Genomic DNA, 72,089 nt, shown 5'->3' with positions numbered 1-72,089 from the left:
TGGTGAAGTTCCCGTGATGAATCGGGACAACCACGGGACCCCCTCCTGGGGATGTTCAGGATGGGGTCCACAGGCTTCTGGCATTATGTTGCTCTGGGTGATGCTGTCATTTGAACACAAACTCTCTAACTTTGGCTCCTCTGTTGTCTTTTGTCCCCAGTGCACTGAGAGTCCCCCTCACCAGCCATTGTACCTTACTCATCTTTGTATCTCCTGTGGAGATAGGGTGAGGCACAAAACAGAGGCCTGATTAGTGCATCATGGATAGGTAGGTGCTGCAATCTTCGAGGCCCTTTAGTGGTAGTTGTGCCAAAATGTGTAAAACTTAAAAAATTTTTTTTTGGGCAGTACTACACTTGCTGGGCAGATACTCTAACATTCAGGTCCTGCCCCTAGCCCTTTTTGCTTTTAGGTATTTTTCTTAGAGGGTCTCACCTTATGTTTGTGCCAGCCTGGACTGGATCCCCCTCATTTACACTTCCCAAGTGGCTGGGTTAATAGATACATGCCACCATGCTCAGATTTTTTATTGGTTGAGATGGGGGAGGGGGTCTTTGAACTTTATGCACAGGCTGGTCTCCAATCTCGGCCTTCCTGATTTCTGCCTCCTGAATAGCTAGGATTACAGGCATGAGCCACTGTGCCTGGCCTTGTAAAACTTTTTAAACATCAAAGACAGACTTGAGAAAGGCAGTCTCATGATTATTGCTTGATTTCCCTGGTGCAGGGCTTCTGAAATCTGGCTAGGTGTTTGACTTGCCCAGGGGGTATGTGAGAAGTGGTTTAGGGTGCTCTGTCAAGACACTCTGAAGTGAGGTGAGGGCCCCGGGGATCCCTGAGGCACTTTGCTATAGCCAGTTCTGGGGGAGATAGGAGATTGGCAGGAGCCACAGGGAACACTTGGGCTCCTCTCATTTAGAGATCAGGATGGGGACCACACTGTAGCTTGCCTTCCTTTCCTCCCTCCCCACCTCCCTCGCCCCCGGTGATAACTTTCATTACATGGAGTAGCTCAGGGCTGAGAAATTGTAATCAGAAATCTACCCGCTTTATCCTGAAGCTTCCTCATTCCACCCAGCCCCCATGGACACAATCTGTGATGGTTCCATTGGATAAATGCTGCTCCTGGGCCATAGACAGCATCCTCTGCAGGACTGGAGACAGCACTGGGATACCCCAGCTCTGTAAAAATTGTGAGCCATCAGCAGGAGCTGAGTTTAATTGGAGCCTCCGGAAAAGCTTTGAGAACTGCGAGGTCCCCTCTGCTGGGGTGCCATTTCTTACTGTTGCGCCAGTGACAGAATACTGACTGATCACTGGCTTCTTGGGAAGCACCTCAAGGTTGTCCTGTGACCTGGCTCAATCCCAAATTGGAGCCACCAGGGAAAATAATATCAAAGATGATCAAATACACTTAGGAAGTGAGGATAAAAAAGCAGCCTGCTGGAGTACAAAGCCACTGTTTTCCTGGACTCCAAACAACTTGTAGGCGTCCTAAACCACAGTAGCCAGACATCCACAGCAGTGGATTTCAGATATCAGGGAGGGGCTGAAAAGTACCTAAAAGCATTCATGTTCATGGTCTAAGAACCATATGGTAGTGACCAAACCAAAGAAACACACGGTGGGTTTTTCTTATAGCTAACCATTTGTGATGCCCATGGCACCTTTGTGTGACCCCTAAGACCTACTTGCAGGGGTGTCTTGGTTGGTTTCTCCTTGTGTCTCCAATCCTAGCTGAAAAGACTGAACTCTTCCTTCTTGGCAAGGCTCACAAATTGGGCATGAGCCCTCCAGTCTGGTCTAGTGGGTAGTTACAAACAGCCATGGAATGTGGGGCTGATCTGCTGCTACAGATTCAGGAAAAGTACACAACTCCATGTCCCTGGAGAACTGGAATGGAGTTGGAGAGACAGATGTACTCATGAACTAACCGGAGACCAGTGGGAGAGGAAGTAAGTCATGGGGATGAGAAGTGTACAGTTCTTCAGAAGGGAGACAGGCTGGAGGGTGTGAGAGGATCTCAGTGATGGACTTCAACTGGTGCCTGCAGGGAGGTAAGATTTGGGTGGGCCACAGTAATCTTGAGCATATTTAGTGCACTTTGAACTTGACCTGACTTAGGACATTCCCCCCTCACAGTACTCAAACCAATGGTCTTCTTTCTCTTTGTATTTTATAATTGGGGCATACAAGTCTGTAAAGTTGACTAATTACAGTTAGCACTTGAGGTCAGGTACTGCTTTTAGCCTTTTTTTTTTGCATATTAGCTTGTTTAACCTTATGGAATGGGTCTTATGATCATCCCCACTTTCCAGATGAGGAAACTGAGGCATAGGGAGGTTAAGAAACTTGCTGAGCATTGCCCAGCTGGTAAGGGGAAGATTTTGGATTTAAATGCAAACAGTGGGCTCCAGAGATTTGGTTCTTAATTCTCTGAGTTTCCTCCCTTGATTGCCTGAGTGACAAGGGTACAGGGTAGTGGAGCTGGCATAAAACCCAGATTGGTTTCATTCCTGACCCTGGACCTGAGGCTCTAGGTGGACTTCACCATGTCCTATGAGGAAGGATTCAGTTAGAGTATGAGGAGGGAGGTATCTTTGTGTGTATGTGTGTGTATGTGTATGTGTATGTGTATGTGTGTGTGTGAATGTGTGTATGAGTGTGTATGTGTGTGAGTGTGTGTGTGTGTGTGTGTGTGTGTGTGTGTCTGTGTTACTGAGGGTTGAACTAAGGGTCTTCTGCTTGATAGCTGATAGGCAGGTGCTCTATCCTCTGGGACTTGCCCTCAACCCTTTCATGTCTTAGTTTTTTGTACAGGGTCTCATGTTTTTCCCTTGGGCCAGTCTCCTGTCAGTCTTAGAGTTGGAGATACTTAGCTGGGATTACATGCATATGTCACCACACTGAGCTTATTTGCTGAGGTCGGGTCTTGCTAACTATTTGCCTGGGCTGACCTTGAACTGCAATTCTCCTGATCATCACCTTCCAAGTAGCTGGGATTATAGGCATCCATCATCATGCCCAACTGTAGGTTTTTAAAATAAGAGCTTTATTTTGGAATGTTTGCCCAATGTGAAGTAGGGAGATAGAGCAGCCAATGCCCAGGAAGACTAAGATCAGGCCACAGCAAGGGACACAGTTCAAGAGGGGGCTGGGCAGCCCCTGAATGTGCCAGGAGGGCAGGTTGTGTATAGGTTGGGTGAGTTGCAAGGGCCACTGGGGCCTGGAGAGCAGCCAGAGCTAGGAGAATTGAACTCCATGTACATTTCTTTTCGAAACAAATTCAGTTTGAACTGTATTGAACTACAGTGTATGAATAGCCACTTAGAGGTACAGTAAAGCAGTGATTAGGAGCAGACTGCCACTAAACAGAGAGCTTGTTATTCACAGTTTCCAAGACAAAGGGTTGTGTCATACTGGGAGCGGGGAAGGGGGCAGAGGGAAGAAACAGGAGAGAGGAAGGAAGAGAGAGAGAGAGAAAGAGAGAGAGAGAGAGTGTATGGTGTCACTACATTTTTCCTGCTTTAAACTAGTTAAGAATTCGTTTTCCCCAGACATTTTGTTGCAAAGGCTGAACATATGGAGATCCCCTCCCTTACGCAATTGTCCTTGGATTCTGCAGGGCCTGACTGCATGGCAAAAGAGCCACAACAATGGCTCAGATGATGGCTGTGCACGGGGGTCTCTGGATATCTGTGGGGCTGCCCACAATGGCAGGTTGTCACCTGGTGTGTGATGGAGGAGAACCAGTGCACAACAGCCCTGCATCTAGGCAGGTACCACTCACTGGGAAGGTTTGTGTCTTCATTAAAATAAACTTCCAGCAGGGGGCAATAATGTCTCTTGATCTAACCAAGTGTCTATTAGGACGAATTTTCTTTTTCTAAAATTTTTATCTTATTCATATGTGCATACATTGTTTGGGTCATTTCTTCCCCCTTCACCCTGCTCCCTCCCTTACCCCCCCACTCCCTCCCTTACTCCCCCTTACCCCTCGCTACCTGGTAGAAACTATTTTGCCCTTATCTCTAATTTTGTTGAAGAGAGAGTATAAGCAATAATAGGAAGGAAGAAGGGTTTTTGCTGGTTGAGATAAGGATAGCTATACAGAGAGTTGACTCACATTGATTTCCTGTGCATGTGTGTTACCTTCTAGGTTAATTCTTCTTGAACTAACCTTTTCTCTAGTTCCTGGTCCCCTTCTCCTATTGGCCTCAATTGCTTTAAAGTATCTTCATTAGTTTCTCTGCATTGAGGGCAACAAATGCTATCTAGTTTTTTGGGTGTCTTACCTATCCTTACACCTTCCTTGTGTGTTCTTGCTTTATAGGATGAATTTTCAAAGACAGAAATACAGTGCCTGAAAGTCACACAGGTCCTGAAAGAATTCACTCTTGGTGGACTGACTACTGTCACTGTGCTGCTGTCTCAGTTCAGGGTTTGCAGTTCTGCCCCTTTCATGTAAGAACAGCCACTTTGGGGGTTCAGCTTGGCCCCTATGACTAACCTCCTGTAGTTCTACAGCAGCCTGACTTCCCTGCCCCTCACAACCAGAGCCATGAGGAGAGAGCTGAGAGGTCCCAGAAGGTCAGAGGGAGATACCAGGAAAGTCAAAGTGAGTGGTGCTTGAGTTCTGGGGTCCTGACACCCTGAGGGAAAGGGTGGTCATGGTCAGAGATCAAAGCAGGAGGTAGGTGATGCATGGTGGCTCAAGCCTGTTATCCTAGCCTCTTGGCAGGCTGAGATCAGGAGGATTGCTGTTTGAGGCCAATCTAGAGAAAAAATTCCCGACATCCCATCTCAACCAATGACTGGGTGAGGTGGTGTTCACCTTTTATCTCAGTTACACTGGGGAGCTCAAATAGAAGGATCATGGTCAACGCTGGCCCAGGCATAAAGTAAGACCCTAGAAATGACAAAAGGAAAAAAAAAATTGGCTGGCAGAGTGGTTCAAGCAGGACAGCACCTGCCAAGCAAGTTGAAGTTCCTGTGTTCAACCCCCCCAGTACCATCAGAAAATAGAAATAAATAAAAACACAAGGGTGGGAGATGGAAGGATGTGCACATGACAGATATAGGGTCTGGATTTAATGATTTCTGGACCAGGATACTAAAGGTTTAGCTCCAACTACTTGGACACATGATAAAAGGTGAGGCAGGAAATGCGTGGCCTTGGACCTGTGCTCTTTTCTGTTGGGGGCATCGGGAAGTGGAAGGGTGGTGATGGAACTGCCAGATGCTTCTCTGGATCTTTTTGTGCCTGGTTCCAGCCCTAGGCCAGCAGCCATTTCAACATCCATTTTGGGGAAGAGCTTTTTTTGTTTGGGAAAAGATCTTATAGAACCACTGGGGAAGAAGGTGAGACCCTAAGGGCATGGGCTATGGAGGGGTCACAAGTCACAAAAAGGGTTTTTTTTTTTTTTCATTTTTTTCCCTTTTTCTTTTATTATTCATATGTGCATACAAGGCTTGGGTCATTTCTCCTCCCTGCGCCCACCCCCTCCCTTACCACCCACTCCGCCCCCTACCTCTCCCCCCACCCCCTCAATACCCAGCAGAAACTATTTTGCCCTTATTTCTAATTTTGTTGCAGAGAGAGTATAAGCAATAATAGGAAGGAACAAGGGTTTTTGCTGGTTGAGATAAGGATAGCTATACAGGGCGTTGACTCACATTGATTTCCTGTGCGTGGGTGTTACCTTCTAGGTTAATTCTTTTGATCTAACTACAAAAAGGGTTTTTGAGCGCTCTGAATGACACACTGAGAAGGGTCTGTTTCATGTCCTTTGAAAGGGAAGGAGGGAAATGAGAGGAGGCAGACAGACTAACAGGCAAAATAGGGAAATCACAGTTCCCCCAAAGTGCGGGAGATGTCAGAACAGGGGCCCCAGGGACGGGGCCACTGAGAGGGAAGAAGGATGTCCTCCCTCCCCATTTTGAGTTTACAGACAATGTGCTGCCAGATCTGGTCCCACAAACACCCCTCCCCAGGCTTCAGTGATTCCTACTACACTCACGAATGGTGGTATGGAAGTTTTCACATGTGCACTGTGCTGAATTGTGTGTATGTATGACAGAGGTGACGGGATGATATGGCACAAGCAGAAGAAAGCCAGACACTGCAGGGCCATTTCCATGGAAGCCCCTCAGGACTCTGCAAACTCTTGGCGAAGGCTCTGAAGTTCAAAGCTGCAGAATTAGGGGTTTCATTAACTGTTACCTAGAAGCCAAGTGTTTAGGAGGCTGTCATAGTCCTAGGAGTCACATAGACAATGCTGTGCTAAGAGAAGGGCTTTTGGAAGCCTTCCTGATCTTCAAAGGTACAAATACATATAGAATATTTCTGAGCCAAGTTAAAGGTTGTCCATGTTCCCAACTTGTCCCATTCGAAGAGCTAAATTTTCTCTTCAGCCACAACCAAACTGGGGAGAAGCATTCAGTTCTATAATAGAAGATTTTCCCCCTTTGGTCATACTGGGGGTTGAACTCAGGACCTTGTGCTTGCTAAGCAGGTGCTTTACCACTGAGACGCACCCTGGCCCTTTTGGCTTTGATTATTTTTGAGATAAGGTCTTGTTTTACACCAGGGTGGCCTGGACTGCCATCTTATTTGTGCTTTCCTATGTGCATGCCACCATACCCAACCATTGGTTAAGATGGGGTCTCTTGAATTTTTGCCTGGGGTTGGCCTTGAACCATGATCTCCCAATCTCTTCCTCCCAAGTAGCTAGGATTACAGGAGTGAGCCACTGTCCCTGGCTTAGAAAGATTTTTAAAGGAATTAATAACTTTATATTGATTGATTGATTGATTGATTGATTAGTTGACTCCATATCTTTATTAGCAACCTAATGTGTGTCGGGATCTGTTGTAGACATTGGGGGGCTTTGGAGAAGAAGCCTGTCCCTAAAGAGACTGTAGGAGGCAGGGGTGGGTTTTCTCAGAGTTCTAAGAATATAGTGGCTCAGTGGGTGGCATTTTTAGCAGCCACTTTTAATTTGCTTGACAAACCAATTTTCTTGACAAACTGTGGTGGGAAGATCCCTGGGTAGAAATTGTTTTATGCCAGAGAAATATAGGCCTGCTTTCCAGCATGGGTCTCTTTGCTTATCCAATTTTTGTTGGGAGCAGGAAGACTATGGTGGGTCTGACCCAAAGTAATCTTAGGAGTCTCAGGCCACATAGCTGCAGTCACTCTCCTTTTCTTACTGAGACTGTGTTCATTCTTAGTCTCTTGCTGGCTCTATAAAGGGACTGCAAAATTGTTCTTAAAACCAAAGAATAAAATTGCACTGGAGAGCTCTCATTTAGGTTTCCTGGCGGGTTGTAAGGAAACATGTTCTTGGAAGCTGAGCAATGAAATCCTGTTGTTTCAGGCCAGGAGGATGAGGCAACTGTAGCACTTGTGCTGTTTTGTGGTCTACCAGGTGGCACCATTTTGGGTGCTAATGACAAAGCTGGGGAAATAGGAGGGACTTAGTAAAGAAGCAGAACAGGGATTGCTTCACAGTACCAGATTCCCACCCCCAGTTTGGCATCCTAGTGATCTGTATGCATGCTTTATCATTTTAAAACTTAAGTAAAATTCAATTTTTAAAATTTATAATTCTGAGAATTGTGAAAGGTATGTAGTTGCATAGTCACAGTTAGGATATGGAATTCTCCTGAAGTTCTTTCAATGTTCACACACATTCTTAGCACCTGTCAATTCCATTTGATATCTTTATGGCTTTGTTTTGGCAAAATGTCACATAAATGGAATTGTACAGTATGTAAACTTTGTTTGCTTAGCATGATGCATTTGACCTTCAGGGTCAATGATATGTGCCTTCTGGTGTTCACATTCCTGTGTGAGCATGAGAGGGATCTATGGTTTGCTTTTAAGTGACAGAGTATGGCAAAGGTTATTGATATTATGTCCATGGTTACGTTATGTTGTGGAAGACTGCATCATGCCCACAGGTATACTCTACACTCTCTTCTTATGGCCTCGAAGGTGTAGCTATGCATGCTGGGAGGCCTATGTGTCCAGGAACTAAGGGTACCTTTGGGAACAGTACCCTGTTGACACTCCATTAAGGCTCTCAGTCTTACAGCCATAGGAAATGAATTCCGACAGCTGCTTAAGTGACCCTTGTTGCAGCTGCTTCCCTATTTGAGCTTTCAGATGAGACCCTGACCCTGACCAATGTTTAGACTGCAGCCTTGTAAGATTCTGCTGAGGGCCCAACTAGGCCATGTTCAGACCTGACCATAGATGCTGCAAGATGATTAGTGTGCATTGACCTAAGCCTCTAAGTTTGTGATTATTAGTTATATAGCAATAGATAACTAATATGGATTTTAACCATTATTGCATATTTATCTATTTCTTTCTATATCTGCTAGTTTTTTCTTCATACATTTTGAAGCTCTGTTGTTTGGTGCTTATTTGTTTAGGATTCTTATATCTTCTAGGTGAATTGAACTTTTTAGCATCATGTAATATTTCTTTATGATAATTTTCTTTGCTCTGAAAGTATATGATGATATTATTATGGACACTGACTTTATTTTTTATTAGTGTTTGCATGAAATATTTTTTCCATTTTTTATATGTTTAGCTTACCTATATTATTATATTTGAAGTCAGTTTATTAAAGATTGTAACAGTTTGGTCATTTAAAAATATCCATCTAGTGATCTCTTTAATTTGATGTGCTTAGACCAGGTACTGGTGAACTATGGTCTAATCTGGCTACCGCATGCATTTATGTGCTGTCTATGGCTGTTTTTATATGAAAGTAGCAGAGGAGAGTGGTTGCAGCAGAGACCAAGGGTCTGAAAACACAAAGTGATCACTAGCTTTTTTCAGAAAAGTTTTCTTAATTCCTGCATAAAGCCATTCACATCTAATGTAATTATTGGTATGTGCAGAGTTAGCTCTACTACTTTATTATTTGTTCTCTATTATCTGTTCCTGATTGCCTTTATCTGTCTTTTTTTGTATTATTTAAATGTTTCTTAGAATTCCAGTTTATCTATTATGTCTTTACCTATCATCTATCTATCTATTCAAATATAGATAAATTAATTTTAGTGCTTGCAGTAGTGATTACAATATAAAAACTTAATTTTTCTATGTTTACTTAGAACCAAGGTTTTAGCACTTCAAGTGGAGTGTACTAATCCAACTACCATATAATTCTTTTGCCCTGCCCTTGTGTAGTATCACACTTACTTACATTGAAAACCCATAAGATAATGCTACAAGTTTTTTCTTTCAACCCTCTGACATATTTTAAAGAACTCTAGAAGGAAGAATAATCTACCATATTTCCAAGACATTTACATTTCTCTTGCTTTTCCTTTTTTCCTGGTACTTCATATTTATTCTGTCTGAAGAACTTCCTTCAGCAATTATTTCAAAGAAGGTCTGTTGGCAATAATTTTCTTAGAACTAACTTTCTTAGTTTCTCTCTGTCTCTGTTTGTGCTTCTATAACAAAATGCCTGAGGCAGGAATTTATAAAAAACAGACATTTATAATCATAGTTTTGGAGGCTGGAAGTCCAAGATGAAGGTGGCAGTAGATGTAGTGTCTGGTGAGGGCTGCTTTTGCTTCCGAGGTAACCCCTTGCTGATGGTCCTCCAAAGGAGACAAAGGCTGTGTCCTCACATGGAGGAAGGGACAGAAGTGGGGAAGCAGCTTTCTGAAGCTTCTTTTATAAGGACATCAATTCCATTTGTGAGGGTGTAGACTTCCTGACTTAATCACCCCCTCAGGAGTCTGCCTCTTAATAGCATCATAGTGGGGATTAAGTTCCAATATATGAATTGTGATAGGACACAAACTATAGCACCTTCATCTGCCTCTATCCTTATATTCATTACTAAGGGATATTTTTCCTATATTCAAATTCTAGCTTTTATTTTAGCACTTTAAAAATTTAAATATTTTTAAACTCTCCCACTCCATTGATCTTCTTGGATTCTGATAAGAAATTTGTAATCATTTGAATTGTTATTTTCTTATAACTAGCACATTGTTTCCCTCTAGTTGCTTTCATTTTTTTTTCCTGTTTTTAGTTTTCAGAAGTTTGATGATGATATGTCTAGGCATGGATTTTCTGGGTTTGCTGAGTTTCATCGATCTGTAGGTTTATGTCTTGCCAATTCTGGAAAAATTTCTGCCATTATTTCTTCAAGTATTTTTTCCAGAACCACACACTTTTTTTCTGCTGTGACTTTGAAGACTTGAATGTTTGGTGTATGGTACTGACCACAGAGCTCTTAGATTCTGCTTAGGTTTTTTTTTTTTTTTGCCTATTTATTCCTTTTTTCCCCATTTGTTGCTCAGATTGGGTAATTTCAATTTACCTGAATTTTTTTCTTCTGATATTTCTATTTTGCATTTGAAACAACCCACTGAGATTTTTATGTTGGTCATTATATTTTCTGATGTAAATTTTCACTTCATTCTTCTTTATATCTTTGATGTCTCTTCTGAGATTTTCTATTTTTTCATTTCAAGAGTTTTGACCATGACTTTTGGAACGTTTTTCTAAAATCTGTGTAAGATAATTCCAACATTTGTGCCATTTGGTTCTATTACCAATCAGCTGTCTGGTGTCTTCTTCTTGACTCAGATAGAAATTTTAAGTTAGGTAAAGTAGTTCTTTTAGTGTCAGAAGACCTGGGTTTTCTGCGCATTAAAGGTTTGTGGGCTGGGCTGACAGACTCAGAGGCTTTTAGCTCCAAGCCATGAGAATTGGAGACTTCTGGCTCTAAGGCTTATTTCTCTGGGCTTTGATTGCTTTGGCATTCTGCACCTAGTCCTTGGCTCTTAACAGCATAGCTAAAGCAGCAGCCAGTGATAGTGTTATAGCTCCGAGTCTTGGATGTCAGGACCTACAGCTCCTAACAGCAGCTAGTTTCACAGCTCTCTAGTCTTGGGTGTTGGGACCCCAGGCCTAGCATTACAAGTATTGGGCCTTTGGTATTGGGACCTTTGGCCCTTAAGGCTTGGCAGCTCTTCCAGTGACAGGTGCCTGCAGTTTCTCATCTTCAGCCCTTCACAGCCTTCTCTGTATTTCCACCATCTTTTGTCATCTCTGCTGTCTCTGCTTCCTGCCATCTTTGCTCCTGCCTGCTCTCTGCAACTCTTAGCCACTTTCATAGTGGACTGCCGTGGCCACTGCCGTCGCCATTGCTGTCTTCTCTTCATGTTGTCAGCTCAGCCTACTCTACTTAGGATAAAACAAAAAGTAGCCAAAAAGAAGACCATTTGGGAGAGGTCTTTCATTGGGCTTTAAGTTGCAACCCCAGGGGGCAGCCCTGGAAGGTGTCTTCCAGCTGACTTACATGGTGAGCTAAACAGCCTGATTATATAAACAGGAGGGGTGTGTGGCCAGGGTGTTTGCACCAATCACAGGCCTTCTGCTGGGCCAGCTGGAGAAGTGCTCCCCCACAGGCCTGAGTAAAAATAGCTGCAAGTTCATAGGGTCAGCTAGAGTTCACTGAGGCTTGTCACCAGTGCTTAGAAACTGCTTTCCAAGGCTGGTGGAGGCTGTCTGGAGTGGTCATGACTGAACTATGTCTTCAGTCATAGTTATGTTGGTCTTCTACAGCTGCTGGAGTGTCCTCAGAGCGATTCTAAAGTGTTCAAAATAGCCAGACTTCCATGAGGGTAGTCCTTTTGGTTGCCAGTAAAGGGACTGTTTGGCTGACAGCACCACACTCAAGGCTGCCAGGCATAAAGGAAGGGTATGTCTAATGACCCATTTGGCAATTTTAATCCACAGAAAGCATTAAAAGGGTGTTTATAATAAAGAAAGACTTAATGAAAGCTAAATACAGAGCTAACAATTCTAATAGCTTTTAATGATACTTAATAATGCTTAGCAGTGTTTAACTGCCCCAATGCCCCAGGAGGACGTGGGTCCCCATGTTCTGTCTCATTGCAGGAATCTGTTGCTTGCTTTTTCCATAAAAATTCAGATTTTCCTGGACGTCTATGTGATAAGTAATTTTGGATTTTGTTCTGAATGTTTTGAGTGTTAGCTTATGAACTTGAGGCTTATTTAAATCCCATGGAAAACGTTGAGTTTTTATTTATTTATTTATTTTGCAGTACTGGGGTTTGAATTCAGGGCCAACACCTTGAGCTACCCTACCAGCCCTTTTTTGTGATGGGTTTTTCAAGATAGGGTCTCTTGAACTATTTGCATGGGCTGGCTTTGAACCATGACCCTCCTGATCTCTGCCTCCTTAGTAGCTAGGATTACAGGCATGAACCACCAGAGCCTGGTTGATAGTTTTATTTTTGAAGACCAACAATCTGAGTTGGCTTAGTGACTAGGCCACTGTGACATGCAGTTTCAATTTCAGGTCCATTTTCAAGGCTCTTATAGCACTAGTCATACCTGTGTCATGCTTTGCCACCTAGTGGCCAGACTGGGATGTGGGTGGTGGTCTATCTCTTAATGCACTTCTCAAGTCTTTGGTTTGCTCTTTAAGATCACACCTAGGCAGGTGCAGCTCTGGCATGGGCCCATCTTCATCTTTCTGCGTGTTTCCTTTTCTGTGATCTCTTTGGTGCATTCTGATTCTCTGGGCTTCTTCTTTATGGTCCTCCAGCCAGAAAAATATGACTTTAGTTATCCTGCTTTGCTGGGGAAAAGCAAAGAGAAAACACAGACTGAAAAGCAAGGAGGATTTGCTCCATTTTCTTGAGTCCACAACTCCTCTGTTCAGAGAGCAGGGTTCCTTCGAATGAGTTTGTGGGACTTCAGGGCCACATCTGTGCCTCTGATATCCATATATCAGATTCCCCTGATATATGAGATTCCCCTGATACCATGGAAGAATAGAAAAAGAAAAAGAAAAAAAAGAGAAGGAAGATGCAAAAGAAAAAGGAAAAATGAGAGCTCTCTCTCTTGCTCGGAGCATTATGGGATCCCTTTCTCATTCTTTGAGAGCTAGAAGGCTTTGCCTAAAACTGTCTGTTGCTGTCTGACACCCACCCCTGATTTTGGACTGTCATGAGTAATGGCCAGAGGAAACTGGAGCAAAGAGAGAAACTTATTTACAATTCCATGGTAGTTTGATCTCTGCTGTTCCTTAATTAACCTGTTACTATTTATTTATTTTGGTTCTGGGGCTTGAACTCAGGGTTGACACCTTGAGCACTCCATCAGCCCTATTTTCGTGATGAGATTTTTTCGAGATAGGTCTCACAAACTATGTGCCTGGGCTGGCTTTGAACCGCTATTCTCCTGATCTCTGCCTTCTGAGGAGCTAGGATAACAGGCGTGAGCCACTGGCACCTGGTTACTATTTACTTTTTACAGTCCTCAAATAACTACTCCATGCATTCTGCCAAGGCTTTATAACTTCATTCAATGGGAGACACACAGCATGGTGTGTTTATTCCATCGTGTTCTGAACTGGAGTGGGGTCATTAGTTTTTAGCAGTCTCATTACAATACTTTAAATCTGTGTGACTGAAAAGAGTGAGAAAGGCTTTCTATTAAGACATGGAGAAATCCCAATGATATATTGATAAATGAAACAAAGGAAGTTATAGGGCACCCTATATGTTCCAATTTATGTATAATTATGTGTACTTAGATGTAGAAAACTTGGGTGATATACTTGGTGTTGCAAGCATTGGCTAGTTAATCAAAAGTGCCTTGAATATTAAGAAAAGTATATTGTATTACACAACAGGAAGTCACAACATGGTTGGTTACAGGATTAGTTAATTTGCCAGTTCAAGAATGTCACGAATAAGCCTACAGAATGGGAGAAAATCTTTGTTAGCTATTCATTAGATAAAGGATTAATATACAGAACATAAAAAGAGCTCCCAAAATCAAATAACAAAAGAACAAACAATTCAATGAACAAATGGGCAAATGAATTAAACAGACAGTTCTCAAAAGAAGTACAAATGACCAATAAATACACGAAGCACTGTCCAATATCCTTAGCCATAAAGGAAATGCAAATTAAAGCAATGGTGAAAATTTATCTCACCTTAAGAGCAATCATTAAGAAAACAAACAACAACAAATGTTGGTGAGGATGCAGGAAAAAGGAACCCTTATACACAGTTAGTGGGAATGTAAATTAGTGCAGCCACTATAGAAATCAGCATGGAGTTTCCTCAAAAACTAACAATAGAACTACCATATGATTCAACTATACCACACCTGGCATATATCGAAAGGAATGTAGACCTAAAAACAGAATGACAAATGTGTAAAATGGGGGGGCTGGGGTGCTTAAGAGTGGAAGGGGGAGGTGAAAGAAGAGGGTACAGGGGGTGAATAGGATTAAAGTACTTCATACACATGTATGAAAATAGAGTAATGAAACCTGTTAAAATTGTTTAAAAGGCGGGGAATAAGGATAAGAGTAATATGGTGTGAATTTGATTGAAGTACACTGTATACATGTATGGAAATAGCATAATGAAACTCCTTTGTATTATTAAAATAAACTAATGAAAAAGAGGAAAAATGCAAATTAAAAAGAACCTAATGTCAGGGCTATTTGGGAAGAGGAAGGGCACCAGCAGGGGTGGGGGGATAATAGAGGGTAATGGGAGGTGAATATGACCGAGGTCCATCATATACATGGACAAAAATTTCATAATGAAACTCATTATTTTATAAAATTAGTATATGCTAGTTAAAAAAATCTTCTAAGGGTTCTTAGTTTCCTGTTCAGAAATTCTTTTGACTTTCTTTAAAATCTATAAGAAGGCTATAGTCCTGCCAGGCTTCCTTTCCTTACACAACAATGCCAAAAGTCAGCAAGAATCATCTTTTGTGTTTCTTTTATTAAAGAAAAGGAAGCAGACTTCCTTATATGAATTAACCAGAGTTGAATGACATGCTCAAACCTGACCAGTGTCTACTACCAACAAGGGAATTACCAGCGTGAACTACCGTATTCATCTTTATCACCTGGGCCTGAGAAGGGAACTATGAAATCACTTGAACTCTCAATGCCCAAACAAAACCAAATTTATCCTCACAAGAAGGAAGGGAGGGAAATTAAAGAAGACACAAATACACAAAAAGGTAGCCTATTTATAGATTGGAAGACAGTATTGTTAAAATGTTCATACTACCCAAAGCAATCTACAGATTCAATGCAATCTCTATTGAGACACCAATGATATGTTTTACAGAAATAGAAAAAGGAATTCTAAAATTTATATGGAACCACAATGAGTAATAAATAGCTAAAACAATCCTGAGAAAGAGCAAAAATGTCCCCTTCAACAAATTATAAATTACAGTAATTCACAAAGCTACAGTTATCAAAACAATATGATACTGGCATAAAACAGACATAGAAACCAAGAAGGTAGAGAGCCTAGAAATAAACTCAAATACTTAGAATCAATTGACATTTGACAAGGGTGCCAAGAACACACAGTTGAAAAAGGGTAGTCTCTTTAACAAGTGGTGTTGGGAAAACTGGATATCTACATGGCAAAAATGGAATTGAACCTTTACCTTACACATAAAAATCAACTCAAAGTTGATGTAAGTCTTTAATCAGAATTACATCTAATTCTGGAAACTATAAACCTTATAGAAGAAAATACAGGGGAAATCTTGACAATGATTTCTTAGATAGGACACCAAGAGCAGCACACACAAAAATAGAGTGAAACTGCATCAAACTAAAATCTTGTGCACAATGGGGGAAAATATTTGTAAACCATACATCTGATAAAGGGTGACTATCCAAAATATATTAGGAACTCCTACAACTCAATAGCAAAAAAAGAGAAAAAAATCAGATTAAAAAATGGGCAAAAGGTAGATAGACATTTCTCCATAGAAGACATATAAGCATATGATACAACGTCATCACCATAGTCATCAGGGAGACACAAATCAAAACCATAATGAGATCACTCACACTCTTTAGGAGAGTTACTATAAAAAAGAAGATCACAAGTGTTGACAAAGATGTGGGGACATTGGAACCCTTGTGCACTATTGGGTCGAATGTAAAAATGGTGTAGCTACTATAGTATGGGGTTCCCTCAAAAAAATTTATAGAACTAGTATATGATACAATAGATCTATTTTTGGGTATATATCCAAAGTCAGGATCTCAAAGAGCTATCTGTACACCTGTGTCCATTGCATCATGTTCACAATAGCCAAGATATGGAAATTTAAATGTTCATTTGTGGATGAGTGGATAAAGAAAATGTGGTGTATTCATACAATGAAATATTGCTCAGTCATAAAAGGAGGAAATTCTGTCATATTCTGTATGAAAGAACCTTGAAGATATTATGCTAATTGAAATAGCCTAGTGCATGAATCCGGTTATATGAGGTATCTAGAGTAGTCAAAGTCATTGAAGCAGAAAGTAGGATGGTGGCTGCCAGGGTATAGGGGAAGGTATAAAAGGGGTGTGGTTGTAAAACTGCATATAAAGTTTCAGTCATGAAAGATAAATAAGTTTTAGAGACTTGCTTTATAACATTATGCTTATGGTTAACAATATTGTAATGCACACTTAAATTTTTTTAAGATGGTAAGTCTCATGTTATGTACTTTTTACTTTAATAAAGAAACAAAAAATAGAAAGGAGAAGTAAATGGATTGGGTGTCCAACTAATAGAGTTTGCCATGGATGTGTATACCAATTCTGACATACTGATAATGTTTATTTCTTGAGTGTAGGGTTTTGGAGTGTTATTTAGCCACAAATAAAAAGGAAATCTTGTCATTTACAGTATAATGGAAAGTTAAGCAAGATAAGCCAGACACAGAAAAACACGTATCATATGTTTTCTTTCAAACGTGAAAACTTAAATAAAAGACAATTTGAAAGTAGACTAATGATTACTTGGGTGGAAGAAGGATGTATGGATATGATCAATCCATGCTGTATGCAAATAAGCAATTATCACAGTGAATCCCATTAATATATGCACCAATTACTTGTTAATAAAAACAGAAATTTTTACTTTCTTGATATTGACATTTTCTACCTGATAATATACAAATTCAGGAAAATAGGTATTTCTTATTAGAGAAAAGATCAAAAAGGTTCCTGGTTTGTACTCACTTCCCCATGGAGCCTGCCTTGTCTCTCAGGTCCCCTCTTGCCCCTGCCATCTCTGAAGACTGGCTGCACTCAAGAGCAGTGTCATGCGGTTTAGGATTTTTGTCCAATCTTTCTTGTTTTGTTTGCTGCTACATCTTGTGTATTTATTTATTTTCTACCTCTGAGTGGGTTGCAAGCTCTTTGATGTCAGACACATTGTTTTCCTTCTTGATCTCTAGAGGACTGTAGGGCTGAGAACTTGGGGCACAGTAAATACTTTTAAATGATTTATAGGGAGGCCTGTTTCTGGGCAAGACCTGGGGAAAGGGATAATGTGTGGTCATTTACTTTCAATCCATTTCTAAAAAAATACTATCATTTTTCTGTTTGGATCCCTGATGTTAAGATATAACTCAAAGAATTGAAATTTGGGGAAGATATAAGAGATAGGATGCAATAAATAACTTAATCAAAACAAGTCTTATTTTTGCCATTTTGCAGTGTTTCCATTGGGCAAGATTGCATTTTAAGGTACTTTTGCATATTGATGGACTGTGTTACTTTGGTTATTAAATAATTTCTATTTAGATTCAAAACATTTTCCCTGGTGGTCTCCAGGATATTAAATAATTTCGATTTAGATTCAAAAAGTTCTCCCTGGTGGTCTTCAGGATATATATTCAAGACTTTAATTCCTTAGTTTCCAAAGAATTCTCTAACTTTTCCAAGCACTATTTATGGAAAAAATGATGCAAAAGGGGTAATGCTTTTTACCTCTCAAAGTCTTTTTTTTTTTTCATTTTTCTTTTATTATTCATATGTGCATACAAGGCTTGGTTCATTTCTCCCCCCTGCCCCCACCCCCTCCCTTACCACCCACTCCTCCCCCTCCCTCTCCCCCCCGCAATACCCAGCAGAAACTATTTTGCCCTTATTTCTAATTTTGTTGTAGAGAGAGTACAAGCAATAATAAGAAAGTCTTCATCTGCATCACAGAATGTTCCAAGTGAAAAGAATCTTTGATACCGTGACTAATCCCTTTAGACAGGAAGTGAAATTGACACCCAAAGATGGGCAGTGCTTTCCCAGGATACACAGTTAGTTGTTGGCAATCCTGCCAGAATCCAGGAGGAATGACTCTTAGTTTTACCACTTTTCCAGGCTGCTTTCAAAATCTTGTTTCCTGGAAATGTTCTTATTATTTTGATTATTTAGTAGAGTTGTTAAGGAAAACCAATTAATTAAGCAAGTTAAGATCAACGTGTATATTTCATTGAGAATAAATGTACGAGATGTTCTACAGATGGGATGTTAGACTAAGAGTTTGAATGATGGCACTTGAGTTTGAGGACACAGCAAGAAGATTAAGGGAAGGAGGGTAGATGGACAAATGTGGAAGGAGAATTTCACTACTGCCATAGTTATGCTGCACAAGCCAGATGTTGCAGTGGTACTTTTCTCTGGGTTATCTAGGTAAGATTGGCTCGATCTTCTATTCAGGTCCTATAGGAAGTCAAATGCCTTCACCAAGGTTTTCAGGAGAGAGTGTAGAAGAGCCCACACTGGTGTCTACAGGACCAGACCAGGAAATAGCACACCCTATTGCTGCTCACATTCCATCGATGACAACCTTGCCACACAGAGTTTGGGGATATAGTCAGCCTGGTCAGCAGCTAGGGCCCAGCTATTGCTCTGTGTCCACAGCAGCAGGGGAGAATGGATTTCGGAGTATATTTCTCTTCTTTCAGTGTCTGCAAAGGGAACAGTTAGTCTTCACTGACATTATAACTAGTGCTATATTTGGTCTGGAGCATCCCCCAAAGGCCCATGTGTACAAGCGTTGGTCCCCAGCCCATGGTGCTAAGAGATTAAGAGATGGTGGCACCTATAGGAGGTGGGAACTATTTAGAGGCAGTTAGCTCACTGGGGATGTGCCCTTGAAGGGTATATTGGAACCCTGGCTTCTTCCTCTTTTTTTGCTTCCTTGTTGCCAGGAGTGAGTAACGTACTCTGCCATTGTGTGCTGTGCCATCACAGATCCAAAGCAACATAGCCAAGTGACCATGGACTGAAAACTCTGACACTGTGAACCAAAATAAACCTTTCCTTCTTTTAAATTAATGTTTCAGGCATTTTGTCCAGTGATGGAAAGCTAATTTTGTAGAATGGGCTGTAATTTCACCCCCAGTTCCTTTGAAAGGAATGATTCTGTTCTGCCCCTGTGTGGAAATTTTAGCCCCCAGATATACTATCATACAGATGTTCAAGTCTCGGTTTAGTAATTAGAGAATATCCAGTCCAAGGTATTAACTGGACTTGGTGACACATACTCTCCTGCCTCCCAGCTTGGCCCAGCATTAGGGGACATTAGTGGTTTTCTCTAAATTTCTTCTTGCTTCCTCTTCATATTCAGGCACGTTTCAGAACCTCTTGTGTAGGATGATAGGCATGCTGGAGGAAAGAGGTTCCTCTCTACTCCTGCCAGCCTGGGTGTGAGCTGGCCTGCTGCTCTCTGGGCCTGGCAGGTGGGTAGACCTGGGCTGTGACCCTCACGTTGGGATTTGATAGGTTATGTAGAGGTGCCTGGTGGGACCCTTGAGTATAGCTGCTTTAACCAGACCTGGGTTTTTTAATTCTGAGTAGCCACTGTAGATACCTCCTGCACCTGGATGAATGTAGTCTTATCTTTGATGCATTGCTGCAGGGATCTCTTGGGCCCTCCAGGTGGCCCTGTTGGCCTTCCTTACGACATCCCTGATCTGGCTTTGTCTCCCACAGTGTCCACATCTGGCCCTTGGGACACTGATGCATCCCTGTTCAGTGCTCTCCTTCTCCCCTTGCTCTTTCAGTTTCTCAGGAGGAGTGGGAGCCCAACCTTCCACAGCTTCCAGCTACTGCGGCTATTCTCTCCATGAAGCCCTGTGCCCAGGAGGTGGGAGTGACAACACTGCCAGCTCCACCAGTATGATCCCTTTTTGCACTCATGGAAAGGTAAGAGTGTTCTTGGATGAAGTTCTCCATCCAACCTTTAGCAAGCCTGATGAAGGAAACCCACTGGAAGTCTATTACCAGGTGCTTAGCTGAAATGGAAGCAGGAAAATTTCTGCACTACTGCCCTGTGACAGAAATGAATCATATCCCCAGCACAGGGCAAAGGCAATTAGTATGAGTTTTCAATAACAATTTTTTTCTCTCCTTCATAGTTAGATAGAGGATGTATGTACAATCCTGTCTGTAGGAGGGCAAATCCAATGGAAAATCTTGGATGAATATTCTGACCCTCTGTCCTCTCTTCCACTCTAGCTACACGTGATGACACATGAATCTTTTTGGGTGGGGGTTTGAGTAGGAGTTTTTCCCCCCTGGGCTTCTTCGGTGTGGTTCATCAGAGGAAATAACATTTCCATTTTCATCTGACCTGTGGGTGTTTTTCTAAACTCAGCAAAACAAATCCTTTGGAGTCTGTGCACTTTTACTGCTACATAAATTCTAATTATTAAGTCAGTGGAGTGGTGGCAGTGAGGGGAACCCAAGGCTGTGTTTATTAGACCCAATTAATGTAGACCTTGGATTAATTTGCTTCCACCTTCAGGAGTCCAAGCCTCTTTCAAGGTTGTGAGTTCAATAGATGGATTTATGGTGGAGTGGGCACAGGCCTGAGCCACACTCCAGCCACATGGAGACAGTGGCCTGTCTTTGCGCCAGTGTGTCTTTGTGCATCAGAGCCTAATACTCAAGGGATCCATTCAACATCTCCTGACTGAGTGCACTTGTCACAGAGGGCTATATGCTCAGCTTGTGCCAGCACTGAGCATTTAGGTACCATTTCCTGTCAGTCACTGGTCGATGACTGTTCCTGGTAGGTGTTGATTCTCTGATACTCCTGACCTACCATGTAGGCAAGCAGAGTGGCTTTCCATGGTTCCAGAAAGTCTTCAAGCATAGAGAAGCAGATGCTGGCAGTGGGTAGCTATTTGGAGCACCTAAATAGTGAGGTTTGAATGACCTGAGTGTGCCACTAACAGCTCTTGCCTCAATCTGAATAACCACAGGGGTAGGTGGATTCTATACCTGGTTCTGTCACCAACAGACTTTGCATGGGTTATGAGACCCTGTGCCTTAGTGAGAAATGGACTAATGACTCCAGCTGTCTGCATACACTATGCGTGGAATACCCTTTCCCACGTGGGGGTCTAGTTCATGTGCATAGCTCATCTTGCTCCCTCTTCTGGAAGTCACTTTAGTGAAGACCCTTAGGAGACTTGGACCATGCAGAGTGTTTGTCTTTCTAGAAAACACAACAAAATTACCATCCACATGGCTTCTTCTCATACACTAGGGAATCTTTAGCGTTCAGCCTGTTATAGCTCCTGCAGCAGTTGCTATGTGATTTGAAAGGAGGGTGACAGGGACACAAAGATCTACCTATACTAGGTACAGAAGTGCTTGGCCAAGTCAGGCTAAATGTTCCCTATATTTTTGGTTGTAGGGTAGGTGCCTGATCACAGATTCCCTATGTATATGTAACTTTCAATAGGCATATATTCAAAATGTTACCCACAGACATTAGACATGCAGAAATTCTCCTTGGAAAGGGCCATTAACTACCATTTATGAACTGGTCTAAATCCCGTGAACGGAGCATCCAAGGATGACCTTATTTCAGGTGCTATTAAATTATTCTGCACAGCATTTTGTTCCATGCTGTAGTCTCGGGCCTGAAGGTAGGCTAATTATTATGTAGTCAGAAGGCATGTCCTTTCCATATTCATGGGGTTTCCACTCCTTGGTCATCTGCTCGCTTCCAAGTACTTTCTGAATTAGTCCCTAAATTTCTTCTGACTTCTGTAAAATGTATGCTTTAATTTCCATCAGACGCTACCACCTACAGTCATAAATATTCTCCAGAAGTGATTGTCTATTCAGCTTATCCAAAGTTATTTTTGAGATGAGGAAGGGCATGAAGTGTAGTGCTTCTAAGTCAGGGGCCTGGTGAAACTATCCAAAAGTTTGGAATCTCTCTTCATGATAGTTCCCGTGTTGTACCAATTGTCTTAAGAACATAAGGTTTAAAAGTTTTGCTCTTTTTTTTCCTCTGTTCTGTCTCATAATACACATGCACTTACACATACACACTCACACATACACACATGCATACACACACACTCAATTTGATAAAGAGGAAGATAAAGAAATTAAGGTCAGTGTTTGACAATAAGATAAATGCAGGAATTAACCTAGAAGGTAACACACACGCACAGGAAATTAATGTGAGTCAACTCCCTGTATAGCTATCCGTATCTCAACTAGCAAAAACCCTTGTTCCTTCCTATTATTGCTTATACTCTCCCTTCAACAAAATTAGAGATAAGGGCAAAACAGATTCTGCCATGTAGCAAGAGGGTGGGGAGAGAGGGAGGAGGTGGAGGGGTAAGGGAAGGGATGGGGGAAGGGGGGAGAAATGACCCAAACATTGTATGCACATATGAATAAAAGAAAAAATTAAAAAAAAAGATAAATGCAGGCCAAGTAAGGCTGACACAAATGTTGATAGTAGGGTGCTAGGCAGGTTTTAGAGGTCATCGCCTCTGAACTTCCTAGTCTCCAAAGCAAAGAAACCCTACCCACAACACCCTCAGTGTCATTAGAAAAACACAATCTGATTACTTAGCAGAAGCTGAGAGGTTGTGCATTTTCATAGCAGGCAGACAAGATGGAGAGTAGGTGAGCCGTACTCCTGTGTGCAGCCTTCCAGTTTCTGTGGGCCAGGGTTGGGTGCCCTTGGGGGAGCCAAGGTCAAAGGGAGGGGGAATGAGTTCCATGCCATGCATGGTGGTCTTGCATGGTCCAAACTGAAGGACGACCTTGATCACCATCTCCCTGTCGGGGCCAGTCTGGAGATCCAAGCTGACACAGAAAAGGACTCCATAGGAAGTGCACCTGTCTAGATTGGGGTGAGCCTTCCTTAGAGAGACCTCTGTTCTCTTCCTCCTAGTGACCTGAAGCAGCAGTGGAGCTCCCCTTGGCCTGGGTGCCTGGGTGTGGAGATAGGGAGTCTGAGTTCATCCCTCACTGCTGTCCTGTTTCTGACTATGGCAAGGAGCCCATAGTAAATGGCAAAGAGCCTTCTACTATGTTAGGTAGCAGACCTCAGGGAGGGTGAGTGGAACACATGGGTGTCATTTTCTCAGGGCTAGCATCAACATTTGAGGAAAGCCGTATTCCAAGCACATGAAATAACAGTGCTGCTGAATCCTTTTTCAGTCAGCTAGGCTGATCCCAGGACTTCCGGCAATCGCTCATGAAGGGAAGAAGCTTAAAAGACCTTTGCTTGGCCAATTGGGTGTGTACCTGCAGTCCTGTCCCCCAAAGGCCATATCTTCTCTCTAATTGACATCCTCCATCCAACTTTATCCTTTGCTCTGATCGTATACCTTGTACTATTTCCATTTCTAGAACTAATGTCTTGAGATTGCAGCTCAGCTTCTGGCAGCACAGATAAGCACCTGCTTTCTGCCAGGAGCTGCAAACCTTCGAAGCATGTGATCCAAGGGACACCCATGGCTGTGAATTTCCTGCTTACTGTGCTCCATTAGCTTTCAATACATGGATCAAGGCTGTTAGGAAACTTCTGGTTCAAAGACACCTCAGACACAGAGATCATTTCTCTGCAGGAATGATCAGGCCTTCAGACAGGAAAAGTATTTACTGGATAGCCATCGAGTACTGCCTATGGCATAACACTCCCTGGGTGTGAAGAGCTCTTTGTAGACTTCAGAGGTGTTTTTCCTAATGTATTTCTCACCGTGCCTCCATGAGAGAGTACATCAGTTAGAGCAGGGTTGATTCCAAGTGACATAAAATACTTCAGCTGGCTGGATTTGGTGACTTACTCATGCAAGTGATGTGCTCAGAGGTTGGCTGTCTTCAGGTGAAGCTTCATCTAGGGCTCAAAAGAGATCTGTAAGGGTCAGACACTTGTCTTGTTCTTGCTCTGCCTTCTGGCATGGGTTTCAGCCTCAAGGCTTCTGTGGTCAGCCTTTTGTACTCACAGCTTCCATATCTGTGGAGTCAGCCAATTGCAGATGGAAGATATTTGAAAAATTTGTGTCTGTACTGGACATGTACAGACTTTTCTCATAATTATTTCCTAAACGATATAGTATAACAAGTATTTACATAGTGTGCTAGTCACTTTTATGTAACTATAACAAAATACCTGAGAACAATCAACTTGAAGGAGAAAAGGTTTATTTTGGCTCATGGTATCAGAGGTTTCAGTCCGTGGTCACCTGGCCACTTTTGGGCCTGCAGTGGCCCAGTATATCATGGCAGGATCATGTGGTGAAGAAGCTGCTCTCCTCATAGTGGAGAGAAAGGAGAGAGAGAGAGAGAGAGAGAGAGAGAGAGAGAGAGAGAGAGAGAGAGAGAGAGAGAGAGAGAGATGGGACCCCTGTATCTGAATTTTGAGGACACAGCCCCAAATGACATTATTTCCACTCGGCCCCAATAACACCTCCCAATAGCACCACAGACTAGGGACCAAGCCTTTAACACATGGGCCTTTGAGGGACACTCCAGATTCAAATTAAGCACATAGCATTCACATTGTGTTAAGTATTATAAATAACCCAGAAATGGTCATAGATTCTATGCAAAACCATACCATTTTTTATAAAAGCCTTGAGCATCCATAGATTTTGGTATCCCTGGGAGGTCCTGGACCAATCATCTGTGGATACAGGGGGACAACTGTAGTAAAGGCTACTGGCAGCTCAGGAGACCTTGCAGTTTCAAAGTAGTTGCTGATATTTTCATCCTTACAACCTTTTGTCACATCACCTGGTGGGAGAGAGTTCTTTTTTAACAGCTTTTACAGAACAGAGAGAGACTCTCTTCAGGCTCCCAGCCCCAGGAAGTTCTCCTGGCCTCTCCTTGACTCTGATGATCTTTGTGTCTATTCTCAGCCAATCATAGTTGGCTACAGGTATGGAATTCAGAGTGACCTCCTGGGCTGGTGTGTAGGGGTTAACTTCAGGCTTGCAAGCTGGTAAGGACAGATTTCCACCCAGGTAGCAGACATAGCACTGGGTCTGTCCTGGGTCATAGACCCTGGAATGACACTCATGGGGGTGCATAAATGACTTTGTATGCTTCACACAGGCATTATTTTTTTTTTCATTTTTCTTTTATTATTCATATGTGTATACAAGGCTTGGTTCATTTCTCCCCCCTGCCCCCACCCCCTCCCTTACCACCCACTCCGCCCCCTCCCTCTCCCCCCCTCAATACCCAGCAGAAACTATTTTGCCCTTATTTCTAATTTTGTTGTAGAGAGAGTATAAGCAATAATAGGAAGGAACAAGGGTTTTTGCTGGTTGAGATAAGGATAGCTATACAGGGCATTGACTCACATTGATTTCCTGTGCGTGGGTGTTACCTTCTAGGTTAATTCTTTTTGATCTAACCTTTTCTCTAGTACCTGTTCCCCTTTTCCTATTGGCCTCAGTTGCTTTAAGGTATCTGCTTTAGTTTCTCTGCGTTAAGGGCAACAAATGCTAGCTAGTTTTTTAGGTGTCTTACCTATCCTCACCCCTCCCTTGTGTGCTCTCGCTTTTATCATGTGCTCATAGTCCAATCCCATTGTTGTGTTTGCCCTTGATCTAATGTCCACATATGAGGGAGAACGTACGATTTTTGGTCTTTTGAGCCAGGCTAACCTCACTCAGAATGATGTTCTCCAATTCCATCCATTTACCAGCGAATGATAACATTTCGTTCTTCTTCATGGCTGCATAAAATTCCATTGTGTATAGATACCACATTTTCTTAATCCATTCGTCAGTGCTGGGGCATTTTGGCTGTTTCCATAACTTGGCTATTGTGAATAGTGCCGCAATAAACATGGATGTGCAGGTGCCTCTGGAGTAACAGTCTTTTGGGTATATCCCCAAGAGTGGTATTGCTGGATCAAATGGTAGATCGATGTCCAGCTTTTTAAGTAGCCTCCAAATTTTTTTCCAGAGTTCACACAGGCATTAAATGGGTAGAATAGGAAGTGCCCGGAGACAGGTTCTGCTTTTAGTGGAGTTTTGGATATGGGAACTTCCTCAATGTGCTTTTGCCCTGGCCCTGCCATGCCCACCATGGTTTTCCTTCTTGTTTAAGGTATGGTGGCTTCCCTGCTGTAGCAATGGAATACAGGCTCCTGGGTCCTCACACTATCACCAAGGAGCACTCCCTTCCCTGACACAGCAGCTGGTCAGGGCCCCATGCTGGCACTTGTTCTTCCCTGGGTTGGGTTTTCGGACAGGAGATCAAAGCTGAAAACCCTTGATGGTGCTGTCTGCTTAGTAGGCCTGTCTGACTCTCTGGTAAAATGAGAACTTTCCCTGGCCTCCCAGGCCTGTGACTTTCTGTTTTCCAGCTCCCTGCTGGGATAACCTTGGGACGTATTGATGATGCCGCTAGGAAACATCTCTAGGCTCCTCTGTTTCCAATGAACTTCATTGACCCTGGTGGCCTCTAACGAGCTCAGCTGCACTGAGGCACAGGGAGGGAATGAACCAGGTGTGACTTCTCACAGTGTGGCTGATGCTGGCTTCCTGGAGAGCACAGGATACTTGAGATAACTCTGCAGCCACAGCCTCCCATGTTAGACAGCCCTGGACGTCTCTTTTTCTTACTCTTAAAGGATTCCAAATGGTTTTTCAGGTGACACACCACCTGCAGATTAGGACAGTAAACATTGCTTTAAACTAAGAATTCATTCAGAGCTCAAAGAATATTTGTCATCTTTGAGTTCAAAGTGGTCATTTTCCAGCTGAGTCACAGACGTAAGTTGTAGCTTGGCAGAGCCACAGTTTAAACTCTGCCTCCTTGTTCCAATACTCATAGGGAATTAAAAAACCAAGCACACATGAAATAAAGCAATATAAATATAAGAACAAAGATTTAGGATCCAAGGCAAATAAGAATGAGCAACATATATTGAGCTTGCCTTGACATTTGGCTCTGAGCTCCCTGGCAGTCAGTGTGAAGAAGGAAGTAGCTGGGTTGTACTTCTGTCTTCAGAAAGGAATGGACATTCAGGTATTTTGCTATGTACATGCATAAACATATTATCTGGCTTCATTTTCCTAATAGCCCAACAGTAGATTTCTATAGTAGCTCATTTCTCATTTTTGCAATGAAACACTTGAGGCGGGCTAACTTTTAGAGAAAAGAGGTGTATTCGGCTCATAGTTTTGGGTTTTCAAGGGTATGTGCAGCGTGGCTCTAGTAAGGATGTCGTGGTGGATGGCAGTAGTCTATGTGTGTGGGAGAGGGAAATCATATCACCAAACAGGAAGCCAGAGAGTGATTCAGAGGCTGGGCTTTCTCTACTAGCAACTCACTCTCATGAGAGCTCTGTGGTCCTACTGGAGCCACTTTAATCTGTTCTGAGGACAGATTCCTCAGTGACTCAAGGACCTCCCACTGGGCCCCTGTCTTTTAAGGTTCTATCACCTCTCAACATTTCCACACTGGGGACCGAGCTTTCCATACAGGAACCTTTGGGTGCGAACCACATCCAAGCCACAGCAGCTTCCTGAGATCCAGTTTGTAGAGGAAATGGAATGTAAGAAGTTTACAGGACTTTGGGCCACACAGCTATTTCATGGTGGAGAGAGGATTTGAACTCACTTCTGCTGTGTCTGTACCCTATGTTCTTGACCTCCAAGCTCTACATTTTTGAGGAAGAGGGATACCTCTACATCAGATAGAGCTGTTGGCATTGGTTTATGTTCTACATTTTCAGGGGGCCTTCCAAGATGAATGACCCTGTTTTTCCCAGTCCCAATTCTTCAGAGGGGATTTTGACAAGCAGGAAGAGTGGATAGTTTCATTATCCCTTAGGGCTAGGGACAAATACATTTGGGCGAAGACTTGTTGACTCAGTGAATGAATGAGTGAAAGCAAAGCCTCCATCAGCCTCCTCCCTTTCTCTTGCTGTGCAGCACAGACAGGTGTCCCTGTCTTTGAGCACAAGAAAGTCTTCATCAAGCAAATATGAGGTTTAGGGATGAGCATCCCAGAAAGCATGCCCATGGTTTTCAGTGAGGGACTATGTGGCTGAGTGGGTTAGCAGGTTCATGTTTGGCAGGGGCTGATTGTGAAGGGTCCCCTGCATCCAGGTCATGGTGTTTCTGGGCCCTTCTCTGCCACCTGTCTGAGGCACTATGAAAATACAGGCACCTGGAGGCAGGAGATGCTGGTTTAGCTATACCTTGTTCTCCTGCTTCAGCTGGGGGTTCCCCACCTGGTCCAGTGCCTCTCCATGTGGCTCTCCTCTGCTCACTCCCTGTCCTCCTTTTTGGCATCAAGGTGACCATGAAGCCATTAGGTCAGGTCCTGCTTGATCCCAGGAAATAAATTTGCTCGCCACCATCTGCCACAAGGATACATGGAAATGCTTACAAAGGCAATGAGACAGAACCGAGAGGCGAGGCGGTGATAGAACCATGCTCCTGGAGTTCCTCTAAGCCTAGCCGAGACTGCTTTGACAGTGAACACAGTACGAAGAGCACACAGGGAAAGAAAGGATGGGAAGGAGGCTCTTGGCAGGGTCCATACTCCTCTCAGTGGCATTTTCAGTGCACCAGATGGTGGTGGACAGCTTCAGAGCTGAGGAGAGCGAGTATCCTTCACAGCTCACTTCAGGCAGCATCCGGATGGCTTTATTACTTAAAGAGTCATGGAAACAAGCTCTACTGCACCACACTGTGCAGTTGTATAACTCCTTTCTCCTCCTGAATGCAGTGTTGGTGATATGGTTATCACAAATAGATTTGTTTTACTTTGGGTCTGTATTTATTTCTGGAGTAACCAGCTCTTGGCAGCTCAACCTGAAAATTAATTGGAAGCACTGAAGAGTGGTATGGGGACAAAGCAATTCCATTCAGACCCGGAGTGGATGAGCTCTATGCCCATAGGCTCTTCTTCTGGGGATGGGGACTCATGTGCTTCCCTGGGTCATTTCTATCCAGGTGAGTCTCAGAGTATGGACACCCAGACCCACAGGTGCAGCGGGAGCACTTGTTTGTGGTGATGGTTAATCTTGATGTCAACTGGACTGGATTGACAAGTGCCTAGGAGCTGAGTAAAGCAAACCTCTCAGTGAGTCTGTGAGGGCCTTTCCAGAAAGGATTAAATGGGAAGACCTACCCTGATTGTGGGTGGCACCATTCCATAGGCGGGGGCCTGGAATAAAAGGGGAAAGGAGAGAGCCTGCTAGAGAGGCATTCTTTCTCTCTCTCTCTCTCTCTCTCTCTCTCTCTCTCTCTCTCTCTCGGCCACTGTAGGGTGAGCCACTTCACCACACCCTCCCTGCCATGATGGATTGAAACTTCTAACACCGAGAGCCCAAATAAATCTCTCCTCCCTTATCCTACCCGTTTCTCTCAGGTCACAGCAGCCAGAAATTCTGACTAATATACTTGTATTTTAGAGGCGTTTGCCTCATGGAAACATCCATTTAAATCAAGGTTCCTTCAGTGTTGAAAACTCATGGATGATACCAAGAATGGGCAAAAACAGCAGTGAACCAGCTTTTCAGGTTCCAAATTGGAAATAATAGCACTCTGTAACCATAGTGTTAATGAACTTATTTTGGGATCCCTTAGTAAACAATAATTTTTTGAAAATAACTAGCTTGTAATATTAAAATGTAACACATAGTCATAGTGAAATTCAGATTTTCCAGAATACTGTAAGGTGAAAAGTATAGCACCCCCACTCCAGCCCTTTCCCCACGAAGTTACCATTACTACTCATTATCTGTTCAGAAATTTCCTATGCAAAAGAAAGAATATATGTCATATCATTTAGATAATCACAATTAAGGGGCTGGAGGTGTAGCTTAGTGGTACAGCACATGCCTAGCATGTGCAAAGCCCTAGGTTTCATTCCAAGCACAAAACAAGCCAACCAACCAACCAACCAAGAAAGCAATCAACCAATTAACCCACCACCAACCAACCAAGAAAGCAATCAACCAATCAACCAACCAACCAATTAGCCAGACTGAACTCCACTAATGGGATCACAATTCAGAGATCATTCTGAAACTTGATTTTTCACTTCAGATTCTATTTCAGAGAGCTTCCCCTGTCTGCATAAAGATCATCAACATTTTCTGAAATGGCCACACACTATTTCATTGCATGGAAAGATCTTAACTTATCCAGCATTTTCTCTGATGAAGAATCTGTGTGCTGCTTCTTGGCTTTTACTATTACACACAGGGCTGCCAACAACATTTTCATTCAAAAATAGTTGTGCACACTTACAACTGTAGCTGACAGATGAACTCATCCTATTTGGCACAATAAGTTGGCCTCCAATAAATTTTCTTGCCAGTTGGAAATAACAATGCCTGATTCTCTCTGCCCATTTCCGATACTTGCAGTATCACAAGAGAAAAGAATACTTTCACTTATCCAGTTGCTCAAAGGTATTAATTAAGCACCTAGGATATGCCAAATATTGTGTATTGAGTTCTGGGAATACAAAGAAGATAAAAAAGCAAATGTCCCATAGGGAAAACTTTCTCAGTGGAGCTTACATTCCAGATGGGGAGAAAAACATTCGTTAAACAATCACACAAATAAGTATAAATTTCAACTTTTGTAAGTGTGTAAATACAAGATGATTAGGAGATCATATAAAAGGAGGTGGGCTGGGGGTCAGGAGAAGCTTCCTCTGATAAGGGAGAATGGAGCAGAAGCTCCTCAGGGGAGGAAGAGAGCGGAGGAGGAAGGGGCAGCACACAAACAGGGAGCATATCACCACAAAGGTCCTGCAGAGACCTGTGTATGGAGAAGCTGGGGAAGAGGGCACAGGGCCCAGCCACACCTCACCTACCAAAGTTTCCATCCTTTTTTAGGAGGAGAAGCAAACCTTTGCAGAAGTTTAAACAAGGGAGGGATACAGTCAGTTCTGCAATTTGAAAAGATCATTGGGTTTGCTTTGGGATGGAGACAAGAGTAGAAGATCTTATTCTATCTTGGGATGGTTGGGTGCAGTTGTTGTGGTCACTTTCCCTTGCCACAGCTTTTGGGGGTGACTCCAGTCACAGGTTTTGCCAGACAGAACAGTTCTAATCTCCTGGGGATTGGGGAGGGAAGTCAACCCTTTTCTCTCTTCCCTAAAGACAGGAAAAGCCAATGATGTAACAGCCATGGAGCCAACTATGGAACAAAGGGGAGGAAAATGCCACCTGGGCCTCTGGACTACAGTCCTCTCCCTGCCTCTTAGGCAGGTGTGGGTTTACCTCAGCCAGGAACAAAGTCCCCTTTCTCATCTCCCTCAGTGCAGTGTCAGGAATAGCCAGGTTCCAGTCTGTTACCTACTTGCTCTGTGACCTTGGGTCTCTTAAATTCTCTCTGTTAGTTCCTTCCCCCGGCAGTGCAGATCAGGATGGCTGCTTCAAAGCGTTGCCCTGAGGAGAAGAAATGCTACCGGCTAGCACCAGGCACAGTGTGGCTGCTAATGGTAACCCCTTGTTATTAAGCGCATCACACATTTATTTCATAAATAACCATTGTCTTCCTAATATCCCATGTCTATAGCCCCCAAACACCTATTTTAATGCAGACACCAGATTAGAGTTTTCAGCGTTCTTTCAGCCGTTTGCTGGGTCATCCATTGGCAATGGTCCATGAAAAGATGGGGTTGATATTCTAAAACAGGAATGCAAATGATGAGGTATCCTGTTCCAAACAGCAGAATTTTGCCTTGTGGGTTTCACCATGCAGGGCCCTGCGTCTGCCTCCCAGGGCTGTGCCAGGCAGGCATTGCCAGGAGAGGGCCTCAGTGGCCTGCCCTCAGCCCTGCATGGGGGGCAAGAGGCTCAATTAGCATGCAGAGTCACACCAGTCTGTACTTCAGCAATGACTTTTATCCACTTCCTCGTTTCACAAGTTAAATTAGCTAAAACCGAACTAGTGGGCTGGAGTAGATGGAAATGACTTTAAAATAAAAATATCAATTACCCTGAAAGCTTTTCAGGAAACATCAGGAAATTGTGATCTATCAGTAAAACCTGTAACCCAAAGCCCACCCACCTGTCTCTCTCTCTCCTCCCCACCAAAAAAAAGAAAAAGAGAGAGAAAGAAAGAACTCAGTCTTGAGTCAAAAGCAAATTCTCTCTGTAATAGAGTTTTCCAGACATTTGTGAAGTGTGTTCTCTTAGAAGTCAATAGTCCTTGCAAATATCAGGTCTAAAGCATGTTTTAATCACTGTGGTATTTCATTAACAGAGAGGTTCACTAAGCATTCCGGTCAAAAGTAGATAGGGAAATGTAGGGAACTGGTGTCAGTCAGGCAGTTGCATTTGGATCGGAAAGGCTGTGGACCTTCTTCAGGTGATAAAAACCATGTGACATGTACTTGTGATGTACGAACTTGGAAAGAGCCAAGGTTTAGAGCAGCAGAGAGGGACGTGGTCCTGGGGAAGCAAAGCAGACACAGTGGGTGGTCCGTTTTGAGGCCATAGGTGGAGATCAGCGGGACAGGTCCTCCTCTTGCCCATTGCTCACTTCAATGGGGGATGCAAGGACCCTGAGACTCAGGGTTATAGAGAGAAAAGGACAAAACAGGGTATGTGTGGCCCAAAGCTCTTTTTGATCTTGCAGTGGGTGTGGAGGTCTGGGGGTTGGGGAGATCCTAATATTTGACTCTTCAGTGGTTTAGTGGTACCTGTTCCTTGGTAGCACCTCCAAGCTGTCCCCTTGTGAAGCACTCTGACAGTCCCTGTGCTTTGCCGAGAAAGCCTGCCCTCCTGAGCACAGGGTTCAGTTCTCTGTCTCCTTCTCCTGCTCCCTGCTCGCCTGCCTGGCTTTGTCTCCCTGCATTGTTCATCCACACACATTCTACCACAGTTGTCCTCCCGGCTAGCTCAGGCTGTTCCTCAGAAACAAACTTCAGCCCTGTTTTGTTCAGGAAATTTCTCAGGTGCTTCTACTTGGCTGGGTCCCTCAAGACGAGGGTTCCAGAGGCACCCTCTACATTCCACTATCCTAAGGATAGTGACTGTCAGCTGAATCACTAGGGGGTGAATATTTGCTTCCTCTTCTCATCTCGGGACTGCTGTACCTGGCATGTACTCAGCAGCAGAAGTGCAAGCTGGGCTTCCCAGGTGGCAGGTGTGGAGATGGAGGTGAGCAGGCAGGAGGAACCTTACCTGTGTGTGGGAGGGAAAGGCAGCAGGAGGGCAGAGGAGAGACGAGTGACTACCATGCAAGCCTATAATCATATAGCCCTGTGGGCGCACTGGTGCTGGCATGGTCCTCAGAGACGTTCTGGGTTGGTGGGAGGCAGCTGGACCTGGATCGGCCTTGATCTAGCAGAGGATTCTGCTAGGTGGACTCTGGAGAGGCTGAGGGCTATTTGCTCTGCTGACAGCTCCCCAGCAGCTGGACCCACAAGCCCCCACTGAAGAAGGGCCTGAGTGGCACCTCTCCTGTCTGCATGGGACAGGTTCAAACCATCTTCTTTGGTTTGAACATGATTTGTCTCCTCTGAAACTCATGCTGAAGTTCAATGCTCATTAAGTTATGAGATAATAAGAGGAGGGACCTCTGAGAGGTGATTAGGGCTCCAGGCCCCAGGAGTGGATAAGCCAGTCATGTGGCTGACGGATTAAAATGGCTTATATTGGGCCAGGTTTCTTGTGTCTCTTACCATGTGATATTCTGTACTACCTTAGGACTCTTGCCCTCACTGGAGGTCAAGGCCTCTCCACCTTGGACCAGAACAGTGAGCCAAAACAAACCTCTTTTCTTTGCAACCTACCCAGTCTGTGGAATAATGTTATTAGTAACTGAGAAGAGACTAGATAAGACCCAAGAATGTCAGGATGAATTGATGCACCAGTAAGTCCAGGCCTGTGTTGGGATTCTCTGCCAAAGCTGTCCTCCTCAAACTTCCACATTTGCTTGTTGTCTTTCAGAAACACCTGAGCACCAAGCAGTGGTCAGGTGCTACTCTCGGTGCAGAGACAAAATGGGAGACTGGACAGACACAGCCACTGTTATTCTGGGCTGGGTTTTATTTGGGGAGCTAGATGATACACACTTTAGAACATAGGCAACATGGTTCTACTGTCCTGAGGACCCAACAGAAAATCATGAGGATGACTGGAGCATGTCAGGGAATGGGATGAGAGAGGGGGTGATTTTAGACAGGGTGTTCAGAAAGTCATCCATGAGAAGTGACATTTAACCTGTGACCTCAGGGTGAGAAGGAATTAGTCATGGGAATTTTGGACAGAGGCAGGAAGAAGTGCCAAGGCCCTGAGGCAGGATGGAGCTTGACTGAGTGAAGAGATCAAAAAGCAGTGAATAAGAGGAGCAAAATAAGAAGAGAGGGCCAGGTATGGTGGCTTATCAGGAGGTGGAAGTTGGGAGGATCAAAGTGCAAGACCAGCCCTGGCAAAAAAGTTAGTGAGACTCCATTTAAACAAATAGATTGGCATGGTGGTGCCCGTCTGTCAACTCAGCTATGCTAGAAGGTGTAAATAGGATGACTGAGGTTCAGGCTGCCCTGTGCATTTATTCCCAAAATAACTAAAGCAAAAATCAAAAAGGGTTGGGGTGTGGTTTAAGTGGTAGGGCACCTGCCTAGCACATTCAATGCCGAACGTGCTAAAAAAGGGATAAAATTAGGGAGGAAGGCAAGGGACAGGCCTATGATTTGAAAATCAAATAGGTCTTGATTTTATCGCAAGGATAATGGGAAGTTTTAGAGCATTCGAGGCAAAGAATGTGAATTGATCTGATTTATACTTTGGGTAGATCTTGTTTTTCCTAGTATTAGAATCTGGTCTACAGGGGGCAAGACTGGAAGCCAGGAGGTTAGCAGGGAGACAACCACTACACTGGCAAGAGGTGACCTAGTGTATGCAGGGGACAGGGAATGTAAGAAAGGAGTAGCATCGAAGTGACAGGCTGATGCACCAGGCACATTCATTCTGTGAGGGAAATGACAGAGACGGGACTGCTGCTGGCGTGGTTTAACCATTGGGTGTCCTGAGATGTCATTTCTTTATACTGATGTGGACCTGAGCCTTCCTCCTTTCTCCATCATACATCCCACTTTCTGTCTGCTTCCTTGTGTTACGGGTTGCTACTGAGAGGAGCCAAATCACACCGGTGTTTCAAGAGACTGTCATACGATTTATCCAGAAAATACACCTGCAATGTGGAAGCGGCTCTCAGAGGAGAGAAAGTGAAACTGTGGCACCACGCATGCAAACAGGCCTTTTTAAAAGGGAGTGGGGAGAGGATAGTGGTTATCTAGTCCGTTTTAACAAATTAATGTTTATGTTTTCTCCACATTTTAACTTCTTCCCTGTGTGGAAATTCAAGTCAGAGAAAGGGTGAAGAAATAGGAATGACTGTAGAGTCGATTTCAGGGAAGGCTCATAATGGGTGAGCTGTGGGAAGGAAGGATGAGGTTCCAGACCGAGTGATCCTGGCACTTCTCAGTCTCTCCTGATTCCCAGCTTGCCAAATTCATGCTGGTCTCAGGTGAGGATTTGCTTGGACACTGCTCCAGGGCAGTGCAGATGTGCCCATCAATGGGGCTATGGGACATCACTGTCCAGGGACAAGGGGTGGGTCTGCTTCCTGAGCCCCAGCTGTACAAGGAGCCTCCTGCCAGGGCAGGTGGTGCACAGGGTAGGAGGGCTCAGGACCTAGGTGCTTAGTGAGGACCGTTTTCCAGCAACTTCTGAGGCTGAGTTGGGGGTTGGGAGGCAGGACCATTGTGTGGAGGAGCCAAGGTTGTAACTGTAATAATGATGCTGTAAAATCTTGTGAGGAGTGACACAAGATGACACTGAGAGCACTGTGAGAGTGGCTTGGCTCATTCCAGACAAGGTGGACAATATCCCAGGGAAGTTGGGGAGCCAAGAGAGTTACTGAGGGTGGGCTGGGACAGCTGGCCTTTCTCGCCACCCTGGAGGGCATGCAGCGGATGGGGATGGCTGGAGACTAACCCACAGGACAGCAGAAGAGGATTGAGCCTTCAAAATGGAGAAGAGGGAGGCCCTAGGGGCTGTCACAGAGCACCAAGGGGTGCTCTGTGGGATGGGGGTGGGTTTTGAGACCTGTTATTGTTTGGATGTGAAGTATTCCCAAAAGCTTGTGTGTGTAAGGCACGGTCCCCAATGCAGCAATGTTTGAGGTGGAGCTTTTGGGTAAGTGATTGGATCACGAGGGCTCTGACCCTCAATGAATTATTCCACTGAGGGTTCACAATTTGACAGGCTATTGGGAGGTGATGGAAACTTGAGGAGGTGAGGTCTCAGTGAAGGAAGAAGGTCTCTGAGGACATGACCTGGAAGAGTGTATCTTGTCCCCAGCTCCTTCCCTTTTCGCTCTTTGCTTGCTGGTTGTTATGAGGTGAGCAGCTTTGGTCTGCCACACTCACCCCTCCGTGATATTCTGCCTTGCCCTGGGGCCCCAGCTGTGGGGAATGACTGTGGACTCAAGCTTCTGAAACTAAGCCAAAATAAACCCAAAATAAATCTTATTGCCTTTAAAGTTCTTTTCTCAGTTATTTTGTCACAGGGCTGGAAGCTGAGCAGCAAAAGACCTGACTGCATCAGGACCTGTAGGTAACACTGATGTGACTTTCTGAGCTTCAGAAATGGGCTGATGGCAGTCAACAGAAGGCCAGTCACCGCAAGCCTCCCCCTGCCCCCCGCATGGCTAGGAGGCAGTGCTGAGCCCATCAGCCACTGTGAAAGGCTTGAGTAGAGCCTTCCTTCTGTCCCATGGATCCAGCCCTGTAGCTGGCACAAGCCGGCAACTGGGTGGTGGTACCATGTCCTTCTCTAAGTGGTAACTATAAGGAGGAAATTAATGGATACTGATCAGCCTGGAGTCGGGAGCCAGGCTGTTGGGTTCTCAGCCCAGCTGGCTTGCAAAGAGACATGTGAATTGGGGTAAGATGCAGAACCTTGAAGAACTTCCATTTCTTCATTGGAAAAATGGAGGAGGGTGGAATTGCACTTTCCTTGTGGGCTTCGTGCAGGGGTTAAATGAACTGAGATTTGCAAAGCACTTAGAACAACTTGTGTCACCTTGAAAACACTACAAGTGTTGTCTCTTATCATGGACACCTTTTAGGAGTGCTGACTGTGTGCCAGGTTCAAGGATAGGAGATGTGTGGTTTAGAGTTACTCAAGTTTTACCATAGCCTTGAGGGTGAGGTTACTCCCATTTCACAGATGAGGAAACAGAGGTTGAGATTGTATAGTGTCTTGAGATCGGCCGTTACCTGGTGGTGCAGGACACTTGTCTGGTGTTAGTAGGAATTGATAAGGAACATGCTTGCAGGACCTAATACCAGGCTCAGAAAGTATCACAGGCCAACCTTAGAGGTGACCTGCCTGGGTCTTTAGGTGCATTCAGGTAGACCACTGGTGCTGGCAGAAAGGAACCCTTGGGCTGTAGGTAGGGCTACCTGCAAATGCAGGCTCAAGTCAATGTAGAAAGATGTGACCATGCTTTTTTCTTCAAAGAATGTTTTAATTAGAAGCACCAGGAGAGCACAGGGGAGCAAGGATGTGCTGGGTTTGTCCTGAGAAGGATAGACTGTGGTGTTCGGCCAGCTGCCAGGGTCTGCCATGTGCTGCTTTTCAGGTCTTGGCATGCTTGCAGGTGCATACAGGCTAGATATGGCTTGGCTGGGCCCTTGGCTCTCTTACGGCCAACCAGGCAGAGCAGCTGCAGCACACGAGGCTTAGTTAAAGAGTAACTGGTGAGAATGAGGAGGACCCAGCTCATAAACTTTTATTTAAGAGAGATTGAAGACTGCTCAGATGACTGTTTTGTAGCCAGCAATCTGCACGGATCTGTCAGAGTTTCTGCCAATATCACCATTCATGAGGGGCTTTGCAGAAACCCAGCTACATATATTCCTTACCCTGATCTTCAGAGTAGCCTTCCCATATGAGGACACTGAGTCTTGGAGAGGTGACAGGACCTTGCCAAGAACCCCTGGCATTGACTTAGAGGGAGGAATGTTAGTCTTCAGAACCCACACTGTGCTGATCCTCCCGGTTTCTCCAACTCCCTCACCACACGTCTTTCTTATTTAGCTCAAACTCAAGTCTTACCCACAGTGCATGCTCAAAAATGTTTTTAAGGAGTACATCCATCTCCCAATCACTTTGGAAACATTAACACTGAAGCCTCCCGACACTGGGGGCTTTTGGAGTGTACTTTTCTATCCCAGCACTATTGAGGTTTGGGCCAGTTCAGCACAGCTCAGGGAGTTCTCGGTTGTTCCCTTGTCATTTCAGGAATGCCCTGCACATTCACTCCACCTTCTGATCATGGCCACTCTTTTGAATGTTTGGGAGTCACTCACTTTCTCCCTCCCCCCAGAGCAAAATGAAACTAAACCAGATTGAACAAAACCAAATCAAAGTAAGCTAACAACTGGGGGAAGTGATCCTGGGTGGAAAGAACATTTTAGGGGGCCTTGGAGTACACTTGGCATGTGTTTAGGGCAGCAGAGTTCAGAGAGCTTGGGTTTAGCTTGGGTTTTTTTTTTTTTTTTTTTGACTAAGTTCATCATTGTATAAAAATGCAGAAAGGTGACAACCATAGAGTTAGGGAAAACTTATACATATTTTTTTTCAACTTCAGAATTGTTCATGATGCCCCCCAAAGGCAGGACCAGAGCTAACCTTTTTATTCTTTTGAGCAAAACACTTGCTAACAAATTAGGAGTATAAACAACATTTGTAAGAGAACAAGTTACATTTGGTTTTAGTCAAACCAATCCTGCCAGTGCAAGCTATGTTTTGACTCATTAAAGCTGGACCAGCAAGTGTCTCCTTGGCGAGACAGAGTGAGCCTCGAGGGCAGGAGAGGACAATTAAGGACAGCTTCAGATAAGCAATATTCCTGAAGCTCTCTCCTTGGAAGACTGTGCTGTGACAATGAAGAGGCTAGAAGTTCATCCAGTCCAGTCTTTACCCCAGGCAGGGCCAGACCATGTGGTCATGGGAGCCACCCTAAAACCATGAAGTGGTGTGGGGTGCACCACCTGTGGGTGCCCCGTCCTCGATGGATCCCTCCCTTTCAGAGAGCTGCTCTCTCCTTTGGGACTATGTCCATTCTGGTGCCTGTGGCCCCTACCTGCCACACCGTAAGTGTGTCTTCTCTGCTGCCATCTGCAGCAGCTCCCAGGGGCTACCAAAGCCTTTCCCCAGTCCGATGCTGAACTGATCCTCAGGAGAAAGCTAAAGGAGAGAGGTTGTGTCTTTGCCCTTCCTCTTCTCTCCATCCTCCTGTACGTTGTGAAGGGGAGATGGAGCAAGGCAGCATGGCTTCTTCCATTTGAGTTCCTCTTGGGGGGGTACAGTTTCCGTTTTAATGAGACGCTTTGGTGGTCGGTAGACTGTATTATTTCTCTGAACAATACAGAAGAGAGGAGTTTGGAATTAGGGAGGAGTCAGGGAAGCTGGGTTTTCCTCTGCAGGAAGGCTTGCCCAAGGGGGACTTTGATAGAGTGGGAAACATCTGTTCTCAAGCTTGGGGCAAAGTGAGTGGTCCTAAAACACTCAGAAACACCCACATGTGAGCTTCATGTCCATTCTCCGTCACCTTCTTCCTTAACTCAAGAAGGAAGGGCTGGCAGCTAATGAATGCTTTGCAAAAGTTGTGTGCTATACTTGGTAATCTGGCCCCCTTCCTCCAGGGTGGCAGCTCCAGCTCTCAAAAGAGGCTGCTGGAGGCGTGGGATGGGTCCCAACCTCTTTCTCCATTGTCTCCTTAAAGTGGAGAGCAGGCTTCACTGCCTGACATGGCACCCCTCCCCTTGGTTATTTTCAAGTCAATTGTGAGCCATGTGCAGACCTTCTGAACAGAAGCCTGTTGTATGTTTTATATTCATAGAAACTACAGAGGAAATGTTTTAAAGCTAAGCCATCTTGGAGTAATTTGCATTTTAATTAATACTTCAAATGAATTACTTCTTCATCTTAAAAAAAAAAATTCCTATTTTGGCTTTTGGAGTCTTTGAGAGCAAAGACCAGTTATCAAAGTCCCCTCTTTGGCAGGCCTGTGATTGCCTTTGGTCCCTATTTTGGCTGGCCCAGCCATCGGATGCTGGGAGATTCGGTCACCTGCTAACTGTTCTTCTGTGAGAGGCAAAAATTCTTCCTCAGTGCCTTTCTTAGAAGAATAATGTGTTAGACTTGCTGTCTAACTGATGGTTGAAGGAGAATAGAGGTCATGCATAAAAAAGACACTTATCAAAATTTCTCAAGCTATTTGAAGGTGGCCTAATGATTTCATTGCTTCTCTAATCCATTGAGACCTTTTAAATGCATATGTATATGTAAAATATATATAAATGTATGTTTTTAAAGTGCAAATCGGGTAATTTTGTTGTTGAACTTGTACATCTTGATCTGAAATTTTGGCAAACCATAGCTCAAAGCTTGCTTTTACAAGTAAAGTTTTATTGGAACATAGCAATGCTTTTGCCTTATACTGATAGAGTTGAATAACTGCTAACAGATTTAATGACGTGCAAAAAGCAAAATATTTACTATTTGGCCTTTTTTGTTTTCTTAAGAGAATGGGGTTTTGCTGTAGTGCCAGGCTAGTCTCAAACTCCTGGGCTTAACTGATTCTCTTGCCTCAGCCCCCTGAGTAGCCAGGACTATAGGGATGAACCACTGTATCCGCTTTATCTGATCTTTTATAGATGCTTGGAGGCTCACTCCTGTTTTAACTTAATCCCAATCGACACAGTTTTCTTGAACTTCAGCACAGCATGGAAGAAGAATTTTATCATTCTACTATGGATGGATTTGGGAGGTTTACACCTTTTTTGTTATTTTATACAGTGCTGCAATGAATGGTTCTTAACCCGACTTCTGTGTACACATGCAAGGATTTCTTGAGATAGATACTGGAAGGGAAGTTGCTGGGAAGAATTACCTATTTTAGGTATGCTTAGAGAGAAATTGCCCTCTAAAAAAATGCTATTTACACATTTACCAACCATGGATGAAAGTACCAATTTACCTGAATTAACAAACATTACTCTCAATGTCTTGGATTTTGGAAATTCTTATCAAGTTCAGCCTTGAATATGGTCCTTCATCCCAAACGCTCAGGGAAGGAAAGACAAAGGTTGGGGAGTTAAAGACATTCAGAACACTTAGGTGCCAAAGTGGTAGAAGCTTCATAGAGTAGAATGCATGATTGCCTCTTCCTCTACTGTGCTGGCTGGAGTGGAGACAAGGCTCCAACAGAAGAAAAGGCTGTCACTGGGGTGGAAGGATTGGTGAGCTTTGCAGAAGAGAGGCAATCCTGGGCAGAGAAACAAGGAAGGGGCTCTATCTTTCCCCAGCCCTTTGCTGTTTATTTGAACATTCCATTCTCATAAGTAGTTCAGCTACCAAAGACTTTCTTTCAACAAAGTGCAAACTTGGGGGCCAGAGGACATGCTGATGGATACGAAGACTAAATGGCTGCTTTGGGGTAGGGGTAGGGGTAGGGGTAGGGCTCAGCGGGATGTTTATGGTTGCAGAAAGGAAAGTCATAGCAGCTGTACTTCTGTGGAGTGGAGGAAAATTCATTCTTGGCTAAGCTGTTACCTAGAAGGTGTTTGTTCCACCAGACAACCTGGATATGTCTTCTGCTCAATGTCCTGGGATGGTCAAAGTGTAGCTTGAAAGAGAAGTAGAAGATGACATTAAAGAACACAATAATTCATTGACACTTTTTTCAAGCACAAGTAGGGTGACCATTGTTCTTGTGAGGGCACCACTGCAGAGGGTGGGGGGCGAGACTGGACTCAGCTCCAAGTACAACAAGCACAAAGGAGGAGTTACATCCAAGGAGAAGGTCCCAGTGAAGAGGTGAAAAATGGCTAAGATGAAATGTCTCACCTAACGGGACTCTTGCTTCAGAAGGGCCAGGCCAGACATCCTCTGGAGGGAGGGGTGGACGAGGATGAGCAGACGTCAAGGACGGGGGTGAGTGGTTCTTGCTAAACTGCCATAGCAGGGCTTTCCCTAAAACTGCCTTTTAGAAGGAAGTGCACTAATGGGCCTAGGAGAAGTTCAGGAAACTGATTAAAGTTTGGGTAAAGCAGAGAATCATTGCCTCTGGCCACTGACCAGAGATCTCAGAGCTCCAGGCTGGAGCATGGCACCAGGACCTGAGTACACATGGGAAAGGAAGCCGTCTTCAGAGATCGGTTTTATATGGATAAGCTACAGCGAGCACCAGAGGGAAAGGACATCTTACAGTGCCATCTCCCGAGATGGTATCTGAATGTTACAAAGAAAGAGGATGAGGATTTTTCATACGCAGTAGTGGGGCTCTGAGTGAGGTGTCCAGCATGGGAGGAACTCCAGTGGGGAGAACTCCAGCACCACGAGGCCACTAGAGGCCTTCCATTTTAATGGTGACAGAGACCATGATTTAGCAGCCTAGGTTAAAGGTCTTCACTGTTCTCTGACGAGGAGGAACCCATAGGCTCTCCAGGGACCCCAGTGATGGTAGTTACAGGGTGCCAGATCATTATGGTGACATTAACTCTCCAAGATAATCCTCATTCTAGGCGGTGTCTTCAGTCATTTTCAACAAATCTTTTTATTGTCCTTGTAAAGTTGGGGCTACACACTATCTCCAGGTATGGTTGCAAAACTACCTGGGTGGGAGGAACTCGTCTCACTGTTGGAGACAAGATGTAGGTGCCCAGCATGGGTGGCCAGGGAAACAGCAGCCCCTAGTACATGGGTGCCAGTCTCACATCAGAATCAGCTGAGGAAGTGGCTGAATATCAGCTAGGATGCCTCCCTGCTATTGGAAGGGGTCAGGAGTGAGTGTGCAAAGTCCACAAGCACCACAGGTGATGTGCGCTTGTGGTCTCACACCTACCTCTGAGAGACAGTGGGAGACAGGGTAGGTGTTGTCCTCTGTAGGCCACAAGATGCTGCACCTGTAGTATATCTGCCAATATTCCTCCTGGGAACCTTCTTTCTGAAAGCTGTACCAGCCCTACAAACACAAACGTGTGGTGTGTATGGCCAGTTTCTTCAGAAACAGATGTATTACCAGGTCCAATTTCCTGCTGCTTTCATTCCTAGTTTTGAAAAGCAGCTCAATTTGAATGCTAAGCCATTAATATTTGCCATAGACTGTTCTCCATCAGTTGAATTCTCTCTGCAAATGGTTCTCCCTTTGTCAAGCCTTTGAAAGTTGTTAAAAAAAATAGTCAGGTTTAGCTTGTTCAATTCTTTGGAATTCTCTGGGGGTAAGTACGTGGGCTGGCTTCAGTTAGACATGTGATAGGCGAGTTGTTAGAGGAAGGGGGGACATAGTTTTGACATTTTAAACACTGATAACATTTGAAATCAAGGCAGGATAACAGCTTTTATTAATTATCCATTTCTCCTCCCGCCCTCTGTCCTCCGCCCCCTACCAGCTGTTAAACATTTGAGAAAATGGAAAATGAACATGATATGAGCAATTATGAGTTTTTCTTTTTTAAGAGACAGATGGAATCAAGGTTTCTATTTTAAGAGGCTTTCAAATTTAGGTTATGTCTACACAATGCCATATTATTACAGGAGAGCCATATGTTTTCTTTTAGTGCTGGTGAAATTTCATCCTAGAATCATCTGGAATCAAGGGTCAGTGGTGTGTACTGAGCCAGTTCACACATACTTTACGGATACACACTACTTCAAGCCCATAGCTCCACTTTTTCAAATCTTATTTTTTAAAAAATGTATCCACACATTCCTCCCTCCAAAAAGCAATAATCCTGGGCCAGATTTCATGCTGTGGAGTTAGAACACAGAGATGAAAATGACATGCTTTTATGCCCTCAGAGAGCTCACTCTGGATGTTTTGAGATGATTTGGGTTAGTGTAGATTAATACAATGATACTTTCATATCTCTTACATTTCTCTTTCCTTATAAAACTCTGGGGTGGGGAGCATTATTAATTAGCCTGGTTGTCAAATCTAGGGTGTGTAGTAAATCATAGGACCTTTAAGAGGTTATTAAATAAGCCAGCCAGTAAGTCAATGATACAGGGCCTGTGATCTAGGGCCATTTGGTTTGAGCTCATGTAGGTGAATTTGAGCTCTTAAGGTCCCTGGTGGAATTTTGGATTAAATGCCTTCTGGCTTCTTAGAGTGGGGTTTCTTGGAATGGCATCAGCCTTACCTGGGGGGCCTGTTATGACATGAATCTTTGTACCTCTCCTCAGACTCTGGCTCAGTAGGTTTGGGATGAGCACCAAGATTCTGCATTTTTGACAAGTTCCCAGGGCTTGCTGCTGCTGGCCCAGGGACCACACTTTGAGAACCACTGGCTTGGAAGGTTTAGTATGTGTGTGTGTTCTTACTGATGTGACCGAACGTGCTAGTCAGTAGATGACCTCTTCCAGTTATAGGTGGCTGCCCAGTTCTGGGTACTTTGTAATGAAAAAAGAGGCAGGAAGATGAGGCAGAAAATGGGAGTCTAGATCAAAAGTTAGATCCTAGTGGCTGCCCATGGCTGGCTCCTTGGCCTGGGGCCAAACAGCTGCTTGGCATAGGACAGCTTAGTGTATGCTAACTAAATTAATGACTTTTGCCAGAATCAAAAACTCTGCTGCTTTTCATATAATGACTCTTCCTTCAGTGAAATGATTTGTCACTCCCAGACACATAAATACAAAGTGGTGTTTTGGCATGACAGTTGGGGGCAGCAATTGGCACAGAGAATGTCATGGGAACAATGTAAACTCGAGCTGTTACAGGTGAACCTACGCTGCTTGTACGCATGTGCATGCTATGTGAGAGGGATAAAGAGGTGAGATTTTCTATGTCTCTGCAGAATCTGTGCGATTTCTTCATGATTTGGACCTTTCTTTTTCTTTAACCTTCTATAGATGTGTCTTCCACATCAGGAGTTCCTTGTGGTGTCTGAACCTTAAGGAAAGGAAAACTAACACCAAGCTTGTCTGATTTAGATGTAAAATGCTTGCTGAAAGCCGATCACTTGAGCCTCTGCCATTTTCACAGCCCTCCTTCATCTCCTCCACTGCTAATAAGCTTCACTTCTGTTATCACCAATTCTTCTGAATTTATTTACTTTCAAGATATTTATCACTTAAACTCATTTCCAGGGCTCAGTAGACATGATTTTCTATGTGTAAAAATTGAAAACAATTCCCATTAAAATCAATGAAAATATTTTTACTCTTGATGGCTGTTGTAGTTTGGATCTGGAATGTCCCCCAAAGGCCCAAATATTGAAGGCTTTGTCACCAGCTGGTGGTGCTACTGGGAGGAAGAGGAAACTAGGAGGTGGGGCCTAAATTAGAGGCATCTGGGGGTGTGTCCTAGAAGGGTGTGTCTTCTTCCTGGTCTTCCTGATCCCCTCCCCTCCCCTCCCCTCCCTTCTCTCCCCTCCACTTTGCCCCCACCACCATGAAGCGAGGAGCTTTATTCTGCCACGAATTTCTGTCACGATGTACTTCCTTAATCTAGATCCAAAAGCCACCAGGCCAAGCAAACATGGACTGAAACTCTGAAACCATGAGTCAAAATAAGCCTTTCCTTCTTTAAGTTGATTTTTTCAGGTGTTTTGTCATAATAATAGAAAGCTGACTGACATAGTCGTTTTTCACTTAGTGTCAGGGGCTGCAGAAATGAATGAAGTAGTTAAGTCAGGTCGAGGTGTAATTGTCACAAAGTAGGAGAGGCCTATGGAAAAGAATTTGGCCACATTTACAGTTTTCCATGAGTTGTTCCAGCTTACTATGTTGCTTACCAATGAGAGTCAAGGATAAAATAGGAGGATGAAGAAACAGGATAAATAAGTGCATTAGTTAACTTTTCATTTACTGTAAAAAAATCCCTGAGATAATCAAGTTAAAAAGAGGAAACATTTATTTTGGCTCATGATTTCAGGATTTTTAGTCCATGGTCCCTTGGTTCTGTTGCCTTTGGGCCTCTGGTGACACAGTACATCACAGTAGGAGCATGTGGCAGAGGAGGCTGTTTGCCTCATGGTGTCCTGAAAGTGAAGAGAAAGAAAGGGGCTGGGATCCCAATATCCCTTCCAAGAGCATGCCTCCAAAGACCTAACTTCCTCCACTAGCGCCACCTCTTAAAGGTTCCACCATCTCCTAATAGTGCCACAGTCTGGTGACCAAACCTTCAACATGTGGCCCTTTAGGGGACACTTACCTTAGCTTAAAATGCCATGCTACTTTTGCTATAAAAAGGCTTTTGACAAAATTCTTTTAAATCCAAGGACCTTAAGAAAATTAAAACAACATCCAGAGAGCTTCTTACATGCACGCTGAACACAACCAAAATGCTACGGCTGCATATGTCCAGGCTTTGTATGATAATGTCATTGCCTCAGCAGTAATGAAGTAAGTTTGTCTTCTCCCGCCTTCCCTGAGGAGGGATGCTGCAGCTCTTTCATGGAGAAGGGGCAAGGACTTGAGAGATCAGTGTTGGTGTCATGTACGTCACGCAGACCTTGATGTATGAAAACTGGCAATCTCTTTTGCAAATCACCCTACAAATCTAGTGTTCCCATCCATCTTCATTCAATTAAGGCTCATTGCGAATGGTCCATGGTAGAATAATACAGATGACATGCTCATTGTTCAACTTGAAACCAGAGCAGCAGCCCAGACTGATGGCTCTTGCAGTGACAGTCGCCTGGAGTGAGCTGACCCTCCATGACTGGCACAGAGCTATTGTCCTTTTTCATACAGGCAGCTCAATCTTCCAACCTGCCAGATGTCTAATGTCTTCAAATAAACCTTAATGAAGTGCCCAGCAGGTACCACTATTGTTTTTGACCCCAAGAAAGAGAAATACTAGTTGGATGGTAGGAATTCAAAAACAATTATCATAAAGCAAATATTTCCAGACGTTTCTTTGCAGGCCAGTTTGACTCTGGCCCAAGGCTCTTGTGTGCTGGTGAGATGAACTGGCAGAGACAGGACTGGAGCAGGCAGAACAGGTTGCAGTGGTAGTTCTGGGGCCTCTGCTACCCAATGCTGCCTTTTGCCCCATTCCCATCTGCTTGGTGTCTGGAAAGGCAATGACATTATCATACAAAACTTGGACATAATGCAGCTGTAGCATTTTGGTTGTGTTTAGTATGCATGTAGGAAGCTGCCTGGATGTTGTTTTAATTTTCTTAAGGCACTTGGACTTAAAAAAAAAAAAGAAAAAACTCATGGCAAAAGTAGCATGGCATTTTAAGCTAATGAGCTTATTCCCTTTATCTTGTCCTGCTCCAAGTTAAATTGGATCTGCTTATAAAATCTAGGCTCTTAATTGCAATTCTTAAAAGGCCATCTTGCAAAGGAGAATCTGGTAAACTAATAGTTTTCCTCTTAATTAATAGTAAGCCAGGCAGCTACTTGACTCCTTCCACTGAGGCAGAGAGAAGCCTGAACTTGACATGGACCCGAGCAAACACTCTGGGCTGCCACAGCAGAAGTGCAGGTTTTGGAGTCAGTCTAACCTGGTGAGGAATCGTGACTCTACCACTTACAGCAAGACACTCAGCCCAAGTCATAATTTCTTCATCTCTAAAATGGAATTACATTTCCTCATTTCTAAAATGGGATTACAGAGAATTTTCCTAAAATGTCCGGCATGGTTCCTAGTGTGGAAGGATTAGGTAGGTGATGGCCATTGCTAGTTGATTGTGGCTCCACATTGCCAGCCTTGGGGATAGGAACGTAAGCCAAGGAACCATCATGGTACATCAGCGACAATTTTTTGTGGTGTTCTTGTTTCTCAGCCCATCTGTTTAAGCATTTTGAATAGCAAATAGCCTTGGAAGCAGAGATGATGAGGATGTCTTCTTCTTAGGAGACATTCTCCCACTCCTTTCCTATATTCCAAATTAAAAAATCTCTCTCTCTCTCTCTTTCTCTCTTCCTTCTCCCCCTCCTCATTTCCCCTCCTTTCTTCTCTTCACCATCGTCCCATCTCTGTCACTGTCTTCCCTCTTTTCTCCCTCTCTCTCTTTCTGTCTCCCGCCATGTCTGTTATCCGTAGCCCTATCTAAGCTCAGAACTTCATCATGTTAGGATTCCTCTGCCATGGTGTATACCACTGTATGCATATCAGCTCTTACCATCTTGGCCTGTGAATATCGGGACTTAAAAGAATGAAGCAGGGGTACTTGCTATGATTACAGGTCAGAGAAATACTAAGATATCATTGCTCAGAGAGATAGGAAATAACATTTGTTAATTTTTATTTTAATGAATAAGTAAATATACAGATTGTCATCTGGGGACAGAGATCAACATCATTTACTAAAAATGGAAAACTTACAAACCCTACAGATCAAGCCCCAAAGGAATCCTGGGAAAGAACTAAAGAACTGGTGCAAGCTGCAGTTTTGAAAATGAAAGACCCAGAGCAGATTCTCTGGGACATGGGGAAATGGGATGAAAAGGCCTTTGAGCATATTCTGTGACTATGAAAAAACCAATCCAGATATTTACAAAGAATTGAGGAAGCTAGAAGTAGAATATGAACAGAAGAGGACTCAACAGTGAATATTTTGCTCTCTTTTTTAGCATATATTAATTGCACAGGGGGTTTCATTGTGATTTCCCATACATGCATAGAATGTACTTTGGTCAAATTCACCCTCTCTATTATCTTCTTTTTCCCCCTCATCCCATTTTAAAACATTTCTGATGGGCTTCATTATTCTATTTTTATACATGCATATGAAGTACTTCAGTCATATCAATCCCCCTTCACTCTCCCTTCTCCCACTAGTTCCCAACCCCAAACTATCCCTTTGTCACTCTTTTTTTTTTTTTGTGGTGATACTGGGATTTGAACTCAGGGCTTTGTGCTTGCTAGGCAGGCACTCTACCATTTGAGACACAAATGGTAGAGTTTTTTTTTTTTTTTTTTTACTTTGGTTACTTTTTGGATAGGATCTGCTGTATTTTGCCCAGGCAGTGTTGGATTGTGGCCTTCCTACCTAGCTGGGATGACAGGTGAACGTCACCACCCCCATTAACCATTCTTTTGATGCTGTCAAGAAAACGCAGAGTCTGGAGGTAGAAAGTGTTTCTTTGCCAGAGATGTCACATGCTTTTTCCAAATTCTGGGTTCAGGACATTCCACTTCCTGATGCCCAGCCATCTTCCATTCTTCAGAAAAACTCAGCCTGTGGGTCTCCAACTTGAGCAGTTTCTATCCTTCTTCTTCTCAGATGTGGTATTCCACATTCACCCCTGGAAGAAACCTCCTGGCTTTCTGCCTGTGCCCCCTCCTCCCCAAGTCTTGCAGATGTTTGGCCATAAAGTGACTTGGCTCTAGTTCTTCCCCCTTGTAGGTGAGACAAAGTCATGTTGTGCAGTCTTGAACTTGTTCAACAGGGTCACAATGATATTTCTAGCACCAGTGAAGATGATTCCCTGAGTCATGGATCAAGTAAGCATGGCAGTACTGATGACAGTGACACAGACAGACCATATGGGGAAAGCAAGAGTATGGATTCGTGCATTGTGATGACAGTGAGTGAGGCAACACTGAGGGAAAAAAGTCAGGGCTCAGGGTACAATTTGCAGATTTGCCTGGAAAAATCAAGGAAGAAGAAGAACACAAAGTAGCTTACTCCTTTTCAAGCCATGTTATTTGGAAGGCAGGTCAAGAAATCCCTGAGGAGAGATGAGAAGTAGGTGAGTTTACAGAGGACAATGATGATGACTCTGAGACAGAAAAGCACCCACACAAACAGTGAAAAGGGGGTTCTCATTCTGAAGGCACCCCTGCTTCTTCACAGCAACAGACTTTCTCATCTTTTCCTCCTTCTCAGACACAAGCACTTCCAGGCCATGACCACCTCCTCTTAGAACAACACGTGCTCTACCTTTACAGCCTCCTGGACCACCTGCTGACCACCAGGAATTCCAGGGCTCTGAGAGTCTTCATTGTGACTTTTACCACCTACAGGTCTGCCTCATGGCTTTTCTTTTCAGGGATCCCTAATAAGGATACCTTCTCCTGTACCTCCAGGTATCCCTTTACCTTGTCCTGACCCACTTCTAGTGCCTTCTTCGGCCTGCTCCACCTGGGTTCTCCCTTTCAGTTCCCTTGCTGAATTTGAGGGTGTAAAGTTGATTCAGTGACCTACAAGTGTAGGCACATGGAGAAGAAAGCCACCACAACCATCAGTGACAAGTCATAGATCACTAATCCCAGGCACTTGATGTGCACCCACCCACTGCACAGAGAGCATGTAAGAGAATAAAGGGTCTACTGCTACTCCCCAAAAGGAGCCAGAGGGTGATTCTGCCAAGCCTTTTGTCAAAGCAGTCCCCAAATCTGGTCCTGCTCCAGTCTCAGTGCAAACTAAGGATGCTGTGTATGGAGCTTTCACAAAAGAGATGGAAGAGCCACTATGGCAGTTTTTGATGCTAGAACAGCTTCTGTTCACAGCAGTGAACAAGAGGATCTTATGTGAAAGGGCTACTTCCACCATCAGGGTATTTTGTAATTTCAGTTCAAGGAATGGAACTTGCTGGGGTTTTACTGCACAGAAAGGGTGCTTTGCTCAGAACAGATTGTTGAAGCTGAGCTGCCGGTATCCATTCCCTTTCACGCCACCATTTTAATTCCATTCCTCCCTTTTCTCCAGGTTTTTGGAAGTTTGTGATCACAGGAACCTTAGTTACGTATTTGTTTCATCTCTCTTCTGTGTGCTGTAGACATTGGAGTAGAGATTTCTGAAAACCCAGTTTATTTCATCTTGGCATTTGTGTTTGACTTATTGTAAATATTTTCCTGTAAATATTTTATTTGTAATGAAATGGATCACAATGTCACGGAACACAAAGCAGGATTTGTGGGAAGAAAATGTCCAATTCTTTGATTAAAATTACTGCTCACTGACCTAGACTTTGAGAGTTTCATGGAGAAAACTGTTCTACAAAAAGAAAAAGAATCCAATGCAAACTATTGCTCTGGGTGCTGCTTTTTACAAAAGTAATAGATAGTCTTTGACTCTCCCCAGGCATGTTGTGTCTTCTGTCACTATATGGATAAAAAGTGGTGGCAGGCTAACTTGCTAGCTTATAAGTAGGGCAGAAATCTCTGGCCCTTCATGATTTCTAATTTAACTCATTTACACTTGGTTCTGGGTTTTGGAAAAGCAGACAGTTCTCCCTGCTCTGAAAGGCTGTGGTTAGAACTAGAAGATCAAGGGTATACATGTGAAATAAACACAGGTACGCAATAGACAGATCTCCATCCTAGAATAGGTAGATCTCCAAGCATATGCCTGGCTCTCAAAAGATGGCGATGATTTCATAGTCAGTCCTCATTGTATCCACTGAAAGTGCTCAGCAATTTGCATATGCAAATGGGGATGAGAGACACTGAGGGAAGTGAAAATGCTTTAGAAGCAATCTGGGATAGAAGACCAGCCTGACCCTCTGCTCTCGGGAGCCCCAGTGGACAAGCACATGGAACAGTAAGAGAGTGCAATGCAGCTTTGTCTGGGTTCCAACTGGGTGACCATGACAATGTGTGGTCAAGAGAGGAAGGAGCAATGGAGGTTGTTGGGAATGGCTTCCAGGGACAGGTAAGAGTTGTTGCAGGGTATAGTGGAGGAGAGAAGAAAGGAGGGCATCTCAGACTGGGGAGTCACCTGGGCAAAATAGCAAAGGAGAAATGAGCATCAGTGTGCTAGCCTTTCCTTTGCACCTGAGCTCCGGTCAGCCACCAAGTGCTTCATTGATTTCTTAGGCTCTGCTCAGGTCCACCCTCTTCTTCCTGATGCTGGGCTCACTACCCTCTGCTGGCCTCCACATCTTCACCAGCATCATAGTGATAGTCCCAGAACTGCCCTTTAGGCTGCCTTCCTCTACCCATTGACCTCCCCACAGCTTCCAGGATGCTCTCTGGAATGCAAATCTCCCTGTGCTTAAACCATCTCTGGTGTTCTGCTGACTTCCAGAATGAAGGTGAACTTCCTCAGCTCAGCTCATCAGATCCTTCACCAGCTGGTTTTTGTCTGACACTACTTCATTTTTTTTCTGGCCCACCTTCAGAACTGCCACTTCTGCCACACTATATAGCTGTGGCTCTTTGAGTGTGTCATGCTGAGTCTTGGCATGACTGCACAGCCACTATCTTTGTTTGGATGCTGCTCTCTTCCTTTCTGACCGTCCAGTGCCTGTTCACTTGCACACAGGGCTACTAGCCTGCTCCACTGTTCTTCCTCTGTGGGCTGCAATCCCTATTTTCCTGAGCATCGCAGTCATAGGTCGTAAAGTCTCTGAAGGCAGTTGTCATGTCTCCCCTGACTTTATTCTCCCTGTGGAGAACCGTACTTGACCTATTATGGGTGTTGATAAACAATTGTTTATTGGCAGGTAATGGAAGAGGCTTTGGGAAGAGGCTGGATACAGAGAAAATATGGACAGGGTTTGTGTGTTGGGGGGGGAGCCATTAGAGGCATAGAGAGCCAGAAGAGTGAACTATGAGTTGGATCTGAAGGAGAGGGAACAGGAGGTCTTAGTTTTCCACACTTAAGATAGTAAAATAGCGGCTCATGCTTTTCTGCAGTTGAATTAGTACAATGGAAAGATAACATCTTGGTTTTAGTACAGGTGTTGAATAAAATGACCATCTTTACCTGTGCTTGGTGCCTTCCAACTCTGTCTGCATGTTCACGTGCCAGGCTAGCTACGGTGTGGTGTGCAGGTACAGGCATTTGCTAGTGCTGCAGCTTGTGTCCCTGTAACAATGAAGTCTTCTTCCCTGAGGATGGTCATTTTGGTGTCCTCCAAGGTGACTCCCTTTAAGGTGACTCCAAGGTGACCTCTCTTCTGAAAAAGAACTGAATAGGAATCCCTTCCCCCAAAGCATCCCCTCTTGGACCCAGATTTGAAGGTGAATCCAACAACCGCAAAGACACAAGGCAGGCTCAGAAAAGGGGGGCCTGTGGGGAAAGAGAGATGACATCATAGCCCATTAATCTTGGGTCTGACTAGCAAAAACTTCTATTTCCTGTCCCTGGTGAGGAGATGGTAACTATAGGAGAACAAACCTCCTCACAAGATGAACTTCCTTCCATGGCCACCTCTGGATTACTATTTCCCTTGGATACTATTCAGGAGGGCAGCTAGTACATTTCAGATCTTTTTGAAGTAGAAGTCATTCTTGACTCTTTTTTTCGTCTTCGACCTACACTGTTGTATTGCTTTGTTGTTGTTGTTATAATACAACACTCAAAGTTTGGTATATTCTAAAGAAAAAGCATTTCTTTACCTTACAGTTTTCAAGGGGAATTCTAAAGTCAAGTAGTCCCTGTCTGGTCTCTGATAAGGGCCCTCCCACATCATGGTGGATGGCATTATGGAGACAGAGAGAGAGAGAGAGAGAGAGAGAGAACAGGTTGAGGCAGGAAGACAGAGAGAGACCAGGGACAGGTCACTGTTTTAACAGCAATTCACTCTAAGGAGAACTAACTCCCTCTGAAAGACCAGTATTGGCCCCTTCCAAGAGCAAGGCTCCCAAAGACCTAACTACCTCCCAATAAGCCCCACTTCCTAAAAGTTCCACCACCTCAACATTGCCACACTGGGGACCAAGCCACTTGCACTTGGACCCTTGAGGGACAAACTGCATCCAAACCATACCAACTGCTTGTGCGAATTGATTCACTCCCACCTGCTATTACAAATATCTGTATATAAGCCTGATTCTTTGGCCAGATTATATACTCCTTAAGGACAGGGACTATCTTTTCGCATCTATTCTGTCCAAGAAAAGTTTATGAGACATGAGAGTGAATGTGAACGCTGGGTGACCCAGGGAACCCCGATTTCCTCAGAACACCCTGCTTTCCCGTCTGTCTGCAGAGCCACATGTCAAAACATTTCACCTGTGTCTTGATTACAGCCAAGTGGAACATTCTGTTGACAGACTGGCATTGCCTGTGGCAATTTCTTCAATGCAACATTCAGGACCACTTTAAGCTTTACACTTTTTATGAGGCTCTCCCATCCTGAAATTGTTTTCTTGTAGCTTTTGCTTATAGTGCCATACCTTGATGTCAGAGGAGAGCCTCAATGGATGAAAATATGGGCTCAGTGGAAAATGCCTCTAAGTAAGCTCCAAGATTGGGTGTGGGACAGGGTGGTAGGATTAACTTTACTTACTTTGGTTTGGATGAAAAAAATGGCATGTGAGTTACTTGCTATTCAATTGAGACGTAGTTCCTGGGTCTTTAACATGAAATAAAATCTTTTTAAGGTCTCTGCAAAACAAGAAATTTATAACCCACTTGTCTTAATTTATTCAATGAATATAAGCGTCTCTTCCAGTAGTCTAGGAGTAAGTTAGGGGTGGGTTTGATGTCTCATTCATCTCCACCTTCCCAAGATTCCTTATTTTCCATGTATTAAGTGCTCAATAAATATTGTGGACCTGGTGTTGAATGATGGGTCCTTTCCACTTGGGTTTTCTTATGTCCTGTGTTATTAGGACCACATAACAACTGCATATCCCTAGCAATGACTCTGGGTAATGGTGATGGATAATAAAAATAACTTCAAAACCCCAGAACTCTGAGAAAGAATGTGACTATTTGGAGCCAGAACAGTAAAAACAGCAGAGAAAAAAGTTATTATAGAAAGCAGAATTAGGAGGTCACCTTAGGTCAGTGCTTAATCCCCAAACAGTCCATTGCCATTACCTATGTAAATCACAAATGTGGACTGTCCCCAGCTTTACCCCTTCCCAGTGATCCACAGCAGCAGGATAACTCAATGCAGCTTCAAAAATATTAGGAGATATTTTTAGAGTCATTCAGGTCTTTTTGTCACCATTTTGTATGGGCCTTTCATAGGAGCTGTGTGTTTTGATCTCTAAACTGTCTATCATTGGCTCCCTCTGGTCTGAAGTCAGGATTTAAACACAAGAGGGGCACACAAAGCAGACGGTGGCCTTGTTGCTGCGATCTGTAGAGACGGCAACCTCTGACAACTTCCTTTCTCCTCAGAGTGCCCTTTTGGGTAGTGCAGAGTTGAGATTTCTCTTATTGATCTTGCGGCTGAAAGAGTTAGTTCCCAGTCACTGCAATTGACAAAGGCATTTGCAGCTCATTAACCGCCAGACTATGTGGCACAATTCATTAAAATTCTGTTTCATTGACTGCATTTGTAAATAGGTTTGGGCAAGTTTATCACTTTTGGCCTCTTACAGAGCTTTCCTCCAATGAGGGCTTTTTTCTTCTACTTTTCCTGATAGAAAAAGCCTGAAATAATTTGCCACAAGATGTGTTATCATTTAAATGCAAACTTAAATGAAAAACTGAGTAGAAATCACAGGTTTGTAGATTTTTTTCCCCCATTCCTATTTGCTACTATCTGATTATGTGGGTTGCTTTAATAAAAATACATTTGCTTTGAGCTCTTGTTACATTAATTTTGTATAAATTGTCATACTTCTTAGCAGGCCTCTGCCCTGTAATTGCTTTCATTTGAATACAAGCAGAAAGGGAAAGATTAGAGCCAATTTTAAAAATAATATACTTTCCCGTATATGTAGGCATTAAAGAAGTTATTCTTTGCAAACACCCATCTTAAGATGCGCCCAGAGCATAGGACAAAGGAAGGGAAACCAGGCACCCCCTTTTCATCTCAGACTTCTAATAAAACCATTTGCTTATCCTGCAGAAGGCTTTTTCTGTGAAGGACCACATAGTAAATCTTTGTGGATTATGGTCTCTGTACCTACTCAGGTCTGCCATTGGTAGCACAAAAGAAGCCACAGACAAAACTTCAACACATGAATATGGCTCTGTTTCAATAAATCTTTATCTACAGACACTGACATGTGAATTTCCTATACTTTTCAAATGTCATGGAATGCTTCCTGCCATGTGTCTTCAACCATTTAAAGATGCAAAAACAGGTGGCTCACTGGTGGACTGTGGTTTGCTGACTGTCATAAACTGTGTTCCTTACTTTTCCTCTGATGAAAATGGTGGGTACTAGAGCAGTGGTTCATGTTTTCCCTGCATTAGTGACATCCACACCCTTGGAACTTGTGGGGCCTGTTAAAATCTAGTCATGATCTGAGGAGGGGTGTGACAAACATTGTCCCGATTCTTGCTTGTGTTCCTTTAACTTAAAAGAAAGTCATGTCCTCTGCCCCTGGTTTTTCTGGCCATAAGAAGGCAGGTGATGGTTGGGGCTGCAGGGATCTCTTGTCATGTGTGTTTTTGTTGTGTGTAATGAGACTTAGGGATCAAATAGCATATGATACTTTCCACTTCCACAGGAGGAAGGGCAAGTGGTATTTTACATTTCAGCATTTCTTGAGTGTATCCTGGACAGAGTGTCATAGGACAGCCATCCCATTCTGCACCCAGCATCTATACCTCACCCTTGCTCAGTGCCCAGTGACTCTTTGTTAGGAGGAGGGGGTTGGATTGCCTCATGAACTTTCTGGAAGCAGAGTCCTACCGTGTGGACTTTCAATGTTGATGTGGTCCTAACAGTATGACAACTGAGTTAACTTCCTATTACATAGATGACTTCTTATTACATTCGATAACTTCCTATTACATCTGGCATCTGCTCGTGTTCCTGGAACTTCACCTGGATTAACTCACTTGGATTAAAGCAGGACTCTGGGCATGGTAAATACTTGGTAATATCCTAACTTCAGGAATGAAGACTTTAAAACCCATAGTATAAATTGTTTTGCTAAGAAGCTTTCATAGTTGGAAAGCAAATTGGCCAAGCAATTTGCACATTCAGATTCATCGGGATCAAAAGTTTCTGGTTTTTATTTTTCTTCTAGGTCACCCTAGGCTCAGAGACTACCAATTTATGACTTTTCTGATGCAACAATCTAGAAAATATATGCTGCGAAAAGTAGCAGCCTGCATTATGAAATCGTTATCTCCTCAGGATTGTTCCAACTAGGGTGGCATTAGGCACAAAAGCTCCAGCCTGACAGGTAGTGAGCCACTGCCATGGCTCTTAACATGATGCAGACCTGGATGGAGGGCACTGGTCACTTGTGAGGGGCTCCATCTGCTGTACTTAAGCATGGTTGCACTGGGAAATTGCTCATGTAGATTGCAGGTTCTATTTCTGTGACTTTTCTGGGTGATGGAGGGGTTATAATTGCACCCTATTGGTGTCATTTTGCTTTTCTGGCAAAAAAAAAAAAAAACCCAAACAAACAAACTTGTTTTAGGTCTTGCAACTGGAATTATATTTGAGACCAAATACAGATACTCTCCAACATCTGTTGAGGCTATGTCCCCATAAACCCATTATGATCTGAAAATATTAGAAATCAGAAAAATGCACTTAACACACCTAACCTAGGTACGCCACAGCCTAGCCTTCCCAAACATAATGAGAATGCTTACATTAGCTTACAATCGGGCAAAATCATTGAGCACAAAATCCTGTTTTATAATCAAGTGTTCAATATTTCATGGAATTTTTTGAATACAGTACTAAAAGTGAAAAAGAGGATGGTTGTATGGTACACTTTAAAACCATCGTAAAGTCAAAAAATCAAGTAGAATCATTATAGATTGGGAGCTGTCATATTCTGTGGGAAAGATCGCTTTGCAATATTCCTTCTTTTCCTCTTGCACAAGAGTAAGGAAAGCATGAGTCAAACACATCTAGCTAGTAAAGGAAGGTTCACATTACCAGACAACTATCTTCTAGTATCATCTGCATTCAAATGTGATACAGTGTTTATCTTCTCCTTGAATTTGTTACCAATAAGCTGTCTGGGGTCCTTCTACTATACCCTGACAGGAATTGTGAGTAGGCAAGGAGAAGCTTCTCCACTCATCTCAGGCCCTTGGTGGTTTTTGTAATCCTTAGGAAGCCGCAGTGGCAGACAACAGTGAGCAGCAGCAGATGGCACCCTCTCTTGTTACAGTTCTTGTGTAGTCCCTGGGTGCAGGGACCCTTAGTCTTACAACAAATATTCCAGCTCTTGGGCCCCAAATGTTGGGATCTATAGCATTTGTCAGCAGTGGCAAGTGTTACAGCTCTCTTTGAGCAACCAGGGTTTGTGGTTTCTCTTCTTTCTTTCATCGTCTTCTGGCTTTCTTCACCCTCAGATTTCTGCCCTCTCTTGCTCTCTCTCTCTCTCTCTTTCTCTCTCTCTACTTCTGCTGTCCCTTGTTGTCTCTGCTCCCCATTGCCTTTAACTGATTACTTTCACTGTTGCTGCTGCTTCTGCTGCTATCACTGCTACAGCCAGAGTAGTGGCTCTGCTGCTGCCACCAGGATGGCTACTGTGGGCCCTGCCACTGCTGTTGCTACCTTGCCTGCTGTCTCTTCTCTTTTCTTCATGTTACCAGCTCAGCCATTTTACTAATGATAGAAATCAAAACTAGGCAAGAAAAGACCACTTCAAAGAAGTTTTTATTTGGCCTAATGTTGCCCCACCAGAGGGCAGCACAGGAAGGTGCCTCCCAACTTACTCACAAAGTGACCTAAATAGCCTGCATATTTTTTTTTCTTTTATTATTCATATGTGCATACAAGGCTTGGTTCATTTCTCCCCACTGCCCCCACCCCCTCCCTTACCACCCACTCCGCCCCCTCCCTCTCCCCCCCCCAATACCCAGCAGAAACTATTTTGCCCTTATTTCTAATTTTGTTGTAGAGAGAGTATAAGCAATAATAGGAAGGAACAAGGGTTTTTGCTGGTTGAGATAAGGATAGCTATACAGGGCATTGACTCACATTGATTTCCTGTGCGTGGGTGTTACCTTCTAGGTTAATTCTTTTTGATCTAACCTTTTCTCTAGTACCTGGTCCCCTTTTCCTATTGGCCTCAGTTGCTTTAAGGTATCTGCTTTAGTTTCTCTGCGTTAAGGGCAACAAATGCTAGCTAGTTTTTTAGGTGTCTTACCTATCCTCACCCCTCCCTTGTGTGCTCTCGCTTTTATCATGTGCTCATAGTCCAATCCCCTTGTTGTGTTTGCCCTTGATCTAATGTCCACATATGAGGGAGAACATACGATTTTTGGTTTTTTGAGCCTGGCTAACCTCACTCAGAATGATGTTCTCCAATTCCATCCATTTACCAGTGAATGATAACATTTCGTTCTTCTTCATGGCTGCATAAAATTCCATTGTGCATAGATACCACATTTTCTTAATCCATTTGTCAGTGCTGGGCATCTTGGCTGTTTCCATATCTTGGCTATTGTGAATAGTGCCGCAATAAACATGGATGTGCAGGTGCCTCTGGAGTAACAGTCTTTTGAGTATATCCCCAAGAGTGGTATTGCTGGATCAAATGGTAGATCGATGTCCGGCTTTTTAAGTAGCCTCCAAATTTTTTTCCAGAGTGGTTGTACTAGTCTACATTCCCACCAACAGTGTAAGAGGGTTCCTTTTTCCCCACATCCTCGCCAACACCTGTTGTTGGTGGTGTTGCTGATGATGGCTATTCTAACAGGGGTGAGGTGGAATCTTAGTGTGGTTTTAATTTGCATTTCCTTTATTGCTAGAGATGGTGAGCATTTTTTCATGTGTTTTCTGGCCATTTGAATTTCTTCTTTTGAGAAAGTTCTGTTTAGTTCACGTGCCCATTTCTTTATTGTTTCATATTATATAGCCAGAAAGTGACTGTGTTAAGGTTTGCATCAATCACGGCAGATCCTTATGCAAATGAAGGACTGTATTTTCACCAATCATGGCACAGTTCCTTCATGCAAATGAAGTCCTGTGTTTGCACCAATCAAAAATCTTCTGCTGGGTTACCAGGGGAAGTGCTCCTTATCTACCCTTTACCTCTGGCCTGGGTGGGGTGGGAAGTGACTACAGGGTCATTTGGCAAAAAAGTCCTATGCAAGCTGTTTGCTGGGACAGAATCTTCAGAAGCCAGAGATGTGTCTTGGTGTTTAGCTTCTTCAAGACGTCTGTGTTCAAAGCAGCTTGAGCAGGAATGATGGAAGTCTGGCTGGATACTTGGCTGATAGCCTTTCACTAAAGGCAGCCAGGGCTCTAGAGAGGGGCCTAATAGCTGTCAACTAGGGAATCAAATAGCCCCATCTCAGCACATTTAAGGGAAAATAAACATTCAAAAGAGTGCTTGCAATGAGGACTTATCATTAATGTTAGCAGTGCTTTAACAGAATTTAACAGTGCCCTAACAATGCTTAACTCCTGCAGAGGTGCCCCAGGGAGCAGGGGACTCTACCCTGTCTTTCAAATCTACACCTCTCCCTCAGTTTTTTTCCCCAAAGTCTAGGTCTAGAGACTGATAAAGTGCCCAGGGAAGGGGGGACCTGATCAGTGCCTGCAATAAGAAGTCCAGTTTTTAGCTTGAATTTGTAACTAAACATTTTAAAATTTCAAAAACTGAACCTGAAGAGAGAAAGGGGTTTAACTAAGGGCTTTCCTGAATCATATTTTTCTGTATCGTCGTGATTATTCATTCTCCCTTTCTTTTACACTGACAGAATTTTTATCTGGATACACCACCATCTAGAATAAAGCTACCTTACCCAGCCTCCTTTGCAGCCAGATGAGGATGTCACAAAGTAACAAAGTCACAAAGTCAGACAGGAGTGGTGTGTGGCAGCTATTGGAACCTTTCTTAAAATCTAGTCAGAAATCACCTGCTTCCCTCTGTCTTGGTACACAGATGCTGAATCCTGGTCCATGGGGACTGGGTCCATCCAGGGGAGATGGAGTCCTGAACATCAAGAAGCCTGGGTCCTGAGGACCCAGTAGAGCAGAGGTGCCTAACCTCTTTGGTCCCCAAAGTTTTATCCCTGGGGTTATCCCATGAATATGTTACTTTATATGCCAAAATGTCATTAAGGTTTCTAATCAGTTGTTTTTGAGAAAGGAAGATGATACTGGGTCACTCGGGTGGAACTAGTCTAAATTGTATGAGCCCATAAAAGAAAATATCTTTCCAGTTGGTAGCATAAGGGATAGCTGGGGATTTGAAGTATGCAAAAGATTCTTTATGACATTGTCCTGAAGAGAAGGATGTGAGTCAAGGAAATGGGGACCTTGTTCTCACAAGTGCAATGAACTGAATTCTGCCAACAGCCTGGATGAACTTGGACGTGGATTCTTTCTCAGAGCTTTCAGATCCTAGTCCCGCTCAGCCAACACCTGGATTCCAGCCTTGAGAGTTCTTGAGCAGAGAAAGCAGGTGTACCACACTGTGCCTGAGCTACTAACTTTGTGTTGTTTATAGGTGCTACATTTGTAGTAATTTGTTATGCATAATTGGAAATTGATACAGTAACTTTTACATGGCTGAAAAGAATTCTTATTTGGGATTTTTATCAATAGTAGCCAAACTTAATCACAAATAGGTTTGAAAGCCTTATCAAGAATCTGCCAGTGAGATGTTGGCCATAAGTACAGTGGAGAAGCAGTGAAGAATATTCCATCCAAAGGACCAGCTGAGGAAGAGAGAGCAGAGGCCGAGAGTATAGAGTCAAGCATTCTTGACTTTCCGCCATCCTTTGGGGAGCACAGAGATGAACAGAACTTACAGAAAGGTGTAAGTGAGCCTCAGAGCAGAAAACTTGTCCTCTAGGTGCAGCCTGGAAAGATGATGCATCTCTCAGAAAAAACTGGGAGGGAGGACTGCCACTTCTCATGTGTCACCTAAAAACAAATAATAAAAAGGTTTGGGAAGTGGTGAGATGTGAATCTCAGAGTTTTGGGCAAGTTGTCCTTTGAAAGAATCTGATGAGAATGATGACAGACGCCTTGGGCTCCACAAAGATGGCAGACCTCACTTTACAGTGGGGAGATAGCCATTCTTCAGAGCACCAGGACTGTATCTTTTCCGGCATCCACATGCCATCAGGGGAAGTAGGAAGAGGTGGGGGACATTCTTCAGGAGGAGACATTCAAGAAGACAAATTATCCCCCTGCCTTCCATTGACAAGACTGAGCATTAACAGGCATTCAGCAATCAATAGGACTTCAGGAGCAAGACAAGCTGAGATATAGAAAACAATGGGATAGAGTTTTCTTTTCCCATTTGGCTCATGTTGTATAGTTTTCTGGCCTGTCATATACAGATTTATCTTTTCTACATTTTGGGGTTGCCTCTTCCACCATTTGCATGCTTGATTTTCAAAGAGCTTTTTCTTTTTAGAAGCAAAACCCAACAATTAATTTTATGACCAACACTGTGCTGAGTGCTACTAAGTTATTTAGTAATTTATTTGTGTTTTACTTTTTATCTCTTTTTAAGTTTGTGGAACTGGGGATTGAACTCAGGGCCTTGTGCTTGGAAGGCAGGTGCTCAACCACTTGAGCCACTCCACCAGCCCAATTATTTATTTTTTAAATTGTGAGCTACCTGAGTTATAGAAAGTGGCATATGGAATGGCTATTTGCAATTTCAGGAATAATAATAAAGTAAATACCCACGTAAGACATTGAGCAGCATCAGCTCTTTAGCTCTCTCTGCCCCAGCTTGCCTATGCCGAGTCCTCAGAGGGAAGCATTAGATTACATTTTGTGTGATTAATTCCATTGTTCTTTATAGCTTCATCGCATTTCTATGTAGTCAGCCCTCTGTACCCTCACGTTCAACCAACCAAAGATCAAAAATAGGTGAAAAAAACTATGTCCTTACTGAACATGTACAGACTTTTTTCTTGCTGTGTTTCATAAATAATTTGGTTGAACAACTATTTACATAGCATTTACCTGTCAGGTAGTAGAAGTAATCCAGAGAAAATTTGAAGTATATGAAGGATGTACGTAGGCTGCAGGCAAACACTTCTCTATTTTAATATCAGGATTTGAGCATCTGTGAATTTTGTTGTCCATAGAGATTGTAAAGTCAATCCTGTGCAGGCACAGAGGGTGACTTGACATCTGTCAGCACAGAATAGCTAGCTTTAAAAATGTCTGACTTTATATCGACTGAATATGCTAGTTTTATTTTGACTTCTTTCATTCAGGATTATGCTTTGGTCCATCCATGATTGTGTGTGGATCTGTGTTAATTTTCAACAAAGTATGTAGTTTAATGATGAAAAATAACAATATTTATTTGTCCATTCCTTTGGAGAGGCTACTTCAATTGTTCCTGGTGTTTTTGCTTATCAGGAAAGTGTTGCTCTGAACACTCTTGCAGCTTCCTGGGTCTCCAGACAGAAAGGAGGATAGGTCATGGATTATGTATGTGTCCATCTTTACCTAGGTCATGCCAAAAGGTTTTCTAACTAGGGGTCATTTAACCCAGTGTGGCACCCATCCTTTTTTTTTTTTTTGGGTACTCACAGCCCAGCTGGGGAGGCAATATTGGCCTTCAGAAATAAGTTAGTGTCTATACTGGGAATTAGGAGTGACAGGTAAGGTATTAAGAAAGCCCAGGTTGGGCACAGTGGATCAAGCCTAGGTACTCAGGAGGCAGAGATCAGGAGGATTGTGGTTCAAGGCCAGCCCTAACAGAAAGCTCATGAGACCCCCATCTCAACCAATGGCTGGGCACTTGTCACCTCAGTTGTGTGGGGAAGCACAAATAAGAGGATTGTGGTCCAGGTTGACCTGGGCATAAAGTGAGACCCTTTCTTAAAAATAACCAATGCATAGCACTATTCACAATAGCCAAGTTATGGAAACAGCCAAGATGCCCCAGCACTGATGAATGGATTAAGAAAATGTGGTATCTATACACAATGGAATTTTATGCAGCCATAAAGAAGAACGAAATGTTATCATTCCCTGGTAAATGGATGGAATTGGAGAACATCATTCTGAGTGAGGTTAGCCTGGCCCAAAAGACCAAAAATTGTATGTTCTCCCTCATATGCAGACATTAGATCAAGGGCAAACACAAGAAGGGGATTGAACTTTGATCACAAGATAAAAGTGAGAGCACACAAGGGAGATATGAGGATAGGTAAGACACCTAAAAAATTAGTTAGCATTTGTTGCTCTCAACACAGAGAAACTAAAGCAGATACCTTAAAAGCAACTGAGGCTAATAGGAGAAGGGGACCAGGAACTAGAGAAAAGTTTAGGTCAAAAAGAATTAACCTAGAAGGTAACACACATGCACAGGAAATTAATGTGAGTCAACTCCCTGTATAGCTATCCTTATCTCAACTAGCAAAAACCCTTGTTCCTTCCTATTATTGCTTATACTCTCTCTTCAACAAAATTAGAGATAAAGGCAAAATAGTTTCTGCTGGGTATTGAGGGGGTCAGGGGGAGAGAGAGGGTGTGGCGTGGATGGTAAGGGAGGTGGTTGGGGCAGGGGGGAGAAATGACCCAAGTGTTGTATGCACATATGAATAATAAAAAAATAAAAATAACCAATGCAAAAAGGATTGGAGGCATGGTTCAAGTGGTAAGCACCTGCCTAACAAACTCTAGGTCCTGAATTTGACCCCTAGCATCCCCAGAAGAAGAAGAAGGAGGAGAAAGAGAAGGAGGAGAAGGAGGAGAAGAAGAAAGAGCCCTCATGAAAGTTTTGTGATCTTTCTGCAGAGAAATCAACCCACAGATTGGCTAGGTAAGGAAAGCCTCCATTGGGGGGGTTGGAAGTAACCACAGGAAAAATGTGGAAATAACAACAGAGCAGCTGGGGAAAAGCGATAGCAAGTACAAGTAATAAGTTACCCTTCTCCAGACAGAGTGGTAGAAGCTGTGGGAAGGAGTGAGCATGGCCTGGCATCCCGTTTGGCCTCTTGCTGTGAGTGGAAGCACACAAGCTTCCACTCCTTACAGAGTTGTGATTTCCTGTATTTGGGGAGTCTGGACATGCCGTCTTCTCCCTGCTTCTCTGCTCCACTGTGCTCAGTGCCTGGCTCTCCAGGGATTAGATCTGATTATCCCACCAGAAACCTGTTCCTTTGCATCCCCAGGTTTTCTAGCCCACTCATCTACAGAAGCCAGGCAGAGGCTTTTTCTCCCCATACAGCCTGCTTTCAGCCCTTGGCAATCTGCGCTGGCCAGGCGATGCTTCCCTGGTCTCACCTGATAGATGATGCAGCCAGGCAGCAAGATTCAGTGTGAAACATCTCATTTTAAGGAGGAGGGACTCAGGGTTCTCGGTGACTCAAAATTCATAGCAAGGTAGAGACGCTTGTCCATAAGGCTCTAAATCACATTCATTTTTGTCTACACTAGAGGAGGCAAATCCTAATGCCCTCAGGGGCTAGGAAGTTGGTGTGAAGCCACTGATGAAAAGATAGAAAGAAGGAATTGTGGGCCCTCACTGCAGAGCACAGCCCTGCCTAAAGGCATTCAAGTAATAAAATGAAAAGGAAAAAGCAAGGGAATGGGTAAATTGTGCACTCCAGGGGGATGGGGCTGAGCCATCAGACAGCCCTTGTGGGATTCCTATGCTCAGAAGCTGGGCTCTCTCTCCTGGAGGCCTCCCTCTACCTGAGGTGGAGCCATTGGCCCCTCACTGCCTGCTGTTTTGCTGTACAGTTCAGTCTTATGTTCTCAGCACCGAGCACTGTGCTGGTGACAGCGTGCCTGGGTCTGGCTTTCTGTGATTGTCGAGATGGCATGTGTTTTGTAAGGACCTGGCATCTGCTCTGGATCAGGTGGAATAAGAGTTGGAAGGAAGACCAGATGAACAGCTCTTCTCAAAGGCTGAAAGCTTTTGTGTTCACTGGGCCTTTGTGACTGTTCTAAAGGCGACCGGCACAAGGGGCTCACAGCTTTCGTCTTTGGAGCCACCTTCGGTGACTTTGCTCATCTGTTTTCCACCTGGAATACTCTGCACCATTCACTGGAAAAAGAATATTTAAAAATCTCATTTCAAAGGCTTATTACAGAAAAGTCAGAAAATACAGACAAGTACAAAGAACTTTAAACTATTCACAATGACATCCACCTAAAGGTAATGTCTGTTAACACAATGACACCTAGCCTTTCAGGTAGCTTTCTGTGCACACAGACACACTTGATGCATGCTGTTTTTTAATCTGTTTTTGTGCTTAATATATCGTGACCATCTTCCTATATTAATGAAGGTGTTTTACAAGATCATATTTTTAGTATATGAATAAATGCCTGCTGTATACATAAGTTGTTAACAAACACCCCTCTTTTTGGAGATTTAGGTTATTTGCAACTTTTTATCATAAAAATAGTACTGCAACAACCATTCTTATGGCTAAATCTTTCTACTCATTCTTAATTATCTCCTTAGGACAGAGTTCCAGAAGAATAATAGCTGGCCTCCTATATCTGAGTATTTTACATTTATGGATTCAACCAACTGTGGATGGAAACTACTCAGAAAAAGATGGTGTCTGTACTGAGTATGCATAGATTAGTTTTGTTGCTTGTCATTATTCTGTGTACAGCACAGTATTCCAGCTATTTGTATAATATTCACATTGTATTAAGTATTGTAAGTAATCTAGAGATGATTTACAGTACACAGGAGGGGGTGTGTAGGTAATATGCAAATTCTACACCATTTTGTGCAAAGGACTTGACCAACTAGAGTTTGGTCCTGGAACAATTCCCATGAATAGGAGGCCAGTTGCATTGATGCAGTGTCAAGCTCTCCCCGAGGTTGTACTGGTGGGACTCCTCAGCAACATACACAGGTGCCCATTTCTCTACACCCTGGAGCACACAGGAAATTAAATTAAAGTGTCTTTTTAAACTTATGAGTTGGAACACTCCATCTTGTTGCCTCACATTTCCTTTCTTTGGTGACTAGTAACATCGACTCTTTTTCAGAGGTCCCGGTGCATTTGCAGTTCTTCCTTTGGAAATTTCTTGTTTCTTTCCTTTGTTCCTATTGGAGGTTTTGTTTTTTTTTTTCATTGAAATGAATCCCACTCATTTTTCATGGCCTGGCTGTGCTCTGCACGACATATCTCAACATCCAGCCCAGGGCAATCTTACCCTTATTTTACTTCTAGGACTTCCCTCACTCCTCAGACCAATGTCACATTGCCCATGACTGTCTTCCTGCTTGGTCCTTTGTGTTCTTTCTTTCCCAATTTGATAGAAAGCCCCTCATGGAAGAGTTGTGCTGAGTGCGTTGCACTGAGTGCTTCCTTGGCAGCCAGGAAGGTACCATGCATGTAGCTGAGCTTTGACATTTCTAAGCTGGGATCTCGTGGTTTCGCTTGCTCCCCTCCCACATTGCAAGGACTGTGGCCTTAGGTTTGCAGAGTCTTTTGAGATCATCTGACATTCATGTGACTATTTGCCTCTGTTGTGGTTTGGTTATGGTTTGAGTGTGTTTCCCAAAAGTTTTTGTGTTGGAAGCTTGGTTCCCAGTGTGGCCATGTTGAGGCAGAGGAAACTTTAAGAAGTGGGGTTTAGTACAAGGGTGATTGGATCATTGGGGTCCATCTCCTCAGAAGGGAGTAAGGTTTGGGACTCTAGTCTGGCTTTCTATCTCACCATGTGATCTCTCTCTCTCTCTCTTTCTCTCTTTGTGCATGTGCTCACATTATGATACCATCCAGATGAGGCCTTGGCCAGAGCTGGCACCATGCTGTTTGGATTTTTGACCTCCCAAACTGTGAGCTAAATAAATCTCTTTTCTTCATAAGCTTATCTAGCCTCAGATGTTTTATTAAAGTGACAAAAAATAGAGTAATATAGAACCTGAAGCTACTCTTTCATCTGGCACTTCTTTACTCTTTGCCTTTGCTGCTGCTAGAACCTCTCTTTTCATGTGTTCATTCATTTATTAAGTGTTTTCTTAGTACCTACTAGGCGATGAACACTCTGTCTTGTGCTAGGTACAGCTGTCAGCAGTGAACATGTTCTCTGTCTCCTGAGGACTGTGAGCTCATGGAGGACAGGAGGGGAGGGTGGACAAGGCACTCTGGAGGCCAATGCAGGACATTCCATACAGCTTCCATAGCCGTAAAGTCAGCGGGTGTCTTCTTGTAGCATTTGATACAACTTCCTGCACCCCTTCTTGTTACCCTCTCTTCCTTTGCCTCCTTTGATACTCCACTGTTGGGATCCCTTTCCTACTTCTCCACACATTTGCTCTTTGTTTCCTGTGCAACATCATCCTTCTTATTCAGCTTCAAAGGGCAGGATTTCTTCTTATCTGGTCTCTTATCCATGTTCTGTTCTCCAGCTCCATCCTTCCTCTTCCTCCCCTCTCTTTCCCTCCTTCTCCTCTTCTAGTTTCTCTCCTTTCATCTGCCTTTATCTTTTCTCTTCCCTTTCCTCTACACCGCTCTCCTCTCCTCCTTTTCCTGTCCACTGTCAAATATCTTCATAGCTTTAGCTTAAATTACCAAGGAGTATATTCATTCCACACCTTGGCACAGAGCTCCAGTCCATAACCCAGTCTCTACGTGGGGTGTCACACCTCACATTCGTCATGGCAGGGCTGCACTCTTGCTCTTTGTCTCCAACTTGGAGAGGCTCCTCTGACATCCATCTAAACATGTGACCCAACAACCCAGGTGTGTTATCCTTCATGCTTCCCCCTCCTTTTACTTTTCCAGTCTTTTCCATCACCAAGTCATGGTCAATTTTTGTCAACAAAGTATTCCTGGAAGACATCTCTCTCTCTTCTTTTGTCTCCAACATCACCTCCCTAGTCTAAGCTACTGGCCTGCCTCATGGACATTTTAATGGCCTCCCAGTCTTTCTACCTGTATTTGGGTGCCCTGCGCTGTCCTCCCCACAGAGCAATACTATTTGCAATGTGAATCCAGTCATGGCAGTGCACCACCTCTCACTGGCTGTCCATCACTCCAGCACAGTGACCCATGTCCTCCTCTAGCCACAAGGCATCACCTGGCTTTCCCTTCCCTCAGACCTGTGCCCTTCACCCTTAGCTTGTTCACACTGTGGGCACACCATGCTTGCTCTGACTTAAGACCTCTTCCTGCATGTCCCTTGACCCTCACCAGCCTTGACCATGAGCTGGTACTCAGTCTCCAGGTCCCAAGGCAGATGACATTGCTTCCTAATAGTGTTTCAGAGCCAGCTCAGAACAGTTTTGCTATTCTGATACATTCCCATGGTCACACACTACTTCCCTTGGGGCACTTGGTCTGTCTGCAGTTATGCACTCCATCTGGCCTTTTCTTGCAGTCTCCCTTCCCCTGCACTGTCCCTTCCCTCACCTCCTTGGCACAGGAGGTCTTGGATTAGTGTACAGCGATCAATGTATTTCACCTTTTGTCACCAGCACTCTTTCCACAGCCTCTGTCTAGAACACAAAGGGCCTAGGGCTGAGGGCACCCACATGTCCTAAAGGAGAAGCTGTCAGGGAACTTCTTATCTGCTTGCAACAAAAGCCCAGATTCACACTAATTCTAGAGTTGGGTCTGTTCTTTTTGGAAATTAATTATCTGCCTACAGTTCGGGAATAAGATACACCCTAAGGCACAGTGACTGTCTGCTAATCAACTTGTTTGGTTCACAGTAAGTGGGTGTTTGGCTATGATGTGAAACTCCCAGGCCACCCACTGTTGAATTTGGGTGATAAGCTCTTTCTGGAAGGTTCTCTTAACTTTCTGCTGGCTTTGCTTACACATTCCATCCTACAGAGTAGAGTTGGAAAAGACGTCCTTCTCTCCAGTGATCTGGCTAACACATCTCCTACACAAGGGAGTGGTCATCATGATGACCACTCCCCTCACCACCACTAGCCTATCTTCTGTTCCTCTCCCTCTCCAGCTCCTAATTTGGGTCAGATGCTCTCTGCACATTTGAATGAAAGTCAGAAATATTAGATTATCTAAAACTTGCAAAGAAGGCAAAGAGATGGCTGCATGTATTTTCAGTGTTATATTACAATGATGCTTCTCAAAGGAAGGTTCAGGAACTCTTAGGAATCCCAAAACCCATTCAGAGGGACTGTGAGATTAAACTACTTTCATAACAGGATGGCGTTACTTCTATTTTCATAGTGTTGACATTTGCACAATGATGCAAAACCAAGAGCGGACAGAATGGATATCTCTCAGCACAAATCAACAGTGCCAAGTAGTTACCACACATTTCCCAGCCGCAGATTCACAGAAGAAAAAAAAAAGCCTGTTTCATTGACAAAACCAGTGGCAATTTAACAGTTTAAAAAATATATCATATAATGGAATGTGTGTATATTTGGGAGACCTGCACAAATCATTGAAGATCTGCACAAACCTCCCATTCTCTCTTACCCTCCCTCCCCCCTCCCTCCCTCCCCCCTCCCTGCTTCCCTCCTTCCTTCCTTCCCTCCTTCCCTCCTTTCTTTCTTTCTTTTTCTCTTTCTTTCTTTCTCTCTCTCTCTCTCCTTCCTTCCTTCATTCTTTCTTCTCTCTCTTTTTCTTTCTTTCCTTTCTGTCTGCCAGGATATCACCATGTAGCCCAGGCTGACCTTGAACTCGTGATCCTCTTGCCTCAACCTTCCCAATATTGGGAAGACTGATGCGCCTACCACATCTGGTTGAAACAATATTTTCTAAATACCATTTGTGAAAAAACCCTTATGCATGTTTCCTATTTAAAGTGGAAGGTAGACCAGTGTATTCCATTGTCACAGAATACAAAAGTTTATTAATATGGTTTCAAGTGTCCTGTTGCAACTCATCTGTAGAAACTACCACTTGTCCAGTTTTAGAAAAGTATGAAAATATTCCACAATTACTAGCAGAAGCTATCAAAATACCTTGGGCTGGTAGAAAGGCTCAAGTAATAGAGTGCCTACCTGCCAACCATGAGGCCCTGAGTTCAAAGTCCAATACTATCAAAAACAAAAACAAAAACACTCTTGCTTCTCTGGTTTTTTTTTTTTTTTTGCGGTACTGGGGCTTGAACTCAGGGCCTTCACCTCGAGCCACTCCACCAGCCATATTTTTTTTTCTTTATTCATTTATTCACATGTGCATACATTGTTTGGGCCATTTCTCCCCTCTGCCCCCACCCCCTCTCTCTACCCCCCACTCTCCTCACTTCCAGGCAGAACCTTTTCTGCCCTTTTCTCCAATTTTGTTGAAGAGAAGACATAAGCAATAATAAGAAAGACATAGCATTTTTTCTAGTTGAGATAAGGATAGCTATACAGAGAAATTCCTAGCATTGCTTCCATGTACAAGTGTATTACAACCTGAATTGATTCATCTCTACCTGACCTCTTCACTACTTCCCGGTCACCTTCCCATATTGACCCCTGTCATTTTAAGGTTACTGTATTAGCTACTCTGTAGTGGGCATATCATACACCATACATTTTCAAGTTTTGGGTTTCCTACCTATCCCCATTCCTCCTGTATGTGACCCAAGTTCAACAATACTACTGCATTTGCCCTAGATCTAAAGTCCGCATATGAGGGAGAACATACGATTTTTGTTCTTCTGAGCCTGGCTGACCTTGCTCAGGGTGATGTTCTCCAATTCCATCCATTTACTTGCCAATGATAAGATCTCATTCTTCTTCATGGCTAAGTAAAATTCCATTGTGTATAAATACAACATTTTCTTAATCCATTCGTCAGTAGTGGGGCATCTTGGCTGTTTCCATAACTTGGCTATTGTGAATAGCACTGCAATAAATATCGGTGTGCAGGTGCTTCTGGAGTCACTTTAAATTGGGTATTTCCCTAGGACTGGGATTGCAGGATCATATGGCAGATCTATGTTAGTTTTTAAAGAAGCCTCCATATTATTTTCCAGAGTGGTTGCACTAACTTGCACTCCCACCCTCAGCGTATGAGGGTTCATTTTTCCCCGCATCCTTGCCAACACCTGTTGTTGGTGATGTTTTTGATGATAGCTATTCTAACAGGGGTGAGGTAGAATCTTAGTGTGGTTTTGCTTTGCCTTTCCTTTATGCCAGCCATATTTTTGTGAAGGGTTTTTGAGATAGGGTCTCGAGGAACTGTTTGCCTAGGCTGGCTTTGAACTGTGACCCTCCTGATTTCTGCCTTCTGAGTAGCTAGGATTACAGGTGTGAGCCACCGGTGCACAGCAAAGTGTAGCCC

General features: G+C 43.6%; 1 pseudogene; it reads left to right on the top strand.

Moving 5' to 3' along the window:
* Positions 1-31,532: 31,532 nt before the first annotated feature.
* On the top strand, positions 31,533-50,061 carry LOC109693800 (WW domain-binding protein 11 pseudogene; annotated as a pseudogene).
* The last annotated feature ends 22,028 nt before the right edge of the window (positions 50,062-72,089 follow it).

The sequence above is a fragment of the Castor canadensis genome, chromosome 4 (genome assembly GCF_047511655.1).
Source record: "Castor canadensis chromosome 4, mCasCan1.hap1v2, whole genome shotgun sequence".
In the NCBI taxonomy this organism is placed as follows: Eukaryota; Metazoa; Chordata; class Mammalia; order Rodentia; family Castoridae; genus Castor; species Castor canadensis.
This window is presented reverse-complemented; position numbering and strand designations above follow the sequence as displayed.